This window comes from Prionailurus viverrinus, chromosome B1 (genome assembly GCF_022837055.1).
Source record: "Prionailurus viverrinus isolate Anna chromosome B1, UM_Priviv_1.0, whole genome shotgun sequence".
Lineage (NCBI taxonomy): Eukaryota > Metazoa > Chordata > Mammalia > Carnivora > Felidae > Prionailurus > Prionailurus viverrinus.
In genome coordinates this window covers 41,482,741-41,554,562 of record NC_062564.1, presented here as the reverse complement: position 1 = coordinate 41,554,562, position 71,822 = coordinate 41,482,741, and the positions used below count along the sequence as shown (strand labels likewise).

The 71,822-nt window shown below is 47.2% G+C and overlaps 1 protein-coding gene and 1 pseudogene across 1 annotated transcript; both read right to left on the bottom strand.

Moving 5' to 3' along the window:
- Positions 1-18,743: 18,743 nt before the first annotated feature.
- On the bottom strand, positions 18,744-59,568 carry SFRP1 (secreted frizzled related protein 1). Its single transcript, XM_047856569.1, has 3 exons — positions 58,774-59,568; positions 53,617-53,694; positions 18,744-19,067 (listed from the first exon to the last, which is right to left on the bottom strand). The coding sequence occupies exons 1-3, from the start codon at positions 59,315-59,317 to the stop codon at positions 18,745-18,747; spliced, it is 945 nt and encodes a 314-aa protein (XP_047712525.1). The 5' UTR covers positions 59,318-59,568; the 3' UTR covers position 18,744.
- Positions 19,920-20,121, bottom strand: LOC125165113 (uncharacterized; annotated as a pseudogene).
- Positions 59,569-71,822: the final 12,254 nt, after the last annotated feature.

The window sequence follows — 71,822 nt, the reverse complement described above, 5'->3', positions numbered from 1 at the left end:
CATTGTACTGACCCCATTTCCAAATAAGGTCACTTTCTGGGGTACTGGAAGTGAGGAGTTCAACATAAATTTTTCAGAGACACAATTCAACCCTTAACAACAATCCTGAATGTCTGATTCTTCCTCCCATGGGCCTCTAGGGTGACCATGAAACTGTCATTCAGATCAGAAATTCTGAGAATGAAAAGGATACTAAAACAATTATGACAGACAATGGTGTAACGGGACTGACCAGGCAACCTGGGTCATATGGTCCCCAAAGGGCATGTAAGATCCAACAGAGGTACCTGACAAAAGGCTGAGAAACAGGGCTCTGGATGCTGTTTCTGCCTCCTACTGGGTCACTCTGTGCCCAGGATGAAAATCCAATCCTATCTCAAAATGAGAAATGGACAGAGAGGGAGAGTGGGAAAAGAAATGAAGAGGTACCTGGGGAGTACAGAGAGGCTGGGAGAGGCTGGTGCTGGGAATGTTGGTACATGTGGATGACTGCAAAATGTTATCCCAGTTTCAGAGAGGAGCTCTTTACTGAGATCCAAAAATGGACGCTAGCCCAGGTCAGAACTGTAGCGTACATGTGGAGCCACGTGATGTATGTAACACACACCCTCAAAGAGTTTCCAATCCATCCATCCTGGGTGACACTGTTTCACATGAATAGTTAAAGGGAATCTCCATGCTGTGTGAGATGCTATCTATGCTCGGTACTTGTTAGTGCAGCCACGGTTCCAAAAAGGAGTCAGTACAGTCCTCTAAAAAAATTGGAGATTTAGAGGAATGGGAAGGTCACTTGAGAGCAGCAGAGGAAAAGCCAAAAGGTGTAAGGGACAGTGGCTAGAACCGCCTAAGTAAAAATGGCTTCAAAAAATGAATTGAGAAGTGTCCCTCCTCCTCTATTTTCCAGATGTGTGTAAGATTCGTATAATTTCTTCCCTAAAGATTTGATAGAATTCTCCGGCAAAGCCACCTGGGCCTGGAGCAGTCATTGTGGGAAGGTTTTAAATGATGAATTCAATTTCTTTCATTACTTTGGGTCTACTTAGGTTTTATTCTCTTCTGAGTCAATTTTGGGTATTGGTGATTTTTATTGCACTGTCCCTTCCATCTAGGATGTCAAAGTTGTTGGCATAAAGTTTTAAAAATAATATCCTTTTATGAGGAGTTCAATGCATGTGGCATCTTAGTCTTCTCTTGCATTCTAGATATTGGTAATTTCTGTCTTCTTTCTTTTTTCCTTGCCAATCCGGCTGGAGGTCTATCCATTTTATTCCGTGCAGAGATCCAGGTTGGAGTTCATTCATATTTCACTTTTTTTGTTCTTTCTTTTTCATCAGCTTAGGTTCTTTGCTTTGTTATTTCCTTTTGCTACTTATTTGGGGGCTAATTTGCTCCTCTTTTTCTACATTCTTTTATTTATTTATTTTCCTCTCTGCTGTCAGGAGCAATCACTTTTGTTTAGTTTAAAGGGTAAGGAAAAGAGATGGAGGCAAAGGGTTGGTGAGATGTATTTCTTGGAAGAGAATTGGTAGCTTGTTAAAGTAGATATGGATGTTCTCTGTCCTTCTCCCCATCTCAAGCAAAGGAACACTGGTTGGGACCAGAGCAGAGGTGGGTAGGAAAGTACTTAGGGGAGAATAAAAAGTGTCCCCTGGAGCTGCAGGTCCAGGATCATGTGTCTGACTCTCAACAGAAGACCTCTGAAGGTAGAAGGTGGGTAGTTATAAGGAAAGGCAGCATTATGAGAAGCTGCACTGGGAGTGGCTTTCTAGGGCCTAACAGGGCCAGACTGTTGGGTTTTTCCACTGGGCCAGAAATGGTGGCTGGGCTGAATCCATCTAAAGAGTATACTCATGAAAACTCCCTCCAGGGCTCTGACAGACAGCTGTGGGTTGTATTTCTAGAAGTAGGAACTAAAGAGGTTATCATTTAAAGGATAAGGTGCTCCATGGGTAGGAAGAAAGGATTTCCAATAATTCATGAAAAGTCCCCATGAGAGAAAGATCCTAGCACTGAACACGAGTCAAAATAGAGGGCATCTATTCCAGACAACTACACATTTGCCAAAGATAATAACTTCACCCATACTTGTCCTCCTTAATCCCACCTGCCACTCCCCAATAACCAAGAAAACCAGTGGGGGAGGAGGCAGGACAAGATGAAGAAGAGACCACCTATCCTTTCTTCGTGGCAAATGTGGGGGGATGGAGGAGGAGGAGTTTCACTTGAATAGGAACTTTAAGCTTTGTAGATGAGTCTGGATTATTTGGTACACGAGAATAAGACTTATCCTTAGTACCAGCAAGGGGACCAGAAAGCTATGGTGTCTACATGAGTTCTCAGGATATGGATCCAGTTGAACAGGTAGGAAAGGCAATAGTTGGGAAATATAGCATTATTGCATTATTTCAGGCCAAGTCCAGCTCATTCAGTAAACCAGTTACAAATCCTACATATGTGAAAATAGGTTATAGGAAAAGATATGGGACTCCAGAGGTCAGAGACAAAGATCAGGCTGTGGCCAGGTCTCTCCTAAGTCCATATCAGTGGTCTTGCAGTGTCAGGACTTGGGGCCAGATCCTCCTCGTTACCTGTGAGTGTGAACCCGCTGGGATGGGGCCCAAAATAGCCCCTGCTCTCACAGACACCTTAAACTCATGCCCCTGCCCCACTATGTGGGACTCCAACAGCACAATGCAGACAGGACATATGCTCTCTGTGCTCCACTGAGAGCGAGGAAAGATTCATTTCAGACAACAGGCCTCAGAAAAGAGTGTGAGGTGGGAACATGTGTTATCAAGGAAAAATGGAACGTTTTTTAGGAAGAATGGCAGGGAGATGCTAAGGTGGGTGCTACTCAAACTATGTCATGAAAGACTAGCTGTTTCTTCTTTCTAGGCTGTCATGGAACTACATTGATCCTGACAAATGATCAGGAAAAATTGAATAAAAGCAAAGCATGCAAGATACAAGCTCAAAATTTGCATTGGATTCGACAGACACAAAGCTACTCCAATCGATTGCAGTTTCTGCACTCATTTCATTGCGTGTAAGTGGCAGCCAGGCCACGGATGGTGCTGCATGGCACCAGCTGGGCTCAGTTAAATGGGAGCCATTGTGCTTCTATGTGGGTCAGTCCTTAAAACTTGCAGGATTTTGATAGACCCAGGCCAAGAGACCTTTAGTCTCTCCCTGCTGGTCTCTCAGGCTCCCTGGGCCAACTTCTGATGGAGTGAATCTCCAAGCATCAACCTTCTGGGTCCTCCAGCATCAGCTCCATGCCTTAATTCTCTCTCTCAAACATCATGCTACTCCCTCGGCCTGACATACCCTCTTCCTGACTTGGCATGTCCAGCCCTCACTACTCTGTGGGGCCCAGCTTCAGGGCCACCTGCCCCACTTTTCAGATCCTCCTGGATAGCATTGCCCTGAGGTTTCTCAAGAGGGCTGAGCCATACTTGTCTCAAGCATAGTTTATGTCCTGCCGGCACTGTGGTGATTTATGTTCCTATGTTACCTTCCCTAAGAGACTGTAAGATACCTGGGGACAGGACTCATTTCTGCTTTACCTTTGCAAACTTCCTAATAGCCAGGACGGTGGCTACCTAATAAAGTTGGGCTTTTGTCAATGGTTGAAAACAAGACAACCTTCTCCCTCACTCCGGATGGAGCTGGCTGGGCACAGATAAATAGCCGTTTGTTTGCTCTTCCTACCTCGAGTGCCAGGAAGTTCCAGGCCCTGATGGACCCCAGCCAGAGAACTCCCAACAGCACTGAGGAAAATGGCTGGTTGCTAAGTGGACCCTTTTGAAGGGCTCCGTGCCTCTCTAAGCTCTTCAGAAAATGAGGACACCAGCTGTCCCCTGTCTCAGTCAAGCAGGCGCTTCTTTTCATCTCTCCTAGGCCTCTTATTGCCCAGCGGGGTGTCAGAGCCCAATGGCAGTTGTCCCAAGATGGGGAAGCAGACTTGACAGATGGAAGATAGGTTAGCGTTGTGTGAAGGGAAACCACTTTTGTTTAGACTCCCGTGTGCACGACAGGCACAAGGCTTGATTACAGGGTGATGGGCTGTGGAAGGAATGTGCCGCCCAGCTGGAAAACAATCGTGGGCTGTTTTTGTTCCTGCATCCAAGGGTGCACCGGGATGGATGGCAGCATGCAAGCTCAACGTGCCACATTTCATACCTGCAGGAACCAAACCCATGTCCCTCCAGCCCCTTGGGGAGGCTGTGGTGCCTGCAATTCCCCCACATTGGCCCTGCCATAAATCAGGCGTGGCTACCCCCAAGTCACAGGCAGTCTGGACAAGGCAACTGAGAGATGTGAGGAGCAGGGACAGCCTCCAGACTGGCTTAGTCTGAGCGAAGGAGGCTGCTCAAACTTCTATGGCAGGGACAGGTTCTCTGCCAGGGTCCCTGAGCTAGGCCCTGCTGTGCCACCCCTCCAACAAGAGTGTCTGTGTGGAGAATCGTTATCTGGCTGTGAAAGAGAGCTGAGGAAGAGAGAAAGAAGGGGGTAGCTAGGAAAGTAGGTAGGGAGGTTGCAGGGGGCTAGGGCTGGGAGGAACCAGAGGGGAGGATATGAAGAAAGATTTTCTTTAAAAAAAAATGGAAAAGAGAAAAGACAGAAAAGGAGAGCAGGGGAAAAAAGGAAAATAAGGAAATCTTAAAAGCTAGGGAGAAGAGATGGTAAATAAACATTAGTGGTACAGTTTGGGGGAGCCTAGTAGACTGGTATAAATGTTTCTCGAATGCATTTCCCCTCCAAGGTGGAGTCCTTGATCCCGCCAGCAAGGAGCAGGGCTCCCCAGGGAAAGCTGTGAGTCTCTCCATGAAGCCCGGAGAAGTCCCTTCCTCTTGCTCCTTGGCAGCCCAAGTCCTGGGAGGCCCTGCAAGGTGAGTTTAGGGCTCCACCCCAGCGCAGCACAGAGACCAGAAAACCATTTCATTTCACGGAAGATGTCTGCTGAGGTGGCTGGAAAAGCCCGTGCGTGTATGTGTGTGTGCGCATGTGGGTGTACGTGCATGTGCATGTGCATATGTGTGTATATGTGTATGTATGTGTGTGTGCATATATGGGTGTATGGGTATTGCGTGTATGTGTTCATGTGCCTGTATGTGCGTGTGCGTGTCTGCATGTGTGTGCGCGTGTGAACGTGTGTGTGTGTTGAGGGACTAATGAGGAACTCTCCTGCCAGGGTTGGAAAATCTTGCCGCTGCAAGAGTTCTGATCACTTTTGATTTGGGTGTAGCTGTTTTCCTCTTGTAATCCCCAGTGTGGTGAGCAGAGGAGGTGGAAAAAACACTCCGCGAAGTTTTTTTTCCATTAGGAGGCCACTAAACCGCGTAAGTAATTCCAAAATAAGGGTCTGCTGCCAATTTATATATCCCTGGACTTTGGAGAGTTTCTTTTGTCCCAGAATGCCCAACAGAAAAGGGACAATATTGTTTTAAATTATTTTTGTGATAAATACACATCACAGAGTTTGCCATACTTACCATTTTCTTAAGTGTACAGTTCAACTGTGTTAAGTATATTCACATTGTTGTGCAACCAGTCTACAGAACTTCTTTCATTTTACAAGCTTGAAACTCTGTACCTATTAATCGAGACCCCAGTCCTGCCCCCCCACCCCAGCCCTTGGCAACCACCAGTCTACTTTCCGTCCCTATAAAGCTGACTGCTCTTGGCACCTCATAGAAGTGGAATCTTCCGGTATTTGTCTTCGTGTGACTGGCTTATTTGACTTCGCATAACATCTTCCAGGTTCATTCATGATGCAGCATGTGTTAGAATTTCTTTCCTTTTTAAGACAGAATAATATTCCACTGTGTGTATATTACAACATTTTATTTATCCACTTATCCACATTTCAGCCATTACGAATAATGTTGCTATGAACACATGTGTACAAACATCTCTTCAAGACCCTGACTTTAGTGCTTTTCAGTATATACCCAGAGGTGGAATTTCTTGATCATATTGGTAACACTGTATTTTTTTAAGTTTATTTATTTTGAAAGAGAGAGAGAGAATGAGTGTGCAAGGGGCAGAGACAGAGAGGGGGACAGAAGATCTGAAGTGTGTTCTGTGCTGTCAGCACAGAGCCCAATGCAGGGCTCGAACTCACAAACTGTGAGATCATGACCTGAGCTGAAGTTGGACACTTAACCGATTGAGCCACCCAGGTACCCCAGTAACTCTCTTTCTAATTTTTGAGGAATTACCATATTATTCCCCATAGTGGCCATACTATTTTACATCCCCATGAACAGTGCACAAGGGTTCCAATTTCTCCACATCCTTGCCAACACTTGCTGTTTTCTGGGATTAAAAAAAAATTATTTTAGAGAAGGAGAGAGTGTGAATGGGGGAGATAGGCGAGGGGGGCAGAGAGAGAGAGAGAGAGAGAGAGAGAAAGACAGAATCCCAAACAGGCTCCACACTCAGCATAGAGCTCGATGCAGGGCTCTATCCCACAACCCAGGGATCATGACCTGAGCTGAAATCAAGAGTCGGATGCTCAACTGACGAGCCACCCAGGTGCCCCTCTTGAGTTTTTTTTTTTATAGAAGTCATCCTAATGTGTGTGAGATGGTATCTCTCTGTGATTTTGATTTGCATTTTCCTGATGATTAGTGATATTGAGCATCTTGTCATGAGCTTATTGGCCATTTGTATGTCTTCTTTGGAGAAATGTCTATTCAGGTCCTTTGTCCAGTTTTTATTCAGGTTGGGTTTTTTTTTTTTGTCTGCCTGTCTGTTTTTGACTTGTAAGGATTCTTTATATATTCTGGATATTATATTATCACATATATGATTTACAAATTCTTCCATTCCATGGGTTGCCTTTGCCTTTTCACAGTTGACTGTGTCCTTTGATGCACAGAATTTTTAAATTTGGAAGTCATCCAATTTAATCTCTTTTTTTTCTTTTCTTGCCTGGAAGGAACCGTATTTTAAGCCAACTTCAATATTACGGCTCTTCTCAAGATGCTGTTAAGTAAAAGAACAAGATAGAACCCCGTCCCAGTGAATGCAAGTGTATGCGCCCCAGTAGCTCAGGCCAGCCCCAAGGGAGCAGGCATGGACCAGGTTAGGAGCTAACTTTTCCTTTCTGTTTCTTTTCGTGTCAGAGTTTGTAAATGAGCCTATCAGAAATTCTTCCTTTGGGGCGCCTGAGTGGCTCAGTCAGTCAAGCATTGACTTCAGCTCAGGTCATGAACTCACAGCTCATGAATTCGAGCTTCATATCGAGTGAGCTCGAGCCTTGCTCTGGGCTCTGCACTCTTCCTCCCTCTCTCTCTGCACCTCATGGGATTTTCTGTCTCTGCCCGTCACTCACTCGCGTTCTCTCTCTCAAACATAAATAAATAAATAAATAAATAAATAAATAATTTTTTTTTAAAAAAAAGAAAGTCTTACTTTGCACACCTATGCTAATTTTAGGGTTTTGTTTTTGGCTTGTGTTGTTTTTTTGCTGCTGGTTGGGTCCTACAGCAAGGAATCTTGAACTGTCCACAAAAGATCCAAAATGAACCCCTTATTTAGGAGAAAAGGTCCCAGGTTTTCTGGCCAGCTCAGATCTTCACTATTTGCAGCAGAAGGGAGTAATCCTAAAAAGTCAATAAATGGTCCCAAAGGAAGTGAGCCAACTGCAGACATTTAACTGTTCAGAAAGATAAGGAGTGGAAAGCATCTTATAAGAGGGTGCTCAGCCCTCAGGGTCCTGCCTCTATGCTTTATGAGCCCTAATTCAGATCCAGTGTCAGTTCTTGGGTCCTCTGCCAAAGAAATACTGGAAAACCAGCTTTTCCCTAATTTCATTGATTATGTCAGCAACTGATGGACACCATCTGTGAACCCAGACCAACCTTCACACATTCAAATCTGCTGGCATGAGTTCACCATTCTTCTCTCATAATGGGGGCGGGTGGAGCCAGTTTATTGAAGACACTTTCAATCCAATAGTGCCAACAGGGGACAAGAAAAGGCTTCGTGCGCAGAGACAGCAAAGCTGTTGGAATGCTGCCAAGCTCTTCACCCCTTTAGCATAAAGTTCCTTTCTCCTGGAATGCCCAGCATAGGCCACAATCTGCAACGCTGCGATAATCCAGTTGTCTGCATCCATCCCTCTTCCTTCTTAACCATCCAGTCCAAATGACTTGAGTGCAAGCCTCAACACAGTGCTGAGGGCAAGGGCAGTGATGAAGGGCAGCACAGAACTGAATTACACATGTATAATACTAGTATAATGCATTGTAATATATAACATGGATTCTAGTAGACTTCAGTATTAATATTAGACTTCATGGTGCCTACAGACAGGTCGAAGTGATTAAAAGATATCCCTGAGGGGTGCCTGGGTGGCTCAGTCGGTTAAGCACCCAACTCTGGATTTCGGCCCAGGTCATGATCTCACGGTTTGTGAGTTTGAGCCATTCATCCAGCTCTGCACTGATGGTGCGAAGCCTGCTTATGATTCTCTCTCTCTCTCTCTCTCTCTCTCTCTCTCCCCCTCTCTCTCTGAGCTTTCAGTGCTGTCTCTCTCTCTCTCTCAAAATAAATAAACTTAAAAAAAAACATACTTCATAAAAAAAAAAAGATGTCCCCAAAACCAGAGTGATCAGCATGAAATGGACTTGGTATCACACAGTTGAACATTCCACAGGACAGCAAGTACGGTGAGTATCGCAGAGGAGGGGTTTGTGAGGAAAGGAAATCCCAGTGGCCTCATATTGAAGCCACACACCCCACAGACACCTACAGAAAAGCAAGCACACATATCCCAAAACCATCACCCATGAGCTCTGACCCTAACAGACACCCACACCCACACACAGACACCCATCCGTACATATCCACACCTCAAAAAGAGATGTGCTCTTCACACACAAGTTCAAGGGTAAATTATTTTTCAGTTCCTCATGAAAGAACTGGGAAATGGACAAATGCCCAGGGCTCCTTAGCGAGGTTTGGTGACCCAAGACAGCACTCACGATTGAACTTATATGTCATCACCCCTTGGCTCCATTCCAAACAGGTTTCATGTGCACCCCAAAAGAAAATGCACCGTAAGTTCCTGGAAGCATTGGGTCTTTTGAAAGAGTGAATTAGTGTTCGTGGGAGGGGGTTGCTGAAACTTCAGATGAAGAGAAATGGCAAGCATGGACTGTTTATTCCAGAATTCCAAATGTTCTCCATGGACATGCATTTATTTGTGTAAACAGATAATGGTCTTTTAATGTAGTCTGGCTCATTTTCAGCACAGGTCAAGTTCAAATGCTTTGTGCTGCCTGGACAGTAACTGGGCCTTGAGGAGATCCAGGTGGTTCTGACCAGATGAGAAGCACGTGACTTGTCCAGTAGAGGACCCACTCAGTTCCAGAGGTCTGTGTTGCTGGACTCCCAGCCACGTTTCATCCCGAGTGGAAGGTTGCATCCTGGTTCAAAGACGAAACCTTTGATTTCTTCCTCCCACCTACCATATTCACAAAAAGTCCTAAGGGGCGAGGGGGAAGCTGGCTTGGACTAGAAGCCCTAGAAGTTTGAACATCACAGCCCCTTTGTAAATCAACATTTTAATGAGTTAAGTGCACGTGAGTGAGTCTGAAACACAAGGGTCACATTCCCTCTAAAATACTTGGGGTGCAAAATGCACTCCAAATTTAGCCTAATCCCAAATTAGGAGGCAGACATTGTCAAGTCTCCCTTGCCCTGAAGTTTGGCCCAGCAACCAGGAACCCCAGCTGGAAAGGACAGAGCTGGAGTTCCCGGGCCTGAATTCCTGTGGTTGGCTTGTGACAGCCGCCTGACGGCCTTCCCCGGGAGCGGGGGGGGGGGGGGGGGGGGGGGGGGGGATCCTGCACCCGGACTCCATAATCTGTACCAACAATACCAAAGGCACTGTGATGGGTCTTCCCCAGCAGGCAGAATGTGAGGCAAGCGATAATAAGAACAATGAAAGGGTCTGACATGGAAATTTCAGTAGGAAACAAGCAATTACATGAGAACAAACATTCCCAACGCCACTCACAATCATCGGAACACATAAGTGATTATAAAAATGATAGCAACAAATTCAGACCCGGAGCAGTTTGTGCTTTAGAAAAGAGAGTCCTCCTGGGGCGGAGCTGTGACCTTCCCTGGCACATGTGGACAGTGTGTATGAGTGTGTGTGTGTGTGTGTGTGTGTGTGTATGCCTTTTAGAACACATGAATTTCATTTGACTTGATTTAAAGCTGGATCTCTTTCCCCTGCAGTTGAAACCACTTCTCTTGAGCAAACACATTTCCATCCACCAGGCAGGGAGGAAATTGTGAGTCAGAAAAGAGGCCAGGATTTTCTCTGGACCTGCTCTATGTTCAGTCTGAGGATTGCTGGAAAATGTTCAGACTTGGAGAAAAGAACGTTCCCCCACTGTAGAGCTGTGCTCTCCAATCCAGGACTAGAGGTAGGATCACAGTGAGGAGGGTCTAGGATAGAAATATCTTGCTAGGATCCAAACGGACTAGGCCACATCAGCTGTCCTTTTTCAATCACAATTCATGGTGCCAAGGATCCAGTGTCTAAGGTTTTAAGGTATGTTCTTTCCTTCCATTTAATGGAAAACAATGCAAGTCTATAGGTTCTGGCACATATCTAAACTGTCCTGGCTTAGCCTCCATTGTGGGATGCCTCTATCACCCATATCTGGCCTCCATATCATAAACAGTCATTGGTCCTGGCATTGCAAAGACGAGGCATCCAAACATAAGGAGGCAGTTTGAGAGAATTACCAGAATATGCTAATGGTTTACTCGTGGTGGCAGTTGGCAAGTTGGGGGCAGACCTAGGAAGGCTTCATGCTGACATTAATTGCAGTTTATGGCTGGTGCTTATTTTTCTTTCTAGCCAACTACAAGCTGCCTCCTCATCCCCTCCCACCCCTGGGGGGTGGGGTGGGGGGGGGGGGTCTTGGGGCCTCCTCCAGGCCTGGCCCAGGTCAGGCCCTGATTTACCGTGCTGGAAGGCTATACCACAGAAGTCACCAAGTCACCTGCCAAGCATAGCAGCCAAATTTCGATTCCCGGTAGCCTCGGCTGCCAGCCTTGGGAGGGAGCGCTGACCCCAGAGGAATCCAGTTAATTCTGTGCAACCCACCCTGGCTGTTGTGGGCCACATTGTGAAATAGGCACTTGGGTTTTGGCATGTGTCGCCTTTATTCCTTCAGATTATAGGCTTAATCTTCTAGGCAAAGAGGCACAACTACTCAGATCTGCATAAACTCTCCAGAGAACTAGATAGCAAAACTGGAAACCAAGGTCCTTACCCCAGCCCCCACCCCCTGCTCACTCATTCCTGGTACAAATAGTGACAGTGGATGCTGGTGTGAGTTATCAAAATGTGCAAGAAATGAGTTTATGTACAAAGCACTTCAACAGGGGCTCTTCTTTGTACTTCCCTTTTTTAAAAGGAAATCTAAGTTCTGGGTTTTGATTGCTTTATTTATCTTTAAGCCCTGACATCTAAGGAATCTCAAAGACGCTCTGGCCAGGGATCCCACCTGGCTAGCCAATGAACAGGCTTCCTGGGCGTACATGGTTCTAGGGCCCAGGACTCAGGTACTCTGGGGAAGGGGTTGATGTAAAACTGGGTCTCTTTCCCTGTAGTTGAAATTTTGCTAGAATCCAAACTGACTGGGACCCACCCATAATCCTTTTTTTTTTTTTTCATCAAGATTCACAACACCATCAATCCAGTTTTCTAAGTAAGAATTTTTCCTTGGAGCTCACACTGCCCATGGCAGAGCTTAGCTGAAATCCTGAGGACGGGACCATGAGAATTCCAAAGCCTTCACCCCAGCCCCCATCCACCACTTCTGGCACTCAGGTGATGGGAAGGTCATCCTAATTAAAACCACGTGGTTGGGTTTCAGCTGTGGAAAATTGCTGGATCCTTTCTCCTTCCTCCCACCTCCTCTTTCTCTCCTTAAACACACACATGCAACTTTCCCTCCCTTTATTTAAGCAAACAATTCTCTCCATGATTAAATACAGCTCCTTCTTATCTAAATAGTCCACAGATGTATAAAGACACAGGAGCTTTCTGCTCCTATTTGAAGCTCGTTCTGGTACCCATCTTCTCCAAACCTACAAAAAAGGCCCTCGCTGACAGAAATTCCTAACGCCTGTTCCTCAGTAAATCAGCCCTGCTCGGCAGGCTGTCCTCAATTTATCAAAGAGGTGGGATTTCCCTTCCAAATACTTCAGTTTTCCCCTCTTCTTGGCCTCTCCCATAACCTGAGCTTGAAACTGCCCAGATGTGAACAAATGGAACATGAAAAGTCCCAATTCTGTTGTCAGATTCTGGTATGACTTCAGCTGTCGAGGTAAATACCGCCAGTTGGTCAACTTCAACGACCTCTGGTGGTCCAGGCCTGGGAACTAAGGGGATTCCCCGGAGGGCAGAGGCTTGGAGTGTTAATAGATTGCTAAGGAAAAAAAAGAAGGGATCTGTGAGTTTCCAGAGTAAGTGGAGTCTGTGCAAGAAGAATCAACTGTCAAGATCTGGGACAAAAGTGAAATCCAGAGAGTGGGTTAGGAGGGTTAGCCCACAGCTTTGGGTTTCTACCTGGAGCTCTCCCACAATGTGATTTTCTTTCCAACCCGAAGCATGGTTAATATTGAGTCCCATGGAGACGGGCTGTACACAGGGATCCCAGACATGGCATTATTGCGGCAGGAAGCAAAGACCCTGCTGAGCCCTGCAGCCCTTCTCACCTACCCCTTCCAGCCTCAACCTCAAAGTGTGCTTGGCAGACCAGAAGTCAGCCTCTCATCAGGAGAAGCCCATGGGAAATGCAGGACTCAGGCCCCACCCCCTTGCCCAATCAGAATCTGCATTTTCATACAGTCTCCTGGTGGCTCCTGTGCATATTAAAGTCTGAGAAGCACTACTTGGGAAGCCACATGTAGCCAGCTAAAGGAAATAGGCTCATTCCTGCCCTCGTGTCTCTAACCGACCTCTTTTATTAACTAATACCTAATAAGAATAACTCAGAACTTTAGAAAGGGCTGCAGCAATATGGAGTATGTGGGTGGGGATAAGGGGGGATACCAAAATAATATCCCGCCTGTCATCCCCAGGCCAAAAAAAAATGTCCAAACAAAATATTTTACAAAGTAAGATCCAGCAGATTGCTGGTATGTGGGAAACCTAGAGCACTAGTTCAAAGTTCCAATTCTAGGGCCCTATGGCAAACTTTTGGAATCTGAAATTTCCAGGTGTGGATGTCAGAAACTGCTTGTTAGCAGGCTCTCCTGGGTGATCTATGCTAAAAAAATTTTTTTCTCAATGAAATTTTGAGGTTTATCTGTCATCGAAGGTGTGTTACCTTAACTTTCTCTTACACAGGGAAAGAAATTGGAAACTTCCTTCTGGTTCTTTTCTCTCTGAAGGGCATGGATAAATATGTGGGGCTTGGAATGGGCTAGATTCATGGGGAAATAATAAAACGAACCTATATTTGCATTTCTTTTTTTTTTTAACGTTTATTTATTTTTGGGACAGAGAGAGACAGAGCATGAACGGGGGAGGGGCAGAGAGAGAGGGAGACACAGAATCGGAAGCAGGCTCCAGGCTCTGGGCCATCAGCCCAGAGCCCAATGAGGGGCTCGAACTCACGGACCGTGAGATCGTGACCTGAGCTGAAGTCGGACACTTAACCGACTGAGCCACCCAGGCGCCCCGGACTTTTATTTGCATTTCTTATATAGTTCTAGGGATCCGTGCTAAAATTTAAGACTGGTTCTATTTCCTTTGATTAGTATTAGAGGATTGGTACAGATTTCTCTTCCTCAGGAGCAAAAATGAATTGCTGATACTTCTGGACCCACCGTGGGGAGATGGCCTTAGGAGTAAGAGCAACCTGGGGTGCCTGGGTGACTCAGTCAGTTAAGCGTCTGACTCTTGGTTTTGGCTCAGGTCATGATCTCATGGTTTGTAAGTTTGAGCCCTGCTGTCAGCATGGAGCCTGCTTGGGATTCTCTCTCTCTCTCTCTCTCTCTCTCTCTCTCTCTCCTTCTCTGTCTGCCACTCCCCTGTTTGTGCTCTCTCTCAATAAATAAATAAATAAATAAATAAACAAATAAATAAATAACTTAAGAAGTAAGAGCAACCTAACTTGGATAACATTGTGACCCTTCATCTCTTTCTGCCCCTGAGTAGGAGAGCACCTGTACAATTCCCTGAAGAGATGTGGATGTTACAGAGTTGAGGTCAAGGCTGCCAATCTTGGTGCTAGCAGCATGTCTTAGGCACAAGGCTCAAGTAGTCCTGACCCTTGGGTACCCCACACTCCAGGGTGACTCCAGCAGCACAAGCCAAGATGCCTTTGTACATACTTCAGCATCTTTTTGCTGATATGTTAAAAAAAATTCAAAACAGCAGTGGGAAATCATGGGTCACAGTGATGGGGCTTCAGCGGGGTCACAAAGACATGCTACCCAACCTAAAAGAGATTTTCCTTTTCATTAACCACAGGGAATACAAAGGAAAAATGCCAATATTGGCCTTGACCTGGCTAGCATATCACTAGTTCACCAGTCATGTACATTCGTATGGGAAGATCTTTAGATACTAGAGCACAACTTTAATGGAATTTTCCTAAGTCCTCCTACCATGCCTGAGAAATAGTGTCTTTGTGCTTAGGTGTGGTTTTGGGTGACCCAGCAGTATTTGCTCACTTCTGGGTAAAATTGCCAGTTGTCTGAGGTTTGGAAGTGCCCTGTTAATCAGGCAATGACATCAAATGAAGTTGTCACCGTAATTGCTTACAGAATTAAAAGTCACCCTGAGGAATCCCTTGGGCAACAGGCATATAACCTAATATGAAACAGCTTGGGCTCAGTAAGTGCCACACTTGGGGTCCAAAGAGAAGCTGGACAGTAACTCAGATGTCGTTCCCACATGTCTAGCCCGTAGGAGCCCTGGGTTCTGGTTCTAGCAACACCATTGACCTGGGACCCCCAAACTCCTTATGAAACCCCAGCCATCTTCCCCTATCACCTTCTCCATCTGTATATTAAACAGTTGGACATGGTTCCCTCTAAGATCTCGTGTGGGTCTAAGACCCCAGATCCCAGAGAGTTTTCAAATTTTAGTTGGTAATTTTAACCAGAATTAGCTGAAGGGAAAAGGCATCTGAAACCAAAAACATGGAAAAGAACAGCAGCATTGAAAACACAGTCTTTGTAGAACAAGTATTTAACCTTTTCTCTGGTCTGAAACACACACAGCTGGGAGAAACGCTTCTGGAAGTTATTCACAGGAGCAGATGATCACTGTGGGATGGGGGTGAAGGTATCAGGCAGTGCCTCCCAGGTGCTCCTCCAGCCCACCCAGGCCCAGTTATCATTTGCAAGTTGTAAAACCAGGACAAGAAAACATCACTGAAGAAACTCAAGCAGGGGGATGTATGTGCAGTGGAAGAGAGTGAGTGGTCTATCACTGGGGACGGTGGGGGGAAAGACACAACTCACATTATCATTGATTAATTGAGTGATTTTAGTCAAGTGAATATTGATACATGGCAGGAAAAGCATGAAAGTAAAATGAACACATACGGGAATTACTATTAACATAAGTGATAACATCAAAACATCTGGTAAAATGCAGTTAAAACAACAACACAAATGAAATGGAATGTAAAACATTTCACAGTATTCAAAGCTTTTGTAAAAGATTTAGACTCTATGTGAGGGGACTAGGGGAAACGGGAATTTCACCTGTGCCCTATGTATCCGCTGGTGACAGATCGGAATGGCCACTACGTTATTCTGTGGGAGTTACCCAAAGGTGCACTTCAGAGACAGCTGTGGAGTTGCAACAGAGCAACGATTTAATTGGAGTCTGATGAGAAATATACATTCTAGCTCTGAGCATGTGGGTCTGTAATCAACACATCCAAGTGAAAACTGGAGCTCTGACAGGATTCTGCCTCCAAAAGCCCTTGGTGCTAATGCACCAGGACCAGGAGCCAAGTGTCACATGGGATATTCTAAAGGTGAAGTGTTCTTGGGGTTCTCACTTTCTATCTTCTGAGAGAACGAGTTATCTTTGAAGACTAAACTGAGCTCTGCCATGACTTCACAGGATCCTACCCAGCAGGATTACTTCTCACCTTTACAAATATGACCTTTGAACTAGCAATAGTTATAATCACATACAGACCTCCTCTATTAGAAACCGATGACCAAGCCAATAGTCTATACACTGGTTCTGTTCTACCAATGGTTTGTTGTTTCTCAACAAAGGTTTGTGGTAAGAAGGCAGTTTTGAGCCCACAGCCTCCTTTTGCATCCTCAAATTGCTGGTGTGTTGTAGACAAAGAGTGTGTATCTCAAATCCACAGTCAAATTCAAAAGTCCTGGGACCATATGGTTGGGGTAAAACGTGCAGCTGCAGTTCACATTTCCAATTTATTTTGAACTCATTCTGAAAATGTCACTTCCTGTCTGAGGATTCCCATGTAGACAGCTGCGCAGCACGGCCGCCTAATCTTCCGTACTCTTTCTGCTGTAACAGCTAATACCCCACACAAAACCCTTCCCAAGGCCCAGCTTTGGGCAGAAGCCTGTTGCATGATGCTCTGTCAAAATGAGCAGATACATATAAGCAATGAACTCATGAGTTAATCAACCAAAACTAAGGCCCAGATCCATGCACTCATGAAATTGTTCTGAATTTCAGTTAACAATAGTAAAGTAGAATATTTCTAATTAACTAATGTATATACACATTTAAAAGAAAATCATCCAAAATTACAGGCAAATCACTTAAGATCCCCAACACTTTATGATTAAAGGTCAGAGAGAACCAAAAAACAAAAGTGTTAAAATAACAAGATCACTAATGGTGAGAGGTTAATTATATCAGGATCACCCTCAGGTAGGTAATGAGTTGGTATGCTAATTTTCAGACTGGAGTCTTCAGAAGTTAACAGAATCTTCCACTGTTTCTGTGTCAGTCCAGGGCCATGGGGGTGACACTTCCCAGCCTCACTGCAGCTTCTGGATTGGGTATAAACATTCATCCGGAGGGACAACCACTAGTTCACCATCTTCAGGTGTTACAGAGAATTAAGAATCAGGCTTGAGGAACAAATTCACATTAATTGCTTAGAATGACTTCCTATACACTGAACAGGAGTAAAGTTGCTTCTGTGAATGAGCTTATGTACATCACTTATTAAACACAAGGGTTTTAAGAAACATCTTCGGGCACTCAGGGAAACCTGTAGAGATGTGTGTTGTCTTTGAAACTCTCTCCTTAGATGGAGACATTTTTTACTTAACTCTCCCTCTGCAGAAATTTAAAAAAAAAATTTTTTTTAAGTACAAGGAGGACAGGCAATCTGGCTGTTCTGAATTTCTTTGATCTATAGGCAATCAAGTTTAAGGGAATCCACTTCTTCACAGGAAATAAAGGCATGGGAAGCACTGTGAGTTCTGACCAGCACTGTGTTGTGGCCAGGACAACCCAGAACTCCTCAGGAAAGAGGACCACAAGGTTTGCTCTCAGGCAAATCCACTTCCCACCCCAAATGCCCCGTGAGAGAGCAGCTCTGCTAGAAAGTAGCCTCAAATGCATGGACCCTCAGCCCAGTACGTCTTTCAAATGTTAATGTTGACTTTTTTTTAAACATTGAAAAGTAAACACAGTTTTTGTTGTTCTCTAAAAAAAAAACAAAACAAAACAGAAATAAAAACAGAAACAAAAGTGAAATGAGCAAACGGATGAAATCAGAACACTAAGCTCTTCAACCAATTACAATTCACACTGACTCGCAATTTGCTGGGCTATTCCTAATATTTTTTTCTTTGTTTTCTCTTTATGTTCTTTGAAAACCACTAACCATTGCCTTCTCAGTCTGAAAATCATCGTCCCTCTCATGCCGTGGGTTTGGTGCCCACGGTGTTTCCTTTTCCTCACACAAAGGCAGGCACATGCTGCCCTCCACATGTCTGGAGGCTAGATCACGCACCAAGGCTGATGTTCACTGCCACTTCCATGGCACCTGAGACTAGCTGATTCAGATCAAAAGACAATCACGTGGAGAGGCAGAGCAGAGATGACCTCCCTGTGTTTTTACCATTACATACTGTCCTGGTGCTTTTCTTCCCTGCACTTAATTTTCTGGCATTGATCTTCAGTTGTAAGTGTGGTGTGTGTTTGTTTCTGCATAAGGTGGACAGAGACAGAAGTTTCTGGAACTGAAAGCAGCACATCAAAGGCATGGATTAGCTAATAGATCCACAAGCAATTTGTGACCACACAAAGAAAGTTGCAGAACTTAGTTTTTTTGCTGCTGTCTCTCACTTTTTTCCCAATGCTTTTTGGTTGGGGGTTTTGTTTGTTTTTTACTGGCAAAATTTTCTTTTTTAGTGGCTGTCTCTGGTTGAAATGGTTTGCACCTACTTTTCCTCAGCGATGTGCTGTTCCACACTGTAGATCCTAAAAGACTTCCTAATCTAAATGGTTTTCCTTACCTGGGTATGCAGCTTTAAATACTGGCGGTACTGGGGTCTAGAGTGTGGCTATGGAGGGGAAGGAGTGGGAAAGCTGCCAGAGCAAAGCCAGCTGGATTACAATGTCCTCTACCAACTGAAGGGGCAGTGAGCACAGACCTCCAGGCTCTAGGGTTGTATGCTCAGCCCCGCCCCTCACCCCAACCCACAGCTCCCTCCCCACCCACCCAGGGAGAATCACTTAAAGACTGATTGAAAAGTGGGGCATTCATGATTTTTCATTTTCTTCATGAAGTTTTTGAATTCCTTGTTTTTCTTGTCCCACTTGTGGATTGCCGTCAGCAAGTACTGGCTCTTCACCTTCCGGCCCATGATGAGAAAATGGTGGCTCAGGTTGTCCAGCTGGTGGCAGGGGCAGTCAGCCCCATTCTTCAGGTATAGGACAAGCTTCTTCAGTTCCTTCTTCTTGATGGGTCCCAGCTTCAGAGGCTTCTTCTTCTTGGGGACAATCTTTTTGTCGCCATTTTCTTTTTTCACTTCTTTTATTTTCATCCTCAGCGCTAGAGACGGTGCAGGCAAGGTTGGGGAAGAGGAGAGAAGGAGGGAGAAAAAGCATTTTAGAACCCAGCTTTCCATCTGAAACAATAACCCAAACTTATGGCTCAAGGGGGAGATGAAATGAAAGGCAACTGGCAAGTCAACGAAAGCGGCAGTTTTATAGGTAAGAACCAAGGTCTCAGTTAATTTTCATCTTCTGAGTCTGCCCCCTAGTTTTGTGGTGTCTAATGATAACTCAGTAGTTGCCCTGGGACACCATGAGATTCTCAAGTAAATTTTCAGAACCAAATGATATTTCTCTTTTTTAAAATTCAGTGACTCAAAATATCCTACAGTGCTTTAAGAGAAGAAGGGAATCATATAACTGAATATAATCCACATAATCTAAAGCTATAGACCTCAGGATTCAAAGAAAAATTTTACCCGGAGGTTGTTTTTTTTTTTAAGAGAAAGCCATTGGTTTAGTTTTTTAACATCCACGGGACCTAAAATTCCTCAAAAGTTGGATCCTATAAACAAGACTGACAAAATCTATGTGTGCACATGCGGCAATAGAGAAATTAAACAGCACATCAAATGGTCATGCTTGAGTGCATCAAAAATCAGTGTCCAACTTCTGCATTGGAGAAATCATAGTCCCTACCACTGTGCCTCTAGGGAGTTCTGACAGCAGGTACTGCTGATGTTCTGTCAACCACAAAGCAACTACTAACGGGTGCCACTAATGCTTCTTTCCACTGGGTAGACCCACACAGAATCAAACTCTGCTTTGAGCTCTTGACAGATTAGAGCAAGTCCTGGTGAAGTCTTGACAGATAAATCCACGTGATGATCTCTGAGTCTAATACAGGACAAGAGCTTCCCTTCCTCAGCAGCGCTATCTGCAGGAAAGGAAAGAGCCCATCTACCGTGTCCGCCTTATCTTTTCCTTGTCTCTACAGACCCTGAGTTAACATTATTTTAATGTGAATGTATGGACACGAAATTTAGTGAAGTTAATTAAATTCGCGTGGAGGCATTCTGCACTTGATCTTAGCCAAAAGGCCGAGAAGCGATGCGTGGAGGCATTCTCTAAGATGTAAATGCACTAAAAATATGGTGCCACTGTGACACTCAACTCCCCTCTCAGGTTGGCCAGCCCAGATATTTACCAAAGGAGATGAAAGTCATTTTCTAGATGCTAGTCACCAGATAATTTGTGCATCCTCTGAATTCTTCTAACTTCAAAATTAGCAAGCCTCCTCTTTTTCATGACTTGAAACTCCCACCCAGGCTCCATGAGGAAAGGCTTGAATGTGAACAGAATAACAGTAGTTAACAATTATGAGAGCATATGGCATGCCAGGAAGTGTGCTAAGTATTTTCCATGAATTTCCTCAATTAAACCTAACAACTCCATGAGGAAGGTATAATTATTTTCCCCCATTTAATAGATGAGAAAAGTGTGGTGTAGGGGGTTAAGTTAACTTGGCCAAAGTTTCTAATCCTCAATTTAAACCCATGTCTTAAATGTGCACTTTTAATCACCATGCAGTCCATGCTGACTCTATGGCAGCAAAATTCTTCATAATGAACCCCATATTTAGAGGACCAGCGAAATGGATCAAGAAAATAGGGGAGAAGAGCTCAGACTCACTTCCTGGTTTCACCCACATTTCAAAACAACTTCGTTTACAAAATGGTAAAAGAGTTTCTCCTGGTTTAAAAAGACTGCTGTAGCAAAGGCTTTATTATTCAGTATTTACTTGATTAAAAAACACACCCTTGGCTAACCCAAGAATAAGAAGGAGAGGGGAAAATCCTAGGAACAAACCTTTAATGAATGTGTCAAAGTCAGTAAATTAAACCCACTCCCACTGCTTTCTTTTCTTTACAAAAGGAGTTCCAGATTTTGCAGTCTACTTAACCTCATATAATACCCTAGGCCTGGTATCCCTTAAGAAATGCCTCACTCCCAAGGGCAGCAGAAGGTTCAGGAACTGGGCACTAAGCAGCAGAAGACTCTTGCTGAGGATTAACCTTGACCTTTCAGGCTGGTCCAGGCTTCCCAGCACACATGGAAGTGAGTTGAGCACAGCTTCCCAATGAGTTCCTTTCTTTAAGCTCTCCCTGACCCAAACCGGCCACTGACCAGTGCTTCTGATTATGCTTTATTCCTACCCCCACTGCAGACAGGGTGTATGGGGACCAGCAGGCAGGAGTGTGGCAAACAGAAAGCATAGAAACTACCTGTCCAGGACTTCACCCCAGACATGCCCACACAGGCCTACACTTGGGTTAGTTTGTTGGCTTACAAACTTTGTGCCTGGTGGTTCACTTGGGAAAAGACTTCAACTGTTCTGGTTTGTGGCTTGCTGCAGGAGGAAGGTTCTCAGTGGAGTTCAAGAAGGAACCAGGAGGAGGAGACTCACTGCCCAGGCCTAGGGAAAGTCAAGTTTCCATCTTGGCCTCCCCTCTGCAAAACAGAGAAAACAGGACTGGGGGAAACCACTCATCAAAGAAAGGAATACTACGGGAGGAGAAGGCAGTAAGAACAATTCTGCTCCTTTCACGAGACCCTTTAAATAAGGTGGCCCCAAGGTATTAGGTGAATCCCAAGCTACTTCCCAAAACCTAAGGCTGGCAACCAAGCATTGCTGTAGAAGCGCCGGAATGCATCAACAGCAGATATGAGTGCATGCCCCAGCTGACAGTGTGGGCACCTTCTTTTCTGCAGAGAAGTGAGCCATCATTTTTTGAGTGCCACACTCCACAGATGAGCACAGGGTAGGCTGCTTATGTGCAGCGCCTTATTTCATGCTCTAGGCTGCTTATGTGCAGCGCCTTATTTCATGCTCACAGCACTCATGCTAAGAAGGCATCATTATTATTTATCACAATCAAGGAGAAGGACTCAGGTCAAGTAATGACAACACGAAGCCACAGTATGTAAGAGAGATAGAATCAGAATTAAAACCCACACTTAACCCCAAAGACCACACTCTTTCCTACTATACCATGACTGGGTTTAAAATGATATTGCTTCAGTGGAAACTATTTCACTCTTTTGATTGTGTTGCTTTTAATCACAACTCAAATCAAAAATTAATGTTCCTTTGCCATGACCGTGTAAAGGAATTTAGTTTACATAGGTGGGGGGACACTGAGGAGAGAGGGGAAATCAAATGATGGAAATGTGTTATGCATTAGACTCTTTATTTCTTGCCATTTGGCTCAGTTTCTTTTTTGAGGTGGGGAGAGTAAGGAAGGAGGAGGCACATATGGCCAGAAATTACTAACATCTTTCCATCTTTTAAGGGTTTATTTTAGGGATGCAGATTACCAACAATGTTTGGATAGGCGATTAGCCGGCCAAGGTTGATTTCCCTGTGCCTTGTGGATATACGCACAGCCCCCCACCATACCACATCCAGGGGCTTCTGACACAGGGGTGGGTGCTGGCCCAGGAGCAGCCTGGAACGGATCACCACTTCCTCTTCCCCTACCTGGCCTCCACTACACAGAGGGTGCCTGAGCCCCAGAGATTCGCCCATAGACTGTGTTCACAGTTTCCAATGCAAATGGTGGTGTGGGCAGGGAGGAGAAGCCAAAGAGGCAGCAGCTGGGGCACTAGACAGAGTACTGGGTCCTGGGTTCTAACTGTGTGACCACAAAATCTGGTTTCTGCTCTCTGAATCTCAGTTTTCCGTCTGTAAAGCATACAGTGCTGACTGCTGGCCTTGCAGCACTACCATCCAGAGGGCCCATGTGGGTCAATGCTGGGGGTCTAGCCAACCTCATCTCTAGGATTCCCCATGCTGTGCACAGTCTTCTCTTCCTTCATTGTGTGCCCTTCTCACCCTGGGAAAAAATGCTACAACTACCTCCGGCCCTTGATCTCCGCTACCTGTAACACCTGGACCCCAAACTAAAACAAAACAAATAAACAAAACACCTTAGTGTTTTTTAGCAACAACTTCACATCTTCTGAGAGTAGAATATTACTCCTACCTCTCACCTTGCTGGTTGGTTACTGCCAGCAAGAATTCAGAGACCCAGAAACTTGGAAAACCCCAGGTAAGGTTGCCACTAGGGTTCATCTGGGTCTTTCTGATCAATATTAAAATAAATAATCCCTTATGTTCAGGTAGACATTTAAATTTCATCCCACTTTCAGTTACCTGAAACCCTATTTTTTGCTCCCAAATGATACTTCTTTGGTAGCTTCCCCATGAAGCTTGGCCATATTTCTGAGGCTAAAATGAGAACAGGAAACTTATTACATCCATTGCAAACCAACACTCTCTTCAAAACCACCTCTCCGTCCTGGCCCTCTAATGCTAATGGTGCCACCATTAGTCCAATTACCTCAACAGGGTGCTGGGGTGTATGGCAACCCTTGGCTGAGAGCCAGCCATTCATACAACCAATAACGTGGAATTGCTGCTGGAGTGCAAGGAGGATTTGATGCAAAAACTGGAAAAGGGGCTGAGTTAGGAACCAGATCCGTGACTCAGCTGATTACAATGAAGGGAAAAGAGAGAAGGAGGGCCCTCAGCGAGCACCATCATTAGGGAGAGAGGACGTGTTATTGTAAAAGTAATCAGAGGCGCAGATGGAAAACCAGGCGGCCAAGTATCTCAGAAGGCACAAGGGGAGGGCATTTCAAATAGAGGACATGCTCCTCCATCCCAAATGCTGCAGTTTAAGCATGAGTGTGAGGTGAGATCACTCAGCTTGGTGACTTGGGGTCACTGGTGGCCTATGGAAGGCACAGATCCTGATCCGAAGGAGTGGGCGTGAATTCCAAAGAGCTAAAAACCACTGGGAAGTGAAAAGGAAAGGTATGCCATACTGGCAACCACCATGCTTCTGGAATGTTTGTGAAGAGTTACCACTGGCTACTTCTAGCCAAACATATTAGATTGAGCACACACAATCATTTCCATTCCATTCTGAAGTCAGTTTAAAATTAAAGTAAAAAAAAAAAGTTATAAACACATGCAAGAAAACAAGAACATATCAGCATGCAGTATAATGGAAAGCAAATGGATGGTGAAACCTGGCTTGACAGGGAGAAGAAAAACTGAAGCTTAGCAGCTTACAGATAGGGGTGCCAGTAACAAACAAGCCAGTCCACACCGCAAGACCCAGAAATGCTCATGAATTGGGTCCACTGGGTATTTCTGACCTCAGAAATACAGTTAAAAAAACTGTATTAAGTATAAAAATTGGTCGTCTGTAGAAGGACACTCAGGTCCGCTAGGCTTGGGCCATAAATCTGGTAACAGCCCCTCACCAACTCCAGCAACATCCAAAAGGTTGATTCCAATAGAATGTGTGAACCAGAAGACTCTGGGCTTAGGCATACCAGACACGAGAGAAGGGCAAGGTGGCGAGGCACTGCACTGAGTCCAAAGGAGTAAGTGAAGTCTGCACAATAAATGGTGAGTCCCTCAGGTCTTAGAACCCTGCATTTATATCCTCCAGAGAGGAGTGAAGGGTTTCTATCTAAAGAAACTAGTAGCCCTAAAGAAAACAACTACAGCGCTCCTACCAACAAAACTCTCAAACGAGGCCCAGCAAATCACAGGTCATACATGCACATACAGAGCTTCCAATGTAATGCTTCACTCTTTGAATGGTCAGACAAAGGTCAGCAAGCATTTAAGCAAAGCCTCTAAGGGCAAACAACAGAGACCAAAACATACAAACTAAACAAGAAAAAGAGAATTCAGAGACAACAGAGACCACTTAGGGGACACAAACCTTTTACGAAGATAATATTAGATAAGACATTGTATTCATAAAAGCAGAACACAAAATTTTTAGAAGAAACATTCAGAGCGGTGCCTGTGTGGCTCAGTCGGTTGGGCATCTGACTTCGGCTCCAGTCATGATCTCAAAGTTTGTGAGTTCAAGCCTCACGTCGGGCTCTGTGCTGACAGCTCGGAGCCTGGAGCCTGCCTGCTTCGGATTCTGTGTCTCCCTCTCTCCGGCCCCCCCCCCCGCCCCAAACTCATGCTCTGTCTCTATCTCTTAAATATAAATAGACGTTAAAAAAAACTTAAATAAAAGAAAGAAACTAAGAAACATTCAGAGAACAAAAAGAGTATTAGGAAATTTAAAACATAACAATGCTATACAAGTGCTTTAAGACATGGTTGAAAACAGTTTCCAGGGAAGCCAAACAAAATGACAAAGAGTTGGGAAATAGGAGACAGGAAGATGACACAGAACAAGAGAGAACCAAGAAAACAGATGAGAGAAATACCAAAGAAATCATACACAAAAATTTCCAGAAATAAACATGAGTTCTCAGATTAACAGTTACCCAGCTCAACAAATCATGATATTTAGAAACACCAACATAAAGAGAATGTTTACAGTCCTCTAGAGAAAAAGAGATTATATATCAAATACAAAGGATCCAGCAATCAGAATGGCATTGGATTTATCAACAGCAACCCTAGAAGCTGGAGGATAACGGATCAATGCCTTTAGAATTCCCCAATTCAACACTGAGCCAAGCTATCAATCAGTGTATGCATGCAGAATAAAGACATCTTCAGAAGTTCGATCGTTAGAACAAAGTTGTCTTCCAGAGATCTTTTCTTGGGAAAGTACTCCATGATGCATTCTACGAAAGTGCAGAACAAGACACAGGATTCAGGAAACCAAAGATCTAACATCTGATAAAAGCAATGGAAGTCTTAAAATGATTTTTCCAGAATGACCATGTGGCAGGCCTGAAGCTCAATCAGTCCACACTGAAACAGGAGGAAAGAGGGCTCAGGCAAATTACCTGCAGAAAAGTTCGAGGCTGAATTCATACTATAAACATTAAGAACTGGGAAAATAAAATGAGACAATTGCTATCTCAAAGGAAAAAAAAAAAAGGTACAAAAGAAAGGAAATATATGCAGTATAGTACATGGCTCAGCTGGGGATCATATTTATTTATTGTAACAAATTAATCATTGAGTATTAATTTAACTGAAAATGTGATATAATTCTACCATAAAAAATGGGGAGAAGTGGAGATATAAGACAGATAAATCTTTATCTTCAATAATAATACAATATCAATAATTATTCAATAATACAAAATCAAAAAATAATGTCTAAAAATTAAAGTTCAGAAATGATGTCTGAAAAATAAAATTAAAATTCAGAAATAAAAGTAAGACACATAAATCTTTGTCTTCAATAAAAAAAGATCAGTAATAACTAAAAATTAAAATGAAAAATTATTTACTGACCCCATTTTGCTAAATATCACAAGTAGCTAAATTAGTTGGAAAATATTCCCTTTGGGTTGTAAGAATTAGTGGTGGGAAAGGCATCAGGCAGAGGTTTTGTTAGAAACATTTCAATACCATGACTTTTTAAATTGCATTTATTTTGACTCAAAAAAACTTAAGCTTTAAAAAGGCTTATAGTCTAGTAAAGAACTTAAAAGTATATAAACTCTAAATCAATCCCAAAACTGTGAGATCTTAAAAGAAATGCAAAGATTACATTTCTGGGTCCTCTACTCTCCATTCAACCGAGGGAGGCTGGCATTAGTTAGGGCTTCTCAAGGGCTTTGTTTGAATAAGAGCTCTGCTCCTTGCCTCTCCACCCAGAGCTCTCTGCTGTATTCCACAGTTCCTCTGAACAGGAAGTAAGAAAGCAAAGGGGGTGCATGGGGTCCTGGCAGATTCTAGGGGCAGTTGGGCAATGACAAATCATCCTGGGGCAGGTAACAGACCACACACCCTGACTCCTTAGTAACTCGCTTTTTGTCCTCGGTTACTTTCTCCTGTGGAGAGGGCTGAAGATCCCAGTAGATGGTTTGAGGAGCAGGGGGTAATACTGGAAAACTGTTTACAACATGACCTGTTACCAGCCTCTTGAATCGGGAAGGCCCACAGATGGGCACCCCATGTAGCAGCCCGGTGGGCTTGGCTTACACCCCTCCTCTAAATGGAAAAGCCTGTTCAGACAGCAAGACTTCACTAAGCAGTAATGACAGAAAGGACCTGATTTCTACTTCCCAGCCCCATTTTCACAAATATCTCAGGTGGACGACCCCAAGGAAGCAAGTGCAATAGTGCAGATGAGATTTGTTAACGGCACTGGGTAAGGGATTGGCTGTGAGAAACCACAGCCTCCTTCCAACATGCAGTAGAGGGGCTGGGCACCAGGGCAAGCTGACCCAATGAGTCCTACTGACAAAGACCCTGCAATGGAGGCTTAACAGACCTCTCTGTTTCCTGCAGGAGCCAGTGTTTGGCATCATTAATTCATTTAGCAAAGAAAGAGGCTTGCACTTGGTCACAACAACTCAGACTCTGTCCCGTGACCACAAACCACACGCTGAACACTTACATGCATTTTCTAACTATAGGACATACATTACCAAACACAACGATTGAAAGCAGCTTTCTTTTTCTCTCATTACAAGAAAACAACAGATGTAGAAAATGCTCCTGAGTGACTTATTTGAGGCAAATTATTTACTTGAATTTGTCCTGGTTTTTGGACCCCAAACGTCTTGGGGAGGTTGGGAGTGGAGGCAGCAGGCAGGAGAGAAGAGTCTGCAGCTTTCGGGACCCTCCTCATCACCCACACAGAAACACACACACAGCACACCAGCACCCATGTCAGCTATCCGGAATCCCTCTGCCTAATTGCTTGATTTCATGGATTGTGTTAAATCCCCACTGATTTAAGCTAATGGTACAAAATGAAAACCCCACTTTGAGAGCAAAGAGTTGCCTGGTGGGGTTTTATTTGGGGAGACGTGTGCACTGGCAGCCGTGGCAGCAGGGACAAGGGCCTCAGAGTGGGACAAAGAGGGGCTTTGGCCCTTCTCCTTCCCAGTAAGCCCTGTAGCCCTCCTCCCCATCCCCAGGCAGGGGGCAGAGGAGAATGGGAGAATTGCTTAAATGCAGTCAATCATTAGGATTGATTGAATCTTGGCTCCAAGTCCATGCAAACCTGCCAAGGCAAACAGTTTTTCCTGCCGCGAGGTCACTGGGTTTCCATTCCTCTCCATTCCAGCCTGCCGTGTTTGCCTAAATGGCAAGTTGGAGTGTGGAATGGTCTCTTGGAATAAAAAAGATGGGGAGTGGGTCTGAAAAGCCATGAGCTTTTCCCAGCTCTGAGAGATATTTAAGAGAAAGCTCCTCAAACTTTAGTGTCACCAGAATCACAGAGGACTTGTTAAAAATGCAGATTGCTAGGGGCCCCTGGGTGGCTCAGTGGGTTACGTAGCCAACTCTTGGCTTCGGCTCTGGTCACAATCTTGCAGTTTCATGGGTTCGAGCCCCACATTGGGCTCTGCGTTGACAGTGCGGAGCTTGCTTGGAATCTTTGCTCTCTGCTCCTCCCCCACTCATGCTGTCTGTGTCTCTCTCAAAATAAATAAACTTTTAAAAAAGTTGTTTTTTTTTTCTTTCAACATTTATTTTATTTTTGGGACAGAGAGAGACAGAGCATGAACGGGGGAGGGGCAGAGAGAGAGGGAGACACAGAATCGGAAGCAGGCTCCAGGCTCTGAGCCATCAGCCCAGAGCCTGACGCGGGGCTCGAACTCACGGACTGCGAGATCGTGACCTGGCTGAAGTCGGACGCTTAACCGACTGCGCCACCCAGGTGCCCCAAAAGTTTTTTTAAAAAACTCTGCAGATTGCAGAGCCAGTTTCTGATTTAGTAGCAATAGGATGGGGCCCAAGAATCTGTATTCCTGAAAAGTTCCCAAGTGATGTTGATGCTTCTGGTCTGAAAGGATTCAAGGGTAAGGATAGGGTGGGGTCTTTGATTTGTCACCTTGGTTGTTCACAACGGTGCATTCTGAGGATTCTTTCTTGGCTGGTGTTTGCATATCCTGGAGGCTCGACATACTCTATGCCCTCCAAACTCACGGAAGTTCTGGCTGAGGTCAACAAGTTCAACATGGATATGTCCGAGACCCAGCTGACCTTGAGCAAACTGATCCAGCACCATTTTCAGAATCACCAAGGTCTTTGGGGCCCCGATCTTCAGAGGTGAGTCTTGCAAACACAAAGGCTTTGGTAGCAAGAGACAGCACATCTCAGTGGAAAGGACTCTAGCTTCTGGTTCAGACTCCATCACTAACTTTTTGTATAAACTTGTGTAAATCACTTTACTTCTCTGGGTCTTCATGAGGCCACCTGGACCAATTAACCTCAGTTTCCTTTTAGCACTGGCAATCTTTCTAAGTCATGATACTTCCTTTCTCTGTCTTGAAAGCCAATATAGAAACACCAATCAACCAAGGGAAAGTACCTTCTATCTCAACATGGTAACCATTGCCCTCACCTGCTTACATCACCTGGGGACCTCGCTTCAATTGACAGTAGTCCAGGCCCACAGTGAACACATTGGCTTGAGAGTCCAGCCCTCATTGCGAAGTTGTCTAAACTGAAAGATAGCCCCCAGGATACAGCAGATGGAATATAGTCCATGACAGTGTAATAGCACTGTATGGTGACAGATGGTAGCTACACTTGTGGTGAGCATAGCATAACATATAGAGAAGCTGTGTCACTCTGTTGTATGCCCAAAACTAATATAACGCTGTGTGTCTACTATATGCAAATAATTTTTTTTTAAAGATGGCTCCAGATTATCTGACACACTCCAAGCATGGTCGCCGACAGGTCTTCATGCTGTCCCATCTCACAGATGGGAGAAGAGACCTAGGGTGTACCCTGACCCCATGGCTGCCCCTGGACACTTGGTTGGGATATCTCTGAAGAAGGTGTGAGTCCAGTGCCTGTGGCAACTGGGGCAGGCCCACCTTAGCTCTTATCCCTTTACTGTTCTCTCAGCTGATCTCTCTAAAGGCAGGAGGTGTACTTGAAGCAAAATTCATGCTTTTTCTACCCATCCTTCTGGCCAAGCTACAGTCCATCTTCTCCCTGAAGCCTCCCCATCCCGGTCCAGCTTTGACCTTCATGGCCCTCCCTGTGTGAACCATGATTCAGCATAGCATGATAATTACCCATGAGTGTGCCTTACCTGCCCACATCCCCACTATGAATGCGTGCAGCGCAAGGACCACATTCATCTCTGTTCATTGACTAGTGTCATGCCTAACACATCAGAGAGCTCAAGCTAACATTTACTGGATATACGAATGAATAAAGAGACATCAACAGCACACTCACTGCCCTGAAGTTCACAGCCTCACTAGAGAGACTGGAATTATTTGCACAAACCTCTGCTTTAGCACTAATAACAAGAGCCACCGCCAACAGTTATTGAACACTTGTCTGAGCCAGGCACTGGTCTAGGTGATTCTACACACATTAACTCCATGAAGCCTCTAATGACCCTATGAGGTAAATATTCTAATTAGAAGCAGTTTGTTGATTGGGAGGCAGAATGGTTAACGGGTCAATGGCAGAACCAGAATTTAATCCCAGGGAGTCTAGCTCAAATATGAGTGTGTATGAATAATACCAGAAGGGAAACTAACTCTGCCCGAAGGGGTGGAGGCAAGGTCATTGTTGTGCAACGCCTTCGGCACAGGTGGTACTCAGAAAAGGTCCCTGTGCACAAGCAGACCTCAAGTGAGGCCTGAGCAGGCAACCACAGCCCTCTGGGTCTATTTCTTCTCTTTAACATGCAGAGAATGTTCTCCAACAAGTTCATCCCGAACACTGTCCCTAAGAAATCCTAACAGAGAGGTGCCTTTGAAACTCTTGAATGGTACCAGTAATTAAGGTGATATTAATTTGATATAGTGAAACAGTAAGTAAGAGTCTCCACTTTTAAAGGGCCTATAATGGGGAAAACTGTGAAGTAATTTTCAGAATGGAAAATACCTACAATCAAGAATTAACTGGAAAGAAGTCACTACGCACAATTGTGCACATCAATGATGCAGGGGAGAGAAACATCCCAAATGTTAACAGTAGCTGTCTCTGGGTGGTGAGGAGATAGGTGATGTCAAACCTCTTTATATGCTTTTCACTATTTTCCATGTTTCATGCAATAAATATGTATTTTATAATCAGAAAAAAAAAGTTTCTCCAAAAAAGAAGTAAGTCATATCAGGAAAAGATTTGGTCACATAACATGTTTAAAATCTACAGTTCGTGACTCTGGCTCATCAACAGGTGTTCAGAGGTTACTCTCTGTTCCTTGTAAGAGGTTCTGCTGCCTCAGGAGGGGAAGCAGATTTTCACAGAAATCCCAGGAACCACCAAATTTAATGTCTATTAATCCTGTGTGCATTTGACCAGGATTTCCCAACCAAAAAATTTGTTAATTCCTTGCTATGCCATGAAGTTTCAATGGGTGGTCACCACAGAGATGCCCTGGTCATGGGGTGGAGGACCAACTATGTAAGTGAGCTTCCAAACCAGGACATTTTTGAGACAGAAAGAAGGTAATTGATCATTATGCCAGGACAACAGGAATAAACCGGGACCATCCTGGGCAAACTAGAATGTTTGGCCATCCTAGCAAGAAACTAGCCCATATGTAAAGAGTGCATGCATGTTTTAAAGATGTGACTGACAGGATGCCTGCCTGGCTCAGTCAGAAAGGCATGTGACTCTAGATCTTGGAGTCATGAGTTCAAGCCCCACATTGGGTGTAGAGATTACTTGAATAAATAAAGTTAAAAAATGAAGATGTGACTGGCATGGAGCTGGTGGTGAGGAGTCTGGTGAACAGGAGGTGACAGATCCCCACCTTCTCCCTCTCTGGACTCCTCAAGCCACCCAGCAGGTGCACAGGTCAGAGAATAAGGCATACTTTATCTAACCCAGGAACTCCCAACCCTTCCAAAGTGGTGAAAGAGACAGCCCTGGCTGGGGGAAAACAGAGTCCAGTAGATACAGAACCATTCAGCTGGTAAAAACCTTTGACACAGCCATGAGTCCTAAGCCATTCCCTCAGTTTAGGGAGGAGAGCAATGCCCAGTCAGTGATTTGAGGCACAAAGCTATTTGAGGTATAATATGCAGAACAGAAGACCCCTGTCCTGAGGTATCTTCCCTTCACTATGGCAAGCTGCTTTTCAGGTCTGAGGTGAGGGAATGTTCTCACTCAGGACTCACTGTACCCCCTTTTCCCTCTCAAGGGCATGCTAGGAATAAAAGGACTCAGAGAGGGAAACACCCCTCTGACCCATCACAGTCTTCTCCAAAGTACCAAGCTAAGAAAGCTCAAAAGACAGAGGCCAGTGTCCGAAATCCTTCATTCTGACCGTCATATGGTTTTGCTCTGAGGCAGAAACAGAAGCCTCATCTCAAGACCTGATCCCACCCCTCCATTGATATTACATGCACTTACTCATTTACATTTCTGATCCTGCATATCTACCCAACTTTCTGCACTTCAATTTTCTGTTTCTTTTTTTCCCCACCATTCTAGTCTTTGTGTAAACAGCAGGGATACTCTGAAGACCTAGTCGCCCTAGCAACCTGCCCAATGGTGGCCCTTCACAGGTACCAAGGTCCAGCCCGAACCTACACCCCTGGCGCACACCTTCCCCATCCATGGGATCCGGAGCCTAAGAGGAGCCCAGGGTGCCAGGGAAATAAAGGCAGTGGGGATGCGTATGCCTCTCTGCCCCCAACTAAACTCCCTGCTGTTTCTTCAGGATTGACACTTACATGGCTGTGAAAGCTGTGGTCCCCTGGGGCAGCAGAGAAGGGACAAATAACCCCAGGCCCAAAGGAGAGCCACACGAAGTCTGGTGGATAGGCAAACACTCCAGGCACTGCAGAGACAGAACATAGCAAGTGCATTCCTACCCTTCAGGTGGCAAATGCCTTCTGGGTATTTACCAAGTTCTGGGCAAGGTCTTTCAATGTGCCCAAGTACTCTCCACATAGATGCATCCCTTCCTACTGAGAACAATCAAAGTCCCGGGGTTAGGGGCAATGACTCTGGCTCCAAAGTCCCTTTGGACAGTCCTGTGATCACCCAGTTCCCCCAACAGGTGTGCCCAGTACAGAGAGAGGGTCAGTAGAGTCCCCCTCTCCCCGCTCCCACCAAAAACACACTCACTTTTCCTAGTTCCTTTCTCTGGTTCTCAGTGCACCACCCAGAGAGCTAGGGGGAGGCCTCTGGGATTGTGCCCCATGGGCATTCATCACACTACCCCCATCCCTACCTCCAATCATCCTCCCACACACACACTTACCCCCCAACTCGCATACAAACATAGAGCGCTTGCAGTCACTTCAGAACACAAAATGTTTAAGTTCATGGCTACCATCCAAAGATTTCAGATAAGTCGGTAAGTGGGAATGCATCTTGTCAACTGTGGGGTGCTATACAAGCACCAATACCAGTTTATATCTTTTGTGGACAGATGTGTACAGAGAGACACCATATAAACAAGAGCCACAGTGCCAATCCATAAAAAGTTGAGGATTTGCTGAGAAACTATTCTTAATATGGCATGCACGCTAGAGCTGATTATGATCAGTAGCCTGAGGGGCTGTGGGCAGTGGTCAGAGGAGCCGACACACCCGGTGGTATGAAGAATTGCATAAAGATGCAGGCTCAAGATCTAGGATCTCTGTGCAAAGCTGCTGACTGTTTTCTCGTGCTCAAGTCTACCCTGATCATGGTTCCTCCAGCAAAAGGCAGATACTGTGCCTACTGTTCAACCAATCTTTATTTTACTGAGCTGCTGGAGCAACTCATTAGAGAGCTTCTGAGCACTCAGTGCTGGGGCACTGCTTCCCAAGCACCTTCTGGGGAGCTGACTGCCCTCCATGTCTGCATCTGACTCTCCCAGGCTGGCTGCATGCAGATGTCCTCTGACCTCAGGTGTAGAACAATGTACCTCGTGGCTCTTGGTTTTCTGTGGCTCCACTCACAAGCATGCCTGTCACGTTAGAAAGTGGGTCTCATGACACCCCTGTCTCCAGCAGCTACACATCAGAGCCACTGGCTATTATGCCAAGCTGCTCCCTGCCTCCCAGTAACTACCAGGAGCCAGGCCGCAGCACATGGGAGGCAGCATCCCTTGGGTTACCATCTCATGCCTAGAATTTCCTCTATCAAGTCAGGCACTCCAGACTGACAATGCTTTCTTCATTGGAAACCCTTTCCAAGATTCACACATCAATAACCCACTGCGTGAAGCTGGCTTTGCTTCGTGTGGTTGCGAGTCCATAACGCCTCTGACGACCACTCTGTACTGTCATCTACCAAGTTTGCCTCAGGGATCCCTGGTACTGACTGTCAAGTGCCAGGCACTGTTCTAAGGGTCCTATAGTTCATCTTCCCAGCAACCTAATGAACGAGGTACTATTATCATCCACCTTTTAAGACAAGTGGATTTAGGCATATAATTTCCCAAAAGACATCAGCTAGTAAATGACCTAGAGCCAGGATTCAATCTCAGGAGGGTTGGCTCTAGAACCCTGTAGTGAGTTGAATAGTGTTCCCCCAAAATTCATGTCCAACTGGAACCTTAGAATGTGGTTTTGAAATGTAGTCTTTTGGGATGTGATCAGTTACACATGATTGTAACCTGATACCGGCCCAGGCTGCCCTGTTTGACTTCCAACTCTGCTGTGTGACCTTGGGCAAGTCACTTAAACTTTGGAGCTTCATCTTCCTCCACCTAAAAGGAGGGATAATAATATTTTCCATACATCACAGGGTCACTGGTAGGCTCAATATAAAAATAAGCTCGGGGCGCCTGGGTGGCTCAGTTGGTTAAGCGTCCGACTTTGGCTCAGGTCATGATCTTGCAGTCCGTGGGTTCAAGCCCCGCGTCGGGCTCTGTGCTGACAGCTCGGAGCCTGGAGCCTGTTTCAGATTCTGTGTCTCCCTCTCTCTCTGACCCTCCCCCGTTCAAGCTCTGTCTCTCTCTGTCTCAAAAATAAATAAATATCAAAAAAAAATTTTTTTAAATAAATAAGCTCATGTATGAGAAAGCAAACTGTTCCTGTTGCTTTTAAATCTCTACTGTTTGGAACATTTTTTTTTAATTTTTTTTAATGTTTATTTATTTTTGAGACAGAGAGAGGCAGAGCATGAACAGGGGAGGGGCAGAGAGAGAGGGAGACACAGAATCTGAAACAGGCTCCGGGCTCCAAGCTATCAGCACAGAGCCCGACGTGGGGCTTGAACTCACGGACCGTGAGATCATGACCTGAGCCGAAGTTGGACACTTAACCGACCGAGCCACCCAGGCACCCTGGAACATTTTTATTTTATACCAGGTGAATATATTGCCATTTCAAAACTGAATTACATAATCAAAAATAAATTATACATTTAATTTATATATTCTGTAAGTAAGCATGTGTGTATAAATTAATGGCTTATACTTTAGTCATTCACTTGAACTTCTCAATTTTAAGCACCCCTCTGACTTTAGGAGAAGCAGAGTGGTGTTAATATAGTTTTCTACTGTGCTTAGGCCAAATTAACCCAAGCTGTACAATTCTGATTCATTCCCTACAGTCTTTCAAGAAGCTCTCTGTAACTATGCACGATCTCATTCTTCTTCATCCCACTCCCAAAGACTAAAGACTCCAATGACTCCACAGATAAGAGCCCTGCTAAATTTAAATCCTTGCTTTCTATGATGTGACCTTTGACAACATGGATCCCCTGCCTTGCCCTCCCTCTCTTTCTGTCATTTATATTTCCATATCTTGATTTCTTGAATTCCAGGACACAGCCGCATCTTTGCTACAATGAAAAGTATTTCCTGATGTGTTGGAATTAGAGAGCCTCCTGGAGGACTATCACATTTCTCTCCCCCTCTCTGTCCCCTAAAAAGTTTGTGGGTTCTCCACTTGAAATGGAAACAGAATGATCTTGAAGGCCCTCTCCTGGCAATATGTCAAGTCTTCCCTGTCAGACAGACCTGGTAGCTGGATGGGAAACTGAAGGAAACCATCCTTAGAAAGACGACATGCAGGCACCAGATGGCTTTTTTTCAGCCATTCTCAAGATTTGCTTAAAGGAATCAGAAAGTCAGATCAAAATCAGTAGCTGAGCTTGTAAAAACTTCCCAGATCAATACAACTTCTAGATGGAGGAAAAAATGCATTCCTCCAATTTTCTTGTATCTATTGATTAGCTCAACTAGTGCACAGAGTTGATTAGCACCTGTTTCTTTGCTCCATCCAGCCTATCACTGTACACAGGTGTCCCAGCAGGGCCAGAACACAAGTGGTAGCTGTGTTCACCATCCTCCAACCCCACCACCATTACCTGTTCGCAATTAACTTGTTACATGAGTGCATGGAATTTTTTGGAGAAAATAAAACCCTAAGATCCTTAGTGGAACCCATACATAAACAGGCACATCTAGGGGAACTGCCAGGAGCCACATCACTGAGTGAAGATATGATGCCACTAGAGACGTCCAGGAGGAGTGAGCGTGGCTCATTAGCCCTGACTCAGAAGCCGGACCTAAGGTAAGGAGGGAAGTGTGGCTCCAGGTATGGCCGTTGTGTGGATCAGCCACACTGTGGGGAAAACATGCCTTGTAAACACATGAAAGAGCTGCTCCACGAGAAGCTGTGACACCTTAGGGCCCAGGCACCCTTGCTGTAGGGCCTTTGGACATCTGGTCTCCAAGAGCTGGGAGCCTTGGCCTGACAGTGGAGCTGGCAATGCCCGGGGATCACCAGCTCAGCCAGCAGCAGCAGGGACAGGTGGCCCGAGCCTGTGGAGACACACTCCAGGAGCGCTGCAATGGCAGCACAGGGAGGAGAGTCCCTGCAGAGCCTACCCCCAAAGTCTTTGGTGGGCAGGTAGAGACCACCAGTAAGTGCAGGCTAGCAGGTTAGCACAGTTTGGATGGAACTGTCACCATCTGTACCAAGAGGCTGCTAGGCCAGGGCACATCGGGTAAAGTCCCTCCAGGAAGAAAGTAGAGCATGAGTGTCTCATTGGATAATCCCAGCCCTTCATCCCTGAGGTCAGACACCCTGTCCCAGGTCCCAGGAACTTCATAACAGAGTGTGTGTCCCATGTGCCCCAGGAATTTGTCGTGGTCAAGCCAGTCCCCTCCAGGTCCCCTTCTCTTTCAGCCCAGCAGCCTGTGTTGACCAGTTTTCTATAATGAAGTTCACGGTAAGGCTTCCTATGAGGGGAAAGTTCTGCTCCATGGCCTGTGTGTGTGTTTAAAGAACACTAACTTGGGACATAGAAGAACAAATTCTTAGAGTGGACGGGGACTGAAGAGGCCGTCCAGCCACAATCTCGTCACAGAGTCTGGGAGGAATGAGAACTGTGGTCTCAGCTGTCAGCAGCTGGTCAGGTACTGGAACCAGGGCCACCAACTGCCTGTGGCCCACGTCTTCCATCCCCTAGTTTCCCAACACTTGTCCTTGTCGTTTCTGTCTCTTTGCACCCACCCTCTTTCAGAAAGATGACCCCCAGCCCCTCTGGTTCCAGCGCACAGGACCATGCAGCCTCCCTTCCCACCTCCAAATGCAAGCAACCCTCCTCTCACTATTTCAACGCCAGGATAAAATGCCAAACACTGGAAAACTGAGCCCCATCCAGGCTGAAGAAGTGCAACCCCAGCTCAATATCAGATAAGTCGTTTCCTGCAAGAAATGTGACTGAGCTGAAGGAGGAAAGCCGGGACCAGAGGCCCCTCCCCCAGTGCCCCACACTCTTCGGGGAGAAGCGAGGGGAGCTAGGCCTGGTCCTCGTTCTGGCCCAGGGCTGCCGATCAGATAAAACAGCAGGCTGCAGCCCAGCACTCCATCCCTCAACTCAGGAAACTTAGTGAGCAATCTCGGGGCCTGTCCAGGTGAGCCCCTGACCTGCCTGCCTGTGAGGAGCATTTGGAGATGAGGCAGGGACTAAGACAGATGGACGGGCTCCCGTGAGTTCCCTTGTCAGAGAGCATGCCATCAGATCACACCCAGAGTGGGTGTCAATGATCCCCCCGACCCCGGCCACTTCCAACGTAGCCGTCCACTGGTGTCCAGTGCCAGAGTTCCTTGGGACATGGGCCCAGCAGGACTGTCTGTGCCACAGGCTCCATAGAAGGAACAGGAAGCTTTTCTAGTGCAAGCTGTGTTTCTCATTCTAAGAGACGTGGAGGGCAAGGAAGAAGCACAGAGAGTTTGCAGCTGGCCCAGACTAGATTCCTCTTCACCAACCGACCCCCGAGGAGCATCGGGAAAGGGGGAGAAGGTAGGGATGATGAGCAAAAGAAAAGCGCCGAGTTCTTTGCTAGGCTCGCCTGCTCGCTACTTCAGGTAATCATTCAAAACAAGGAAATCTGCCAGAAGACACATTAAGTCTGTAAGAAAAGAAGGCTCCAGGCAAAGAGCTGTCAGTCACAGAGAAAAATCAACACAATCTATTGATTCTCCTTTCCCAGTGAAGGGGCAGCTTCGTGCTCAACCTTCTCCCTGCCCTCCCCCATCATGCACAGTTACTGTGAAGGCAAAAAAGGATTTTTTAAGAAGTCACCAGGAAAACTGATACCAGCGAGTGGGGGTGGACCAGATGGCTCTGCTGGTATGAAGGCAAGGGCAGGAGAGGGAGGCAGGAGAAGAGGGAGGCCCAGCCCGGGGTCTGCACTTCATTCCCAGTCTGCTGGACCTCCCTTCTGGCAATGGGAGGACCGCTCCCCAAAAGCCATGACCACCCAAAGGCTCCAAGCCATCTGGGCTTCACCACAGGCACATACATCGGAATGACATTGGGATTGATTCTGCACACCTAGCAGTGTCCTTTTCCTTGCTGAAAAAGGGGGTCTACCCATGACTGAATAGAAACACATTTCCAAGGTGATTTTTTCCATGTTGCTGGGTGATCTAATGAGCTGGGGCTCCAGTTTCATCCTCCACCTTCCTCAGGAAAATCATCTGACATGAGATGAGGAGAGTGCACCCACCACAGTAAGACGCCATTCAGCCTTTGAACAGCTCCTGTGGTTGAGACCCCACTACCTTGTTGATCAAGGTTTTGTTTCCTCAACAAGCCAGGTTCTATCAGAGCTATGCAGAACACATCTTCCATTTGCTGGACCAGACAACCTCAGTTGTCTCTCCTCTACTGTCCTCCTGATACTTGTAGTCAAGAGGCGGATATCTTTAAACCCACAGACTTGTCCATTTGAAAGAGGATCTGGGAAGAGAACTACCAGGCCCCTTGGAGAGTGGGAAGCATCCAACCTGACCCCACAACACCTAGGTGCAATGGCCCGGCAGCTCACTTTCCCCCCACTTCACATCCCCTATCTGCAAAAAATATCTGCCATCGCATCCTGGACCAAAGGTGTGCTGAACCCTTAGTCTGAATGCTGGCATCGGTGCAGGGGAACAGCATAGAGACTACCAATAAAAGTCACTCTTGATTGAAGGATAGAGGGTCCTAGATATGCTACATCTGCACCAGGGCCTGGCGTGGCCATTGTCCCCTCTTTGGGGGCCAGGCTGGCATGAAGTTTCAGGCCTAGATTTTCCAAGTGTCCTTTCCTACCCAGTGCTTTGGATTTCAGTCTTCAGTTAAGATTTGCTCCCCAGGAGCCCAAAAATGGGCTACATAAGCCTATACTTTAAATAGCTTCCAAAACATAGGGTGCCTGGGTGGCTCAGTCAGTTAAGCATCCTACTCTTGATTTCAGCTCAGGTCATGATCCCAGGGTCTTGACATCAAGCCCCACATCAGGCTCTGCGCTGCTTGGGATTCCCTCTCTCCCTTTCTCTCTCTGCCCTTCCCCCACATGTGCATGCACACTCTGTCTCAAAAATAAATAAACATTTTCAAAAATTTTTAAAAATTAAAACAAACTTCCAAATCTCTAAAACTTCTCTGAGGGGTGCCTGGGTGGCGCAGTCGGTTAAGCGTCCGACTTCAGCCAGGTCACGATCTCGCGGTCTGTGAGTTCGAGCCCCGCGTCAGGCTCTGGGCTGATGGCTCGGAGCCTGGAGCCTGCTTCCGATTCTGTGTCTCCCTCTCTCTCTGCCCCTCCCCCGTTCATGCTCTGTCTCTCTCTGTCCCAAAATAAATAAACATTGAAAAAAAAAATTAAAAAAAAAAAAAATTTAAAAAAAAAAAAAAAGAAAAAGAAAAAATATTACCATTACCATCCCAGTTCAGATTTGATATATCTGCAAATCACATCCATCCTTCATTTTTTTTTTCTTTTTTAAGGAAAGCCAAATGTGGCTTTCTGTTATGAGTGCTTTAGGGAAAATATGGGTATGCCGGACATGCTGACAGCCCCTACTTGAACCAAAAGCCTGTCCTGGGGACACCATGCAGAAATGTAAGATGGCACCTGTGACCAGCTGCCACAGAGTAACAGGCTGGATGTGAATTTGCACTTGTCATTTCCAGGACAGTCAATGCTTCAATACAGTCTCATGGGGTCTACACACCAGTTCTGACAAGTGTGCACAATTATCCCTGTTCAGCAAATGAGAAAATAACAGGACTTGGCCAATGCCTCATGGTAAATTCTGGAGCTGGAATTAGAATGCAGTTCTGAGGTCTAGAAAGCACGTGCACCAGGCTTCCAAGCTGCTTCCCCATCAGGCTCTCCTTTCCTGTGCAGGCAAGGAAGTTCCCATGCCCTCCATTCCTGGGTTTCTGAGGAGACCCGGGAAGAACAAGAGCCCTGGGAACATGTGCAGGAGAGGCATCTCCATGTGTCACCAGTCCCCTCAGGAGAGGCACTGAGGTCAGAATGCTCAGCGGCCACCCAGGCCCTGCTGGGGAATGCTGATCCACAGTGCAACAATGCATTGCCCTTTGCAGTAGGCCTGTAGCCCCAACTCAACTCTGCAGTTAGGGCATCCAACTCACTTTCCCTCTGCTGTGCACTCTTAGATGCAGGCTTTGCTTCTGCAGGTGCCAAAGATGAGGGTCCAGGGCTCCCAGTGAACATTCCTGGAGAGTGGGGAGGCGCCAATAAAGACAACCAATCAGGAAACCACGTCAGAGTATTTGAGGGGAAAAATGGTACAATTTCAGAGCTAGAAGAACGTTAGAGATCATGTCAGGTGATCCTTTGGATTTGCTTAAGGAAACGGGTCCAGAGACTTTAACAAACTGGCACGAGTCACAGAGCTATTTAGTGTCAGTGTTGGAATTAGATCCCAGGACTCTGGAAGTTGTTTTCTATCACATGACAGATTATCTCCTGCACAGAGTTTTTATTTTTGCTTTTTGGCAGCTGGGGAAACTAAGTCTCAGAGAGGTTGAGTGGCTTACCTGGGCAGACACAGTAGGTGGTAGAACGTAGAACGAGACCTCGGATTCAGGTCTGTATGACTCTTAAGGGTATGCACGCTCCTGCCAATACACTTTCAAAATTCTTGAGATTGCACCCTGCCCTTTATGACACTCCCTGCTGACCACTGGACTCTGCTAAGGAAGTAGCTCCTGCCCACAGAACCAGCGTTCTAAATGGACTTCTAGCAAACACTAGCACCTCAACAAAACAGGCCTCACTGGCATTTGAGGTAACAAACAAAACACCAAGACTACAGGGGTGTTCCCCAAGCTTACAAAATGGCCCTGGATTTGCACAAAGACGTGCTGTGGAGAAATCCCTCATGGACTGCCCTAAAGCCTTCCTGAAGTGTGGGACATCCTCTGCCTGTTCTCAAAGGCCTCCCTCCAAAGTGCCAGTGGGGAGAGGAAACTAAGTCTCCAGTGGAGACTTAGCACCTGGAGAAGCCAGAGTGGCTGTAAGAGGCCAGCTTCTCTCAGCTGGGCAAGGGGCCGACTGGCATGGCCAAGCCCACCAGGTAGACACGCAGTGCACATGCAGACATGCACACAGCTTGTACCCCATGGCCACACACATGCATCTACACCCACGCCTCAGATTTAGCCTTACACATGCAGACATGAGCGTGCGCGTGCACGCACACACAAACACACACACACACACCACACACGCCCCATCTGTGGCCTCTCCCCTTGTGCTTTGTTGTAGCTACAGCCCCTCTCACCTCCCTCTTCTAGAAAGCTCCAGACGCCTGAGCTGACCCAGCCCCTCAGGCCCTGGGTAATGCTGTTACAGGTCCAACCATTACGGGGCTGGCTCCAGAAGCACCACATTTGCTGCCCGCCTGGGCCACTAACAAGGTCTGGAGAGAAAAGTCAGGGCAGTTTATGACAGCTCCTAATGATGACTGCTCTTGGTAATGACCAGCTCGGCGGCGACCCGAGCACGAGCTGATTACGGGCTCTGGCTCCTGCTCCGCACTCCCAGAACAAAGGTTTCCCGGGGGCTCTGACCGCAGCACATGGCCCCTTCCCTGGCTGCCCGGGCCACGTGCTGACCTCATCAGGCCGGCCTTCGGGGGCTCCTTCAACTGGGTGGCCCAGAGCTGGCCCAGGTCCTGTGCCCTCTCTTAAGGGAGGTGGTTTGAGGGCCTCTTCTCTCGCCCCTCCTCACCCTTACCCAACAGACCCCCTCTCCAAAGTATCTCACTCTCTGATGCCTAAAGTTCTGCCATTAGCACTTCATTGCTTTGGATTACCGAGTACCTTCTCTTTCTGTCTCCTTCCCTACCCAAGATCTTCTTTTAAGATGTAAGTAAATGTAACATTTTAAAATAGGCTCCTGATGCCTCTCTATTGCCAACAAGACAAATGTTCCATTCTTTAGCATGGCATTCAAGGCCCTTCACAAACTGACTCTTGCCTACTTTGTCAATCTCATTTCTAAATGTTTGCCTCCACCTACCTTATAAGCTAATGGCAAAAAGACTCACTGCTCCGCAATATGCAGATAATGTCCTACCTCCATGTCTGGATCTCCGCTAGGCCCTCTACATAGAGTGTTCTTCCTATGCCCATCTCTTCAGCCTGGCAAACTCCTACCAATTCTGTGGAGGACAACAAAAGGTATCTCCTTTCTGGAGCTTTCTCTGACACCTCCCCAGGAAGACCCACTCCCTCCTGTGCTCCCACAGCCCCCTAGCTATTACAGAAACTTCAGCATATCATGACATGGTATTATGTGTATCTTTGTTTCCCTCTGTGTCTCCTCAGAAGGTAAGCCCTCTGAGGGCAGCCACCACATCCTAATCATCCCACCCAACCATTCTCAAGTGCACTAACCAGTGCCAAGGCTGACATACAATACTTCCTCAATCCAGGCATTTATTAAACCTCTAACACTAGCATACCATTAGTTCACTGAGGCACCTCAAAGGCAAGAAATACCACATGGAGTAGCACAAAAGTGCTGGGTGCCAGGCCTGGGAGGCAGAACAGAAGCACCTTTGGGAAGCCCATGGCGAACTTGAAGCTTTGGCCTCAAGATGGCCCCAGGAATGGGGAGGGTGAGGTGCCCCAGTCTCCCATGAGCTCACCTACGGATATACCCCCACCTCCACCTCCAAAACTCACCAGCTCCTATTCAGTCAGATAGAGGCATGATAAAGTAGGCTGTTCTTACCTCATCTGGTGGCTCTATGCAGGGCTTCTCACTTAGAATCCAGTGTAAAAGGCACCACAGGATAGAAGTGGGCCTACAACAAATCTCCCCTTGCCTGTACTTATCTGCACAGGTATGAGCTCTCTTCTGGCCAGCTACCTTCCTTGCCAAGAGATCACCTCAGAGTTCAGAAAACCTATGGGGAGGAAGAGGTGGTCTCTTTGGCTTTGACTATGGGACTCTCTTCTTCCCAGGCCCTGGGAAGAAATGATACAAACACTTGTGTGTACTCACTGGAATCTCCCTGCGTGTCAATCCCAAAATCAGCATACGCAGTACAAAGCATTAGCAAGGCCATGTACTCACTAGAAGCTCAACCACTGTGTGTTGCATTTAATCTGTGCAAGAATGCATACCTTCTGCAGATAATTTGATTTGTGAAAGAAACACACACACACACACACACACACACACACACACCATACACCTGTTTTTAAATGAAGACGGTTAAGAGTAAAGACACTAACCTTGCAGACATCTGAGTTCCTTTGCACCCCTGCATCTTAGAAAAAAGGCGGTAACCCTTTCCATGGGTTCCACCCTCTGGTAGAAGCAGTCATGGCTTACATGGAAGTTAGAGGCTGCCCTCTTCAGCTGCCTCACTTTCCATGTCTCAGCACCTTGCCCACAGCAGACAGCAATACTTAATGATTGATCTCCTTTCCTCCCGTAGCTGACCCCCACCTGGGGGGGTCCCATGGGCCCATGGCCACACTGAATGGGTAACCACCATAACACACCAGCTCATTCTAACTGCAGCTCCCTGAGGAGCAGGCCCAGTGCTGGGGACCTCCCACCTTCCCAGTGGAGTACACAGGCATCCCAAAAGCCAACTCCTCCCATCACACTTCAGCGAAGCCTTTGCGTCTCCAAGTCTCTGGCCAGGGCTGAGTCCTAACACAGGATGCCGACTTAATTGCTAGAGCTGACAAATGATATTCTCTACTCATATTTGTTTACCTGAATTAGGTTCTGTCATTTAAGAATTACTATTTGTCTGGGGTCTTGACTCCTTCCCTGGCCCTTGTCTCCTGACACCAGGAATCCCTGTCTTTACTTTCTCCATTAATCTTGTCTGAAGTTAGAATACTCATCTCCTCTCATAAAGTTCCCTGAATTTCTCCAGCCCCAACAGAAGACCCTCCCTCTTCAAGCCTGAGAGTTGAAACTGCACATGAGAGCATCTGAAGTTACCAGAGAACACGGACAAACAAGCATGGCCAAGGACGGGCCTGCCTCGTTCACCAGATTCCTGTATTTGTTGAGGACAAAACATCAGGTCCTTGGCCTAAAGTTAAGACTGAAGGAAGCCCTGAAGGACCACAGACAAGTCCCTGGGGCCAGGAGGTAAGCGTGGCGGGCTGGAGCCACTGCTGCACAGGGGGTGCTACCAGAGGGGACTCACTTTCCAGGTGCCAGCTGTCTCTGCATGTGCTGCCACCACAGACACAGAGCTAGAGAGTTCCTTCCACCATAAAGCCATTTCTGAAAACTGAATGGATCTGTTTTGGAAGACACACCAGTGTGAAGTGATTTTCAAAGGGCTCACAAAGACAAGACATCCGAGGTTCTTCCAGAGGGAGATGTCCTGGGAAGCACACTGACGGACACTCTGGCAAGAGAGAGCCCGAGAAAGCCGCCTTTGTCATCCTGCCTGAGTGACACCAGTGTAGGGAAGCGGGTTCCTCGTTTTCCCTACTGCCAAAGCACTACTTTGTAATCTCTTTACAACTCACAGACACCCTTTCAGAATTTGTAAATGACTTCCCTTAATTCCTGCCCTGAAGAAATACTCCTTTATTCCCCTAAATAAATTCCCCTAAATGCAAGCCAGTAAGCATCTTCTACCTGCACCCCAATCCCCAGAGAGCTGGCCCCACACACACACACACACCCCTCTCACCCGGAAAGACCAACACCAGTCACTCTCAAGATTTAAACACAAGGGTGGATGCTCTCTCTGCACGTGAGCCCAGACCTCAACCCCAAACGTCCTCACAAATGACACAAATGTCACCTCTTCTCCTGGGTCCTTGCTTCCTCTCCCTGACCCACCAAGGAAGTTAGAATAAGACCTCAGTCTCAGGATCTAAGTCACAGGTTGTGCCTAGGAACACCTATAAATGCAGTCCTGCAATAAGGACCCTGCCCAAGGCCAGGGTGATCTAGAAGCTCCAGACTCTGGGATCAGGACGGTCAGAGAATGAGCTGTTTATCATTCAGTAGTCCCTCCCTGAAGAGCCACTATAAACAATTACCACAATAGCTTCCTTTGAAAGACCTAGAAGGCTTTATTTCATCTCCTTTCTTTTCACTACCATTAGCTTATTCATTCAACCCTTCACTCAAACATGCCATGGGCACTTACTACCGCGGCACCTACAGGGCCAGCTCTGCCCTCTCTATTCCAGACGGATCTCTCACCAGCAAGTAAAGCCAGAGGCCCTGGGGACACATCCGCAGCACTTTTTGCCACTACAATTCAAGCTCAGCAGAATTCACAAGGTGATTCCGCCCCCTGCCACCGCATCCTGGCCCCGGCTCCCAAATCATTCAACAGGCCCCTGCCCCCTGCCAATTTGGTACAACAAATGCCTCTTTTCCAAGAAACCTAAGCTGGCTGCTTCAGGTTCACCTCCCTTGTAACACATCACAGGCTGTTTGTGTGATGCTGATGGAAGCCATCCTGAGGCTTGCCCTCTCTGAACCAGGAAGCCCCCAGTGCCAGCGCTAAGTGGCACTGCAGTCCAGGGAGGCCCACACATGGGCCCTCCCAGTTCTTGCTCCAGGTCCTTAGGGCCATGGCGGGAGTGACAGTGCCAGTGACAGGCTGGGCCTCTTACACAGCAAAGCTATAGCTCAAATATTTATTGTATGTGTCTGGCTTTCACACGGAATTTGCAACCTGCCAGTTACCAGTGTTTACCTTGGTAGAAATTCACGGGAAATTTTCGTCTGAACAGGCCCAGAGTTTATTTTACTGCCAGATAAACAACTTTCTTTGATAAATCATCCGTGTGACAGTGTTCCTGAAAGACTAAACAAAGATTTCAAACGTAATCTATAGGCCTTTGAGAAGCCTTCCAAAGCTAATGCATGTTTAATTGGCTGCTCGAAGTAGGCTAGGGCAGGGCAAGGGCCTGACATTTCTTTGGCCATTTGTTCTCCTTTAAAAAAAAAAAAACAGATTGGAGCTCCTGGCTCATTTCTGCAAAACTGGACGGAATTCACCAATATTTAAATGCTCACTCGCTTCTCTGAACACCACCTGTTTTTTGGCTGGAGTGGGTACATCTCACAAATATCACAAGGCAAAGCAGCATTGGCTGTCCTGGAGGTACAGCCTGAGAAAAAGAGAAGTGTGGAGGGCACCACAACACACAAGGGCTTTAAAACCTTTCCTAAATAGAACCCAACAAATTATGAATAGGAAAACTCACACCAGGAATAAGATTTCTAAAAGTCACACACACACACACACACACACACACACACACACACACACACACAAATAACCTCGGGAGCCGCGTCCTGGAGCTGCAAACAGTCAGCCCTAGCTCCCTGAGTTCTGCTGTCACAAATGTCAGGTACTCCCCCTTTGATGGTGCCTCAAGGCTATCATCAGACTAAAACCCAGATCTAACTTCTGGTATGCACAAGGTTGGTTTTTTTGTTTGTTTGTTTGTTTGGTTTCATTTGGTTTTGGTTTGCTTTGGTTTGCTTTGGTTTGGTTAACTCTAGCACCTTGAAGCTGCATAAAGCTTTTAAAGTTTTTCCAAATGGGCTTCTTAAAAGGCTCTTTCAGTTTAATTCTCTGTTAACCAGAGAATTAACCAGAACGTTCCATTCCATTTCCTAAAACATCTTTTGCCAAACAAGCTGATTTCATCCGTGCCAGAATCCTCCCACCTAGGCTAATTTCCATCCTGAAACAATTCTTTCCAATAAGAAGAGACAATAATTATTATGGATTGAGCAGCAGCCATGTTCCAGGAACTGCACACACCTGATTGACTCAAGTCTCCCTACAACACAGTAACACAGGAATCACCACTCACATTTTGCAGGTGAGGAGACACGCTCAGGGAGGTTAAGAGACTTTCTCATGGTCAGTTTATAGGGTTGGGATTTAATCCAAGTCTGTCTGGCCCAAAGCCTATGCTCTTTCTACTGTACTACCTGCCTCTCCACAAAGTAAGCAATGACTGCTGAGCTCTTTCCACAGTGCAAGCACACATATCAGTCCATTTATATCCACAGGCTCTGAAAGCAGTGAAGGAGCACCCAAGGCCCCCTTCCCAGGGAGTTTCCCCAGCACTCCTGGCAGGACAGGAATGTGACAGGCACAGGAGTACATGAAGGAGGAAGGGTATGAAGTCTGGACTGGCTGCCCAGGTGAGTGCTGGTGGGAACAGAAGCTGTAATGGATGCCAAGCAGAGTGGCCTTGGGCAATCAAATGACTAACTCATTTCTCTGAGTCTTATTTTTCTCAGTCCGTAAGATGAGCCCCGGACTGGCTGATCTCTGAGATTCCGTCCAGCTCAGCATGTCTTTACAATGGCAAAGGAATACGAACGAGCAGTGCAGCACCCAAAGGAATGGGCCACACGTGCAGGCTGTGAATAGCCCCCTTATGTTATCTCATCCCTTCCCCCACCTTTCTTCACCCATGCCCAGAAAAGCTTCAGAGACCAGAGGTGAAGTGAAGGGTCAGTCCTCCTTGCTCCCCTTCTCCATGACAGTTTATACATACATCAAATGATAAGGAGGACATTTTGCTAAGTGAAACAAGCCAGACATAAAAGGAAAAATGTGGGATTCCACTTATATGAAGTACCCAGAATGGTCAAATTCATAGAGACACAGGCTGCGGGCCATGAGCGACACTTCCCATGGACTTAAAGCACCAAGTGGGTTTTCCCACACGTGAAAATGCCTTAACAATCCCTTCCAAGTATTTACAAATCTGTATATGGGATATGTATTTTAGAGATCTTCAATGACAATAAAAAGCAGTTGTTTTCAGCCCGCTGACTCCACCCCGGGGGTAACAGTGCCCTTTCCCCATGTCTATTTAATTTTACTTTAAACGAACTAGATTTCTGGATGTGAGTGCTTTTTTTTTTTTAACATACACACATATACACTCACTCACCTAAAACAGGGCATGTACCTTTCCTTGAAATTAATTAACCTGTTGTACACAGTCACTTGGAAAGGAGTTTTCTCCTTTTACAAAAAAAGGAGTCCAGTTTCCATATCCCTGCCATCCTGTCATTCAAATACTCATCTGACAAACTTGCATCTCATGCCGACCGTGGAGAAGAAGACACTTTTCCAGGAACTATTTAAGTACAAACAGGCCTTGTTTTGTTCATTCTAAGACACGGATTATCTTCCCATTTTAACATGAGGTATATTTCCTTTGTCCGTGGTACAAAATGAATAGCGCATCTCATAATTAATGGGCATCTTACATGAGGTAAAATAAGGTGCAGGACACAGACTCTGCTCTCAAGCAGCTTACAGATGTTGCAATTACTGTGCTGGCAGCCAGCTTTCCTCACCTGCAGGAGGAAACCCAAGGTTTAGTTTGGAAAGGCTGAACTTTTTGCAAGAGATCAAATTACCCTTGGGAGTAAAACACTGTGCCTCCAAACAGCAGCACAGCCAAGACACCTCGAAAGAAGAGTAAGGCAGAGCAAGAACAAATTAGTGAAGGTTCAGGAACCTCTGAAAATATTTCTTTTCTAGGAAATACTCCCAAATGCTAACAGTGAGCGCTGATTTCTTTTCTTTCATATCTGACTCATTTTGGTGTTACAAAGTATGGTTTTACTCTTTATGAGGAAACACATAAATGGAAAAAAAAATCCTTCCAGAAGGCAAGGAAAATTTCTGGGGGCAAAGAAATTTTTTTCCACAGCAAAAAAATACTGGGGTAAAGGACGCTGCCACCTGAACTCTCAAGCTCAAAAAAGTGGAGGAGCCAGTCCAAGAGGAAGGTCTGAACGATCTTGGCAGAAGCACCATGCACATTTCTACCAGAAAAGCTTAAGGGTGTTTACAGATACTGGAGAAGCTAGAGAGACTGGCCAGAGGTGGGGACCTAACCTCACAGCAATTATAAATCAGATCCTCACATGCCTGGAATAAGCTAACATGAAGGAAAGATGGCTATGAGTTGTTAACAGCAAGATAACTAGTGTGGCAGCTTGCAAATACTATATTGGCCTGTTTAAGAGAACGGAGCAGCAGCACCCTCTTGTCACATAGCAGGAAAAGCAGAGAGAACAAAAGGCAGAGCAGTGCGTCCTGATTTAAGCGCAGCAGGCAGGCTGGCCACCATGTTGAATTCAGAGACTCTGCACCATCTAACTTTTGGCTTTCCCACATCTGGTACTTGATCCAGGCTGATCCAGCTGCATTCCTGAGTATCAGCACACAGGTGTTTCTACTGATGCTTTTTCCCTGTTGGGGGAAAAAATGCGCTCTGAACTGAGGGGGTACAGTGCAGAGGTGGAGAGACTAGTGGCCAAGCAGACCCGCCAGAGATTTAAAAATGCACTGCCTGGGAAAGAGGTGACGGGTTGTGCACGCCCAGCTCCATGGAGGCCGCAGGAGTCTGAGGACGCATTGGCAGGAGGGCGAGTGTGTGTGCTGACCCAGAAGGAATGCACCCCCTTCTTCCTAGAGCTCACAGAGAGCCTTCCAACAACCTGATGCCTTCCCACCAGGGATGTCAGGGCCACTTAATGCAAAGTTTGATCCCTCGAGTAGGGAGTAAAACATTCTTTTTCTTCTCTGTTGTGTGTCAGCTTGCATTGCTGAATTTCTTTGTTTCCTAACTGAATCCCATCAGCGTGGCTGACTGCCTCACTTACTTGAAATGAACTGAGCTAAGAAACAAGTTTCTCAACAAGGCTGCATTCTCCAGGATGCTGAGAAGGGCAGAGCTAAGCTCAGCTCCTGCAGAGTGAAAAAAAAAAAAAAGATCCTATTTATTGCCTTATAAGAACATTACAAACAAAAACACCCAAAAAGTCTCTCTTGCATCCAGTTCAAAGGAGCCTGGCATACACCATACCCACCATGCTGAGGGGTTAAAGGCCTCCGTGGCAAAGCCCAATGGCTGTTCTTCTCCTAAATGAGGAAGGCAGCATGACAGAGAGTAAAAGAACTCCAGGTGGGAAAGTCAGACTCCTTATTTATGAAATAAGTGGATGTGATACGATGACCTATGGGGTCCAGGAAGACCTCAAAAATTCTCTGAACCTGAGAAGAAAATAATCTCAGGGAAAAAGGAACAATCCCAAACAACCAATCATTCAGATCTGCCAAGACCTGATTGGTTATTAAAATAAGATCTACCCCTCCCTCCCATAGGCAGTAAGCAGGTGGCTTGCTGACTCAGCAGGCAGCTACTACAGTGGGGAAAAGGATATCCATCCCCAGGTGAGGAACCTGACACCCTTGAGAGCCCTACCCTACACGGCAATGTCAACCTTCCACATTCAAATTCCTTCTCAAAGCTTGCCTCTTTGGCCCACTTCTAGAGAATGTCTCTAGTTTGACTGGTTGCCACAAAGCCCCTAATCACCAGAATTGTGGTGAGCAAGTGGGAATGGAGGGAGGAGACCTGACGACAAGTTTAAGCTGGTAAGTTCTAGACAAAGACTCTGGGCATGAAGACATGGGTTCTCTTCCGACACCTCCTTAACATTAACTTGGCCTTGAGTTCCCACGGCCCCCTCCACAGTTGGTGAGTTATGTCATGACTCCATGATTCTCTAGAGAATCACTGATTAGTGCTTGGTCAGTGTTTAAGAAAAAAATGTTTAATTAAATTCTAATTTATTCTAAGTTAAGTATTTTTGCACATGGTATCTAGCACAGTGTTTTGTACTCAAGAAATGTTGAATGGGGGGATACATGAATCAATGAATGATCAGATACATTGAATTTGAGTTCCTGAACAGGAAGGCATAGTCAGTCAATCACCCGCACACACAGAGTTCCAGAGTTTGCCATTACTTGTCCCTCAGGAGGTGAGCCCAACAGAAGTCATATGAGCACAAAACATCATCTGATATATTACCTTTCAGAGTTTACTCTAATACGGTGTCCTGGATTTGCTGGAATATCAGGGGGCCAACTCCTAAAAGTGAGTGTGCTGATATATAATATCTGAAGAGGACCCATGAAATCAACATGTGGCCCCTTAGGTATCCCTTGTAAGGATTCCTTGGGATCACAGCCATATCTCAACAGATTCTTTCTGCCCCAGCCATGCAGCAAAAGGCTTCTCGTCTGGGTTTACGAGAGAGTTTTCCTTTATGTCCACATGCATCTTTGGGAAGGAATCTCAGCTCCATTTGTGGAAGAAAAACTTGTTGCTAATGCAGTATGGGGCTGTGCACCCACAGACTCTACAGCAGGAGACGTACCAAGCTAGACTGGGCTTTCACCACCCTCTGATGAAGCAAGGGGGTGAGCATCAAGGAGCAAATATAACTATCAGTAGGTGGAAGGGTAACCAGGGTCTGCACACATCACTGCAGGCACACTCTACAATTTCATCTGGCTACATTTAAAATGGCAAAAACAGGGGCACCTGGGTGGCTCAGTCGGTTAAGCACCCAACTCTGATTTCTGCTTTGGTCATGATCTCACGGTTCCTGAGATAGAGCCCTGAGTCGGGCTCCATGCTGTTAGCACAGAACCTGCTTAGGGTTCTCTCTCCCTCTCTCTCTGCCCCTCCCCTGCTCACTCATGCACACATGCACTCTTGCTCTCTCTCACACAAAGCATATTAATAAATAAACTTTAAAAAATAAATAAAACGGCAATAAGAAAAAAGGATGTGATTCAAATACAGGAGGGAAAATGCACACCAGATTAATCTTCTTAGAGGTCCTGCGGTCCTCCAAGAACAAAGGAGGCAGAGACACCTAGTGCAGAAATAAAGCACGCAAGACATTTTCATCCTCAAGAAGCTCTCTGCGGCAAAGGATCTGAATTCTCCCACCTGGGGTCTTCAGTCATGATGACAATCCTGAGAATGTATGCGTCACTTATATGATTTCCTTCAACTTGCATGTGTAGGCCCTATTTGTGTGACTCAGGCCCAGCACTTTGCCAGAACAAGTCCCTTTCATACCCTTTATTATGTTTAGTTAATGAAAACATGGAGTTGGCAGCCCCAAATGGACAAAGACTCACATTACCTACCATTCTGTTTCTCCTGATAAGGAGCCTTGAGAAATGCACTTTCAGTGCCAGGCTGAACCTTCCCTCAGCAAAGTGGGCCTGGCCTGAGCCAAGCCACTTTTCACCATCCATATAAAATAGAAGGAGTCGGCCCTCCAAATGGATGCGGTTGACAGCTACCTTTCCCAGAGAAGATAGTCTCGGGGTGTCAGGTCTCCTATGAGGCAGACTACAAGGAACCATCCCTGAAAGGCCCCCTGAGATCTGCTCCCCAGGCCACATACAGCACTTCCCCCTGGGGCTGCAGGTGCTGATCTAGAAGTCCCTTTTAATGCACAGTGACTTGAGAAGAAGGGAAGACAATTCCCACTACTGGAGGAATGTCAATTGTCTGTGTCAGGAAGGAGTTGATCATGGCCCTCAGCATTGGACAACACCCTCCCTGGGTGGACACTCCCTCCCTGGGAGGACACCCCGTGTAGTCATTTCAGAGTGTGGGCAGGGTGGTGCTGACACCTAGGGGTGGGTAGAGAAAGAGCCTGTGTGGAGGGAAGACCGAGCTGTGGGCAGGACCTCCTGGGTGCACCTCCTGGAGGCATCTAAGGAGTGGTGTTGTCACCTAACTCCTCTCCGTCTGCCCACAAGTCTACCTCCCTCCACTCCCAGAGAAGGTCCCCAAAAGTTGTCCAGTGATCCTTCACACAGAAGGGCCAAAGCTAAGTTTGACTTTAATAAAAACTAGCCAGCCCTCCACCCTGTCTAGATTTCCACGGGCCCGAGAACAGCAACCATTCGGGGAGAATGGACGGAGAGAATATAAAGGTCCAAAAAGATGTGTCACCGGGCTCTCTGTTCACCAGGGACGCAGATCAGGAAGAACCAGGCAATGCCAAACCTCCTAGAGGCAGCCAGGGATGCTTTCTTACCAAACTCGCTCGCACAGAGATGTTCAATTATGGCTTCAGATTTCAACTCGTTGTCACACGGAGGACACACGGTTGTGCCTAGGAAAGGAAAAGAAGAGAAAGAGGAGCTGTGAGTTCCAGGGGTAGGGGTGTCTGGAAGGAGCTGCCCCTGGGGAAGAGGTCAGCCCCCGGGCCAGGTTGAAAGTAGTTAAAGGTCTCCTGGAATTTCTGAAGGGCAACTAGAGAATAAGAGAAGAGTCCTGAAGCCCTGGACCTAAAGCCAAACAGACATAGCTTCTTGAAAACCTGTTGAATATGGTACAACCATTTAACCCAAACTTATCCAGGGCTAGGCAGGGCGGGTCTCTGAACTCCGGTTTGATGAGGTGTGGTGGTCCCTGGGAAACACATCTATTCCAGTTGTTTCTGGTTCTTTCTCCCCTCTCCCTTAAACATCCCTCTCTGAATCCTGCCCCCTTCCCATTCCCAAACTCCCAATAGGACAGTAGATCAATCTGAACCCCTTTCTAGGAGCCAAGAAGGAAACTCAGCCAGACTCACAAACTCCAGCCGCAGGCCCTGAACACCCCTTCCAAAAAGGCTATTGCAGTGCAAGTTCCTGCCTGCCAGGTGAGGGCTGGGGATGGGGGGGCAGTGGGGGCTGGGGACCAGGGTAGCAAGAGCTGCCAAATGGGAGAGCCGGGGGGGGCAGATGGGGGACCCTCTGAAGGCGTTTTCACAATACGGTGAAGGGCTTTGAAGAGGAGGTGTGTGTGTGGCAGGCATGAGGGCCACTGCCAGGCATTAGGCACAGGGGGAGGAGACTTTTGAGGCCAGGGCCGGAGGTCTCCGAGCCAAAATACTGCTGGAGGGGATCCCTTGAAAGTAAAGTGCCTCTGTGGGAGGACAGGCAGAAAGTAGGCAGTGGAATCCCCAGAAGGGCAAGGCAGCTGCTCACCATCACCCCCACCCCCACCATCACCTATCAAACTCTAGGAGTGGAACCCACCATCTAGGAAAGCATTTTACACATTCTAAAGGCACTACACCTTGGCCAACCACCAGAGGCCAAGCCCGGCTGGAGCTGAGGAGCCCAGGAAAGCCACCCCAAGGCAAAATGGTAACAGGTGAGGCCCTTGGTCCTCTTCCTCCCCATCCTCTCCTTTCCTGTGGCTTCCGTGGCTTCTGTGGCTTCCGTGGCAGCATCTCCTGCCTGGGAGTTCCCCTGCGGCTCAGTGAAACGGGCAAAGCTTCCCCTGATACTGACGCTGTGGAAGTTGCTGCCAAGCCCTGCCAGGCCAGGGCTGCCCCCAGGATATTCCTAGTGCACAGCCGGTCACCCCCACTTCCAAGCAGGGTCCCCTCATGGCCCAGCAGAGGCCACACCCCTCCACCTTCACTCTGTACCCAGGGCCGGACACCATCCACGTCCTTGGGGCAGCAAGAATCACAGCTACACTCCAAGCAGAAGACTATGACTGTCTTTGGGCCCAGAATTTGGAAATTTGCTTTTCAGTCAGAACTTGCAATGGGGTTCTGGAGGTGGTGTTTCTGACAAAAGGAAAAACTTAGCCAGAATTTTGCATTATGGTTCTTGCTTCCCCATGGGGAAAAAAACAGGGAAAGGAGGTCCTACATGTTACCTATACTAGGAGTGTGAACTGTGCTTTGGGGTTTTCTTTGTTTTATTATTATCTTTTTTAAGTGGAAGTTATCATACTGAAAGTGTCTATGAATATGGTGTTCACCGAACAAGCAGCTGTGAGAATATAAAACACCATCGCCCTGGCACACCCCCATCATCTCCTCTGGACCCTCTGAGTTCCCTGATCTGACTGGCAGCTGAGGGCTCCGGAGCCAACAGGGACATTTTCTCCGTCTCATCAATTAATGTTTGACCTTCAGCGCCACTCAAGGTGGAAAGAGCTCTTGGGGTGAGCTCTGTGTGCTCTCCACAGGGCTAACCCCCATCTCAACTTTTCTTATGGAACTCTGCAGCAGCCTGATCCGGGAAGGGAGGAATGTGTAATGCAATATTAATTTGCGCCCCCTCCGGCGTGTCCTCAGGGCCCTGCAGGCTGTCTCAGTAGGAGAAATCCACCATCCATCTGAGGAGAACTAAATCACTGTTGGAAGGTATACTTAAAATAACGTTTAAAGCAAAGGAACCAAAAACTGAAAGGTTTTGTGGCTCATTAATATTTTAGGGGGAGTAGAGGAGAAAGTCCAACACTGGAATTAAGATTAAGTGATTTTTCAAAAATCAATGCACACACGCACACAGCTTGCTTGCACTCTCTCTCACACACACACCGATACATACACAAACACATGCACACAATTACACACAAACACTCTCTCTCTCTCTCTCTCAACACACACACACACACACACACACACACACACACACACACACACACAGCAGTTCTTCCCTGACCAGCTCCTTGATACATGGAGAAAGGACCCTAAGAAAGGCTCTCGAGACACAAGGGCACCATGACCTCTGCAATCTGCAACTAAAACAGCCAGGCTGATTTAATGCACAACAGGTCTAAACAACAAAAACTAAAACCAAAACGATGTGCTCCCTCATAGAACTTAAATCAGTGAAACCTAAGCGGGAAGGAGGAACAACAGTTTATCAGCCTGGGAACGTACAGGTCTCATGTTAAGTGCAAGATTTAGAAACGACTTTCCTGGAAAGTTTATACAGTTATGCCTCTTCCGATAACAGATGTGGGTGTCGCTGGGGCATCAGTCTTTTGGAGGGAAAAGCATCTTTTCATTCATTTCTCATTGTCAAGTTTATCTTTAATAACACATGGCTGCAAAAGCCTGCCCAATATCCCAAAACATGACCAATTACGTGAACAGAAACCAGCCTAGAGCATGCAGAGATAAGCATTGCTCTGAAAATTTGGTTTTAATTTCAGAGAATCAGAAGAAAGAATAAAAGTCACGCATGTGTATTTATTCTCACCCAAAAGTACTGGTTCCATTCTGGAGCCACTAGCCATGTGGCAGTTTGGTCTGTGTCAACCTACCCTTACACACACACACACACACACACACACACACACACACACACACAGCTCTCCCAGACCCACCTCAGCTGACAGTGGCCAGGCATCCTGGGGTTGGGGGGGAAGTCTTGTGGGACTCCCTCCACCCAAGGGCTGCAGCACTGGAGAGGAGTGGGTGCTCTCTCCGGGCAGGGCCTCTCACCATAAACACTGAGGGGAGAACCAGTCCCCAAGCCCCACACCTGACTGGTCCTCCACAGCCTGTCTCCGTTGGGCAGCTGGCCTTGGGAGGGTGACTGCCTAGGCACTACTGGGACAGAGCGGAGGGGAGAGGAGCATGGGACCGAGGCCCCTGGAGGAGATAGCAGACAAGTGAAAAGAGCAGCCAAGGAGTCAAAGGCAAGACAACAATTATTCGGTATTCCTCTACTTCCACCACAGCCTTTTGAGGGGTTCTGTTAGGAGGATTCTTCCCCCTTTATAAGCAGTCCCCATCTTCCCCTCTGAAGGTGCTCCCCCAATGGCCCCCACCTCACGTGCCTGGGCTGTCCCAGAAACAGACAACCGGGAATGGAGCAGAGGCTGCTGGGGCAGAGCTGGGCTAATCTCCTGGCCTGTGAGGAAGGGGAGAAGGAAAATCCTGCCGGCTGCAGGGGATGGCTCCACACCCGCAGAACACAAAGTGCTTTGTTTGCTCTAGGTAATTGCTCAGCTCTTGCTCCCAAAGGGCCGCACTTCCCCGAAGGTTAACCCTGTGCAGACACCCAGGAGGTGGGGAGCAGAGGTGCCCTGGCCACTGCAGCCAGACAGCCAGGTTTCCCACCCAGCAGGGGTCCATGCCACCCAATGCCCATCACTTTGGACCGATCTCCTCCCTCCCTAGAAGAAGCAGGAGCATTCAAGTTTGGGGCCCCCTGTCCCCATGCTACCCCCTCACTCTGGAAGAGTAAGCCCTTCAGAGGACACTTCTCTCTCCGGCATCCTTGGAGATGAGCTAAGCCAGCAAGCAGGCGGTCCCCCACCCTAAACCCCTCCTCAGCAAACCCGCAAGACATGTGCCCTGGTGCTGAGGGCACCTAGGGGCCCCCATCCCAGACTATATGCACATCTTTCAGCCTCAACTCTGCTCCTGAAGAATTCGCTCCTATAAAAGGCCACCGCGCTGCATTTTTTGCTTGTTTATTTTGATTTTTTTTTTTTTTTTTTTTTTTTTTTGCCTCTCCGGGATTTTTTTCCCTCCCACTCAAAAGCTGCCCTTTAAGTGGGAGGGGTTCTGAGAGGAAGCTCAGGCCCCTCCAGGGACTGTTAGGAAAGTCTCCAATTTGCGAACCCCACTCCCCAAGGAGAGATGAACAATGAGCTAATTACATTTTTATCTTTCTAATTACCTGAGGATTTGTGTAAATGGGAGAAGCAGGGGGTATGCAAGAATGGGAGGACCAGCTTTCCAGCCCCAACCCTCCCCAAGCAGACCACCTGAAAAGGGTGGAGAAACAGAAATCCTCAGCTTCTAAACTTTTTTTTTTTTTCTCAGCCAGTTCTCAGCCCTCCCGGAGTTCCTAGGCCCAGTGACTAGCTCAGGAAAGTTGGAGGGAAGCGAGAGGTGTTTGGTTTTGGGGTTTTTTAATCCTCGTCGAACCTATGAAAGTAAACGAAGCTGCGCCTTAGCATTTTCTCGGCCTTTCTGGGCTTCCTACACTGTGGGTTTGGGTGTTTTCCTCCTGGGGCATCCCGTCTCGGGTGTGAAAAACTTCGATGGGGACTCGGTTCCCTCCCAGAGAGAGAAGGGCTCTCCTTTCCTGTGGAGCATAAGGCTTTGTCTCAGGTGTGGAGGCAGCGACCCTGGATCCCAGGAAGCGACGCCCGGGGCACCGCACGGAGCTTGCTTGGGGCTCAGGCGCGGCCACCGCTGCCGGCCAAGCCCGCCGTGCACCTGGGCTGGTAGAGGTGCTAAGCGACACCTCGGACTTTTTAAAACTATTGCACAGCTTGAGAGCAACCTCCAGGGAGCACGTCCGAACTCCAGGGAGGAGCAGCGAGGCAGGGTGGGGGGAGGGGGCGGATCAGCGTGGCAGCGGCATCCTCGCGGCGGGTCCCCGGGTGCCCCGCCGGCCCGGGTCGGGGGACTCGCGCGCGTGGGAGGGGGCGGCCTGACCTTGGGGCTTGGAGGCTTCGGTGGCATTGGGCGGGGTCATGGCGATGCAGACGTCGCCCTCGGGGAACTTGTCACACTTGAGCATCTCAGGCCAGTAGAAGCCGAAGAACTGCATGACGGGCTCGCACGAGTCGCGCACGGCTTCGCAGAGCCAGCGGCACGGGTAGATGGGCCGGTCGAGGCAGACGGGCGCGAAGAGCGAGCAGAGGAAGACCTGGGTGCCGATGTGGCAGTTCTTGTTGAGCAGGGGCACCCAGCTGCTGGCTTGCTGCTTCACCTCGGCCATGGTCTCGTGCTCCAGCAGGTTGGGCAGCACCATCTTCTTGTAGCCCACGTTGTGGCACAGCCGCAGGTCCACCGGGATGTCCACGCACTGCGGCGGCTTGGTGTAGAAGCGCCCGCTCTGGTAGGAGCCGATGTCCGACTGGAAGCTCACGTAGTCGTACTCGCTGGCGGAGCCCGCGGCCAGGAGCCCGGCGGCCAGCGCCAGCAGCACGCCCGGGGCGGCCCAGCGGCGGCCCCCAGCGCCGCGCCCGCTGCCCATGCTGGCTCGGCGCACTGGCTCCCGCGACGTCGGGGCTGCCTCGGCCGCCTCCCCGCGCGCGTCCCGCCGCAAACTTCCAGGGACCTCCAGGGACAAAAGGCGCCGGCCCCAGCGCTGCCCGGCTCGGCGGCCGCGCGCTCCTGCCCGGTCCTCGGCGGGTGGCGGCCCTCGGCCTGCGGCGGACGCCGCGGCGGGAGCTCGCGCGGGGAAGGGGAGCGCGCGCGGCGGGCCGAGTGCTGCTGCCCCGGCTCCCGGACGCGCGGCGGGCTGGCGGGCGGGCTGGCGGGCGGGCGCGCGGCACTTACTCGGGAGGCTGCAGGATTCGAGTGCCCGGTGCTCCTGTTGCAAAGCCCTCGGAGACTCCCTGCGCAGCCAATCAGCTCCCGGCTGCTGCGAGCCGCACTCATTTAGCATGTCAGTCACCGGCGCAATTAACCAATCGCTTCACTTGCAAGAGGGTTCCGTTTACTAGAACTAAACCCAGGTCAACACCCCTTAAAAAACAAAACCAAAAATAAATAAATAAATAGCGGAAGAAGTGGGGGAAGGAGAGGAGAAAATGGAAGGAACGGACAGGAAAAGAAAGGGGATAGATAAAAGTGTGGGGTGGATAAAGAGGACAGTCAACGCTGGTCAACTTGAGTAGGCTTGATTAAAAGCCAGGAACCTTAACAGTACTTGCAAACCCGTGACATACTGAAGACCCCCCCCCCTTTTTTTAATACAATTTTTCCTAATTTCAAGCAGCAGCCCACCAGACAAGCAGCCCACCTCCCCAGTTTTGTCCTCTGTAGTTGCAGTACAAAGACAGACCATTTCAGACAAACCCGGGCTTAGGAAGGCTGAACCAAGAGAGGTCTGCTTTTAAATCCCCAGCCGTCCAGGTGTCCAGGCTTGGTTCGTGCAAACCCAAAGGGGAAGGTTTAAACCTTCCAGCCGCTTGCCGGTTTAAAAATGCAGCACCCTTCCAGGTGGGACAACCGGCCGGTGGCCAACCTCAGACAACACCAGAGGCAGTAGGTAACTGTCCCTATGTTGCTCAGGGTGGGAGGAAATATTTCTCACAGAGGTGTTAGCTTTAGGAGGACAGAAGAAGAAAGGAAAGGAGAAAAGAAAAGACATACTCAAGTCCCAGCCTGACAGCAAGTCTTGTGTGTGCCCGCAAATACACATTGACATGTTTGTGGTGTAGAAGGCCAAAACATTAAAAACACATGTGCACTTATCAGTGTGGCTTGTGTAAATATCAAGTCCATCACTCAGGCTCACATGCTACATTCAGAGCTGGCCCAGGAACCTCGGGTCAAAACCCAGGGTCCCCATTAAGGCAGAAGGCAAAAAGAGTGTATCAGTAGATATACAGCAGGCCCTCTCTAAAGGCAACCCCTCCCCCAAGGAAACAGAAGTCTCCCTGCCCTCGGAGTCTCTGGGAATTTTTTTGTATATTTCTAACATTACCCTGAGAGGAAGGGTCAATCTCCAGAGAGCTGAGAGTGTGACCATGACTGACCCCTGGAGACAGGTGACAACCACAAACATCTCATGAAGTTTGCTAGGTCTCTACACTGCCTGCATCTTGAAGTGTGGGTGGAGGGAAGCCAAGGATGCCAAAAACCCACATCTGAGCAGTGTGACACTACTGCATGTGGCAAATGGGCCACAGATCTCAGAGCTCAAGGCAGGCACTGTAGGTGGTGTTGTCTTGCTGGGCCAGCTTGTTTGTAAAGCTCTGGGGAAGCTTGCTTTGGACGCTGCAGACCTAATTTCTTGATGGACGGATTCCAAGTACAACTACCAGAGTTCATGAAGAAGTAAGGCTCTGTTCTTAAAGCAGTCGTGGCCATCCAGCGATTGTGATTCAGCCGTCCACATTGGAAGCAGCTGCACGGTCATCCTCTCTGTCATTTCTCAGCTCATGGAAGGTGCAGCAAAGAAAGACAGGCAGAATGGAGGGAAAGAGATGGGAGAGATAGAGCAAGACTTTGGATGGCCAAGGGTTAATCCCCAAACAATTAGTGATGCTCAGCCCAAGAAGCCGGGGAAGACATTCTCACAGAGAATAGACTGCAGGAGACTGGGCAACTGTTTCTCAATTCAAGGGGCATTTAGAGAAAAATGCTGTTTGGTAGGGGGTCCTTTTCTTTCCTACAGCCAGGCCCTCAATTCCAAACCAAATGTGTCTGTTTACTCACGCACTGGAAAGAGTTGTGTTTGTAGATAACATCCTCTCATCTCTGAATCCACGCTTAGCTGACCTCTCACTCATGTTTGCAGTTTCCCCAAATGGTGGGAACTTATGTCTTTCCACCATTAAAATTCTGGAAAGTAGCCCGGGTGATAGCTACTTTCAGTAGTAGACCTCCACCAGTCTCAGAGGGTCTCAAGGAGAAACTCTCACAGTCCCACTGATGAGAGGACCTAGGCTGCACCTAGTTGTTCCTTGTGGACTTTGATCACCCCAACCCCCAACCCCCAACCCCCAACCCTCCACCCCATCTTACTGCTTGGGAGAGAGGCATCTTGGGCTGTGCCAAGGACACAGTCATCTTGAGGACAGACAGGGAGTGTCGGTATGACTAAGAACCCAGAATCCTAAACCCAGTACATTTCTGGCTCCTCCAAAGACCCAGCTGGAAAGGAAGGACTCAGTCTCAGTACCACTGATGGACCAGAACCTGCACCTGGGATTTTGGAGAGTGACTGCCCACTGCCAATCAGTTCACATATCGTATAATAGCACCAGGCAGAACAACCTGAAAACTGTACTTTAGAGGTGCATACAGGTTTTTGTCCTTATTCACACTATCAAAACTTGGCGTGTCAAAGTCCAGTCTCCCTTTTCCTAATAGCAAGCATTTGTGTATGTAGAGGAGAGAGTTCTAGAACAAAGATTTTTTAAACATGCTATTGATGTGACAGAGCTCCCAGAAACCAGGGTTTTGAAATATGAGAGCTGTGAGCCAGGAAGCACACCTCCTTTCCTTGAACGGTTTTAAATGATCAGGAGCAAAATACTACTTGAAACGTGTTTTTCATCTCAAAAAAGTTTTGATTTTCCCATACTGCCAGTTGCCCATACATGAAAGTTGGAAATGTGTTCCCTGTTGCTTCATAACACCAGCTTAAGGAGGCATTCTTCAGTCTTCCCATTGCCCAAAGCCGAATGTTGAGGCCAAGCAGGACCACGCAGGGGCTTTCCAGGTGCCTACCTGGTGGCCTCTTCTTACACACAGAGCTCCTTCCTGCCCATTCCTAGAAAAAGGGGGGAAGGTGGGGGTTGCTTTTCAGCCTCAGCCTCTTCCTCCTATTCTGCTCCATTATCATTTGTCAGTGGTTTTTCGGACACTTCAAAGATACACTCAGCATCCTCTCCATTATCCAGGGCAAGAGAGTGTCCTGTCTATGGCTGGGTGCTTGTGGGTCTGGTACAATGCAGAGGACAGCATTCTGGCCCCAAGTCAGGAAATATGGAGTAATGCCTGTATTCTGCTCTTCACGGGCTGAATGGCTCGCACGTTATCCCTCTGGCCCTAGAGTTCTCATCTGTAAAACAGAACTATTAATGCCTGTCCCACTACTCTGGAAAATAAAATACAGTACATGCTTTTTAATAGTTTTTTAGTATAAGTATGTCCCAAATAGAGCATGGGACATACCTATACTATAAGGTATTCCTTGTTTATGTGAAATTTAAACTGAACTCCTGTGTCCTGTATTTTATCTGGCAAACCCACTACCCATCCTTCGGGCATCGCCTCCTCCCAGCAGCCTTGCCTGACCTCCTCTCAGTCCATCACCTGCCTTCTCCACCCTTAGTCGGATGAACTACTCTCTCTGCCCTGTACCCAGCGCACTTGTGCACACTTTGTTATAGCACTCACGTGGATGTTTTCAAACTGTTTGCTTTGGGGTATCTACTACATGACTGTAAGCCCTTGGAAGGCCAGAATCTTGTCATATTTTGTCTCACGTGGGCATCCCCAGCATCTATCACTGTTCCAGGCACACAGCCAATGCTTGGTGAAGCCCACCGTCACAAAAAGTGCATCAATATATAGTAGAAGGAGGCAGGTATGTGAAATACCCAATCTAAGGGAGGTATTATGCCTGAGCATTGATTTTGCACTGCGTTTCCCAAGAACCAAGGTAAAATGCAAGCATGAATAACTCACATGGCTGTCCTTGTCTGCAGGAAAGAAAAATCTTCCCTAGATCTAAATTCTAAAGGAAATGATCATGAGCCCCTTACACAAAGACTGTAAAGAGGGTGTGGGGCTTTTGTATTGACCCTCCTCTGGTCCACGTCCAGAGCTGACCTGCTGCACAGATGCTCGCAGACTCACCTCTCTCTCCCCAGGGCATACACAGAGTAGGCTGCTCTAAATGATGGGCAGCCAGCGGGTGGGCTGATGAATGCAGTGGGCTGTTTCAGAAAGAGGGCAGAGCTTCCAGTAAGTCCTGCAGGGACTGACGCTGCAGTGAATACTGAGGCCCAGCCTCTTAAGGCAATCCTCTTAAAAACAGGGGCTGGTACCTGGAAAGCCAGGTTTCCAGAAGCCTCTGACAACACCTGGGAGTGGAGTGGGTAGGAGACGCTGGTAGGGGCTCTGGCCCTGTAACACGTGGTGTGAGGTTCTGGCTTCAGAGCTCAAGGCTTCACTGGGAAGGAAAAATGGGTCTTTAGGGACCCCTCCCCCTCTCCCTGTGAAGGCGAACTGACACATGCTTCCATGACTGCAAGCCCAGAAATCTGCCCAGATTTCTCCAGGGAGGGCAGTGGCCCAGAGGCGGGACACATTCCCCAAGGAGCCCTGTGTGTATTGACTTAATCCTTCCTGGCGGGCACACCAGTCAGCTCCACCACCTTTCTCAACAGCAGCTGGGATACGAATGAGGGGCTGAGGGGGGAAGAGTGGGAGAGAGCCATCATCACACTCCTGCATTCCTCCCCTCCTCCGGAGAGCTTCACTCCCAGCTCCAGTCCAGGGCTGGCTGGGAAAGCGATCATCCGGGGCCTCCATCCGGGCAGGGGGCAGCCTCCTGTACCAGGCTGGCCTCCGCTGGCTAAGGCACAGTGCCCGCCCAGTAGAGTAAGCTGTCTTCCTTCAGGCTTTCTCCGTTTGCACCCTTCCTGCCTTATCACCTTCGAACCTCACACAAAGCCTCACAGCTGGCAGAGAAGCTCATTATTCCCATTTTATAAAAGACCCAGAGGCTCCAAGTGATGGGCCCCTTTCCACCAGTCCACCCACCACTGCGCTCTGGTGCAGGACAGACTCAAGTCAGGAACACAGATCTTTGGATTCCAATTCTGTTGACTCTGCATTAGGCTGAATTGCCTTTGCTCAGTGTTCATCCTTCGGAAAAAAGCCTGCAGAGCCTTCGGCTGTCCTTAATGTCTTATCATGAATTCATTTATTGGACTCTTCCAAGAGGCCAGCTAGAAGGAAAAGATGGCATTGAAAGAGAGGGAGGATGGAGATAGAGGTCTGAAGGTCTGGACAAGTATATGGGGTATTTTCCTATGTGATCCCAGGACAGAAAAAGAATTGGATAGAGTAGTGAGTACATACAGGCGTCAGAAGTGGGGGGGGGGGGTGGGGGGGATGCTGCAAGAATGGGTGCCCTGGCCTGGCCAGGGTTGCAGAGGTGACCCCAGTGTTCTGTGCTGGCAGCTGCCCATAAAGCATGCATAGCTGGCCTGCCATCATGTGGATGCCCAAAAGAAAGACTCCAAGGGAGAAAAGACCATGCCAAGAGATAAAGGGCTCACTATATACCCTTGAGAGAAAGATGGAAAGAGGAGACTATACAAAAGCTAATCTAGGGTGTCCTGCTAAGGCAGGAGTCCTACTTATGGTCCTCTCTAGGGCCTAGACGTTTTCAGAGTTCCATGATGATTCCAGCGGTGATATTTAAATTATTTAAAATCTGGGATGGCATGACTGGTAAGATTGTATGTCTGATGAAAATCACCTGTGCAGCCCTACAGGTGTGTACTGGCTGGATCCCACTGGGACACTGGGACAATGCCAACAGTGGTGTGAGTGGATATGCAGTTCCCAGAATGCACCATGCTGCCTTGTGCCTCTGTGCCTAAGGTAATGCTAACGCCCTGCCCCTGTCCAAGACTCAGCTCTCCACCTTCTCTTGGCCAGCCACTCTTCACAGCCTCTCAGCTAGAAGGGGTCAAGGAAGGCATGTGTCTGCCCTTGGGTACCAAGGCTATCTAAGCACCTCTCTTCAAACACCCCTTGCCTGTTTACATGTCCAGAGTTCCTCTAGAAGCTTCCTGAGGACAGAAACTATATCTGTTCTGGCCTCGTATCTCCAGGACTTAGCCCAGTGCCTGCCACACACTAGGTGTGCAGCGGGCCTGTGGTCACCGAATGAGATCGGTCCTATAACCCAGCTCTAAGCATTGAGAATTAAGTGCAGGTTGGTAAGTGGGGCACCCCGGAAAGCATTTTAAAATAGTCGGCCTTGGAAGGCATGCACCTTGACCTTTCCCTCTTCTTCCTGCCCAGAATTCAGGTGGGATCCCAAGAGATACAGCAGCAAGATGGCAACCATGAGACCACACACATGAAGATAAATGCCCACACGCTATGGTGGAGGAGCAGGAAGATGGAAAGAACCTGGTCTGTAAGGCCTGCCCTGGAATGCTTGTCAGGTGAGACCTACAATCTCTCTCTCACTTTTTTGAATACAAAATCATTTTGGTTTTCTCTTTCTTACAGCTGGAAATAAACCTAACTAGCACAGATCTATAGTTTCGGGACTCTCCAAGCAGACAGAAAACTCAAAGGCTTCAAGTTCTAATTTTTGCTTGTCTCCTAGGACTCTACTATTCAAAGTTTGGTCCCCAGACTGACAGCATCGGTATCTTCTGGGAACTTGTAGCAAACACAAAATCTCAGGCTCCACCCCAGACATGTCCAATCAGAATTTGCATCCTAACAAGATTCCTAGGTGAGTTGTATGCATAGTTAAGACTGAGAAGCACCATCCTAAGAAACTCTTCCAGATGCCTGCTTTTCTCTTGTTTTGATTCCTATAGCTGCAAAGCACCCTATTTCAAAGCGTCGGGGGATTTGTCTCACAACATAAATCGCATGTGTCTGTATCCCTAGATTTAGCATCCCACTCGAAGGGCCCACTTTTCTGAATAGGAAACTAAGTCACAGGCAAGCTCCTCAGCCACCGCAAGTATAGAGCATTCAGACAATTCTCTCTTTTTTTTTTTAATGTTTATTTGTTTTTGAGAGAGAGAGAGAGAGAGCGTGCACAAGCAGGGGAGGGGCAAAGAGAGAGAGAGAGAGACAGAGAATCCGAAGCATACTCTGTTCCATCAACACAGAGCCTGGCACAGAGCTCGAACTCACAAACCATGAGATCATGACCTGAGCTGAAGTGGGTCGTTCAACCAACTGAGCCAGCCAGGTGCCCCTCAGACAGCTCTTTAATAACGAAATTAGGTTTTCCAACAGAAAGGGTGGACAGGCAACCCTCTTTCTTCAGGAAGCCACACTGCAGAGGTGTTAGCAAGTAAAGATTAGGCAGCAAAGAAGGGCCATCCCTTGGCCCCCCTGAAGCTGACTACAGCAGCCAGGAGCGAACAGACCCTGCGTTCTTCCCATGCACTGTATTTTAAGCAGCTGTATATCTGGAGGCTTCTGTAATCTTCCAGCAGTTCCACACTCTATCATATTTAATATCTGTCACTATACAAACATTGCCTTTTATCAATCCTTCTAACACTCAGAGTGTTATAAGAAAGCCATAGCCCCCACCCCTCAGGAAAGCATAATTTGTCCATCAAACCCTTTGTTCTTTATTTTTAACTATAGTCTAGACCACCAAATTACTGAATACCCCGTTTAAAGCTCCATAAATAACAACTTCCCAAGTAGAGCCACTCAGCCTTGGAGCACTTCCCAAGTTCTGCATTAACTCCTTGGGTGTGAAGGGTTTCCAGCCATTTTGGTCCATAAATATATAACTGGCTCCTTCCTAAATTGCCACATAATCCTTACCACCATCACTTATGTTTTCTTTTATTGCCATTGTCATTGGCGCCTTGACAGGAGAATAAATTACTCTTTCTGGAGGATGAAGTGTTCTACATCCTACACCATTTTAACTCACCCACATTCCCAGATTTTTTATTTCCATCCCCTCTCCAAGGAAATTGCCTCCTTGCAATTAGCAGGGATTTCAGATTAGAGTTTATTCTATTCTCTCTTTTCTCCTGACCATAACCTCTGCCTGGACTGAGTCACATGAGAAAGAGAAGCCATCTAAGATGTACAGTAAAACCTTGGATTGTGAGTAACTTGTTCTGTGAATGTTCCACAAGGCGAGCAAACATTTCTAATAAATTCTAACTTGATAAACTAGCAATGTCTTGCAATGCAAGTAGTACATGACACTGAATGTCACATGATCACAAATGAGCCAATGGTTCTTAAAATTCACTTCAATACATGAGTGCTTTGGACTACAGGCATATTTCTGGAATGAATCATGCTCGCAAACCAAGGTTTTATTGTATTCCCAAAACCCAAAAAGCATAGAGGTAGGAAAGACACACATCAAAGCAACCAAGCAGGATTGAGTGCAGAAGAGAGGGTTCGGGAGAGGGGAGGTGTGAAGAGCTCGGGCTGAGATGTCACATTCAGTCAGGACAGCATACTTCATCTGGGAGCATTCATCTGCCCACTCACTGCCCAGCAATTCAGAGCAGCCAACGGCCATGCTAGGGCCATGGCCCCAGAACAAGTGACCAGGAACCTACCTCACTGTGGCATTAAGCATATGCAGGTCCCCATAGTTCTTAGGTCTAACGACTCTGTCAGACTGGCTGACAGTTCTCTCTCTCCCCATCATTTTGTCCACCTCCTCAGTCCCAGCCTCACCCAAACTATCCTAAACAAGTAGGCTCTCAGCCTTCTGATAGCTTTCCAAAGATGGGGTAGCTATTGTCAGTGAGAATAAGTACACCTGTGGCAGATTAACTAGGGTGCTGGGGAGGAAGAATGTGAAAGTCCAGAAAGGATAGAAGGCTCTGAAGAATGAGCTCACCCAGTCCTGGAGCCAGGAAGTTCACACTTCCAAACTTCCATCTGGTTAGGGAGGACACCTAAACCAGCTGGCCACACGCTGGCTTCTGTCCTCACTCCTCTGGCTGAGGTCCCCTCCAGCTCTCCAAGGTGAAGGGAAATCCTGGATAGAGACCTAGCTTTGCAAAACACAAGGAGCAAGAGGTAGTGTCCCAAGACTCATATAAGCCTGTCCTTTGTGCTTAAAAGGGCATATATGATAAATGTGTGAGCCCAGGCTCTTTGTCTCCAAATCCTCTCCCCTTGTCTTTCACACATCATATTTCTCCTGGTTTGGGCATAACTGACCCTGGAATGAAAGATCTGCAGGCTGCTTGAAATATATGCCATGAGCCATCATGTTCTCCAGATTAAGGATGTTCCTGATAGTCAACGGGCTTCAGGAGAAAGGGGGCAGCAGACACAGGCTGCATGATGGGTGGATGTGGGGGAGGGATATGGGGCAATATGCCTGCTCCTCTCAGCAGCCAAGCCTTTCTATGCCCATTCCTGGCTCTCTTACTGGACTCTTGGCCGCTCTCAACACCCTTTGCTACTACTGCAGGGGTTACAGATGGGGCACCTTCCCCACAGCTGATTATCAAGTGCTCTTCCTGGGAGGTGAGATACCCAGGGCCCCAGGGCTGTCTGAGCAGCTCCTCCCTGGGGCCAGTGCAGGGCTGGAGAGCAGAGTGCAGGGGAGGGAGGGAGCGCATGTGGAATGCGGCCCTCTCCCCAACACTCAGAGGCCAGCCTGAGGGGCATAATAGAATACATTAGTCCACAGCCCATTCAGCACTGCCTCTTTAAGAACAATGGCGGCAACTGAGCTGATTTTTGCCAAATGACTGGCTTTAGTCCATTCGGAGCTCAGTGGAGCTCACCAGACAAAGTCCATATTCAGGACTTCATACGGGGTTGGCTAATGGGCACTGGGGCACCAGCACCAGGTGACTTCCTGGGACCCCCCCGCCCCCTCCCGCCCCCCACCACCACCACTCAAAGCAACCCAGGAATGATACTTGAGGCTGACACCAGCCACCCAGGCCCATCCCTAGACAGAGCCCACATGGGCCCAGAGGCAGGCAAAGAAACTGCTACTTAAAACAGGCAAGACAGGTTTCATTTTTTAATTTGAGGACCCTGGTACCGGTGGCTGATTCCAAAACAATCTTGATCATTTGGAATTTTACATCAGAAAAATCAACTTGGCTGCTAGAAGGGAATGATGCCGTATAACATCAACCCTATGTGAGAAACCTGTTTTCGTGGATGCAACATTGAGCCAAAAAGTTTTCCAGCCTGAGGTCCTGAGTGATGTTTTCAATCTCTTCACTTCTCTGAGCCTCAGGTCCTTAATTTATGAAGAAGAGGAGCTGAGAGGCTCTAGACCCATTCAAACTTTCAAATTTCATGGGAAACACAAACTCTGACCACACTTCCTCCACTTTACTATCCCATACTGCATCAGGAACTCCAGAAACACCAGAGCTTGGAAAACTGTAGAGTGCAATAGAAATGTTAGTGGTAATTATGACCGTTGGCAAAAATCACTGTGAAAAAAACAATGCCAGCACCCAAAATGGAGCTGTTGTGATGTGATTTTTTTTTTATTCCTAAACAGGCTTGTCCAAGAGGGGAGGCAACAGAGAGCCGACATGTTGGCATAGCTGTGACCAGCAGGTACCAGCAACGCCCCCCCCCACCAAACCAAACTCTCTTTCCCCCACAGCGTGCTCTTTCCTGCCCTGGACATACTCAGATCACCCCGAGGAGACGACCCAGGACTTGGTCATAGGCTTTGAGCACTTTTCTTGGCATTTTTCTCCTTAGCTATTGCATTACTGATACACGAATTTTGCCTAGATTTTTTATACACCTGAAAAAGTCATGCTGAAGTTTGGAACCTGAAAATGGGGGATCTTCGGAGAGAATATTGCCCTGCTGGTTCAGACTCAGACATCAGCCACTCAGGGTGGTCTTTCCTAGTTAAATTGCACCCAGCTTCTCCCTATTCCCTTTTCCACCAAACCCTAGTCCCTTCTCCTAGTTTATTTCCCTACCTACTTCTTATGATTTTCTAACAAAGCACATGTTTTGCTCATTTATTTTATTGTCTGTCTCACCACCACCACTATCAAAATGTAAGCTTCCCAAGGACAGAGATTTGCATCAGTTTTGTTCACAACTGTATCCTATAGAGCAGTGCCCTGGTATTCCTGGTAAGCACTCGATTCATAAAAGCTTGCTGAATAATGAATGAATGAATGAATGAATGAGAATATAGAATAAAAACATATACGTAGTATCATTGAGATTTTGTGGAAAGAATAGTAGAAAGAGGAGGCAGGGAGGCAGGGAAGGAAGGAAAAAAGCTAAAAAGCCTGGAAATAGGTACACTGAAACGTTAATTATCTCTGCTTGTTGGAATTATGGGCAGTTTAAACTGTCTTCTTTTTGTTTTTCCTCACTTTCCAAAATTTCTACAATAATCATAATTTTTGAAAAAAAGGTAAAAATATAAATATTAATTTTAAAGAAGAGAAGACAGGTGGATAGCATAAATGATAGCACAAGGAACAATGTGAGTCTCTAATACCAGTTTCAATTACATAGGTTCTTAAAAATCCTGCCTCATTTGAAATGTCAGGCAATTATTGCAAAAGACTTAGTGTGGGAGGGGGAGTGAGCGATGGCTCACATTTCTGGATAATTGCCCCCATTGTCCAGGTCAGGATGCGTTTGCAGTCATATTCTACATCTTTCTTCCAGACCACACAGAAGCGAAGTATGGAATCAGAACTCTTGGGCCAGCAATCAATCAACATATATTTAATGAGTGCCTACTATGTGCAAAGGTCTGTACTTGATATGCATTCTACCTCCCTCTTACACATACCCTCTTCAACTGCTCCCTGTCATCTTGCCCCATCTGAATCTTGCAATCTTGGGCCCCTCGTCCTCCCAGGGTAGCACAGGTCCAGTCTGGGCATCTGATCATTGCACTATGCATCATCTTAAGAGAAGACATTCTGAGCTTCCTCCACTTCCTCTAACTATGAACATGGGGCATAAGAAGGTCAGAAACAGGCTCAGAGAAGTTAAACAGTCTGCTTGAGGTCATATAGTGGGTTATCTGTGGATGCCAAGCCACTTGTCTTGGGTCCCTCCACCCTGCAGCCATACTGAGTGAGGAACAAGGGCTCCCTGGCATAATCCACCCATGAGACAGTCATGCCAGGAGGGGAGACTTTGAAGGTCATATACCTGTCATACCAGGGGAGCGCTTGGCAGCCGTCCTTTCCGGACTGCTGGAATTCATCCTGTAATAACTTGCCACACAAAACACACTTATCCCGTTTGCACTGGACCCTGTCCCAAGACGGGAGGGATAGTAAAAATGC

What these genes read in the sequence shown, in the direction of transcription:
- SFRP1 (XM_047856569.1), bottom strand. Translation starts at nt 59,317, where the DNA reads ATGGGCAGCGGGCGCGGCGCTGGGGGCCGCCGCTGGGCCGCCCCGGGC. An exon ending in CGAAGCCTCCAAGCCCCAAG is followed by an intron (nt 53,695 to 58,773) that starts GTCAGGCCGCCC and finishes TTCCTTTCCTAG; the next exon opens with GCACAACCGTGTGTCCTCCG. An exon ending in TCTCTGTGCGAGCGAGTTTG is followed by an intron (nt 19,068 to 53,616) that starts GTAAGAAAGCAT and finishes CACCGTCTCTAG; the next exon opens with CGCTGAGGATGAAAATAAAA.